We start from the raw sequence: 72,089 nt of genomic DNA, 5'->3' as shown, positions 1-72,089 counted from the left end.
TATCCAGAATTATGAAAATTGTAAAAAACTTAACTTTAATAATTTGACTGCTCTGGTAGAAGACTATATTATAGATCCTAACACGCGACGCGAGATCCCTGCCCGTTACAATAGAATTAAACGTGATATCAAAGCTTTTTCGCTCGCTAATAAACATCAAGTTATCAACTTTTCTGTTGTTTTTGATAAGAGACGCCTTCTCCCCTCGGGTAGAACATTGCCGTTTGGTTACTGAGTTGTTATTACCGGTTATCATCTGTTATTACCTGGGTTCACAATAGCCTGTGTTCACAATGTATCCTAATGATGTTTTATAGTATTTGAAAAAATGTATTCTACAGTGTATTCTACAAAGTGTCCTAATGGTGTTTTATTGTGTTTGAAAAATGTATTCTGCATTGTATTCTACAAAGTGTCCTAATGAGGGTTTTATTGTGTTTGAAAAATGTATTCTGCAATGTATTCTGCAATGTATTCTACGAAGTATCCTAATGTTGTTTTATCGTGTTTGAAAAATGTATTCTACAATGTATTCTACAATGTGTTCTACGAAGTATCCTAATGCTGTTTTATTGTATTTGAAAAATGTATATCTCATTAAATTCTTATTCATACGTCACCCCACCTCGTCGTTTTTTACATATTCTGGGCTGGATATAATCAGGGTTCATCGTTAACCATGCGGTTAGTCTGTTTTAGTACAGTTGTAAGAATGGATGTGACTGTTGATCTGGCATTCCAAATGCCATGTAGCATGCTAATAGTGGGGCCTAGTGGCTCAGGTAAAACTTTTTTTGTAAAACAATTACTTGAAAACATGGAGAGTACATTTTCAAAAGTGCCGGCTCGTATAATCTGGGCATACTCTTCATATCAGCCAATGTATGACGAGCTCAGTCAAAATGTCAATATCGAATTTGTAGAAGGTATTCCCGCAAACTTTAATGATGAAAATCTATTCCCACGGAACCAACACAATCTTTTAGTGGTAGATGACTCCATGGATGTGGGGGGCAATCATGAAGAATTAATGAAAGCGTTCACAGAATATCGCCATCATAAAAAATTGAGCGTATTTTATCTGCTTCAGAATTTGTTTAATCAAGGGAAACATTCGCGCACGATTAGTTTAAACACTAATTACATGGTGCTGTTTAAATCACCACGTGATAAAATGCAGATCCGGGTTTTAGCTCAACAAATGTATCCCGGCCTGAAAAAATTCTTTTTAGAAAGTTATGAAGATGCTACAAGGGAACCGTATACATATTTAATCGTTGACCTGCGTCCTAATTGTCCAGAACCCCTAAGACTGAGGAGTGGAATACTCCCTGGAGAGTGGCCGGTGGTCTATCAAACTAAAAAGTGACAAGAGACTTTTTAAATAAATAAACCATGTCTCAACGGATGAAAAGAAACCTTCCCATTTTAAAAGCTTTGCTCGCTCTAAAACCCTCGGAGAGAAGAATTTTTCTATGTAGGGGGTCGGAAGATCTCATACTAGCCCTGTGTGAGATTGCTTTAAACATATTGAAGGGAAACATACCTCTCACCCCTGGACAGTTCACTAAATTAAAAAAACAGAAAAAATTTATCAAGCTTTTTGCCCAGCGTAAAACCGGATTTAAACACAAGCGGAAAGTGCTGACGCAATCGGGGGGCTTCCTATTGCCCTTATTAGCGACAGCCCTACCCTTTATAACTAGTCTGTTCTCTCGGCAGAGATAGTCAGAGACATTCTGGGCATGTCTGCGTTTAATAAAATGTACATGATTTCTCCACAACAGCTGGATAATTTAACCCAAAAGAGTTCACAGAGCATTGGCGAGCGAGCCCACATTTGCAATGTCTTGCAAAACAATATGGAACGAGTTCTGAAACAGACAAGTGTTGACTCGCATACTAAAGCCAAGCAGTTCAATGATTTACTCGATAAATATCTAACCTTGCACCGCAAGGGGGCGACTCAATATCGCGAAATCGTTTTTAAACTACCTGACAAACCCTCTGAGAAATCAGGTGAAGCCGATGAGGGCTACATAAGAGTGGGGGAGGAGGAAGAAGCTTCAGACACCCTGGAGGAGGAGATTTTGGAGAATATAGGTTCTCGCAATCGAAAAAACGCCGCCTACATTCTGCAGAAGCTTCGTCAATCAAACCTTCTAAGTTGGAATCGTTCAGGCGAGATAATTGTCCAGGATAGCCCTATTAAAGGATCTCATATTTTCGATTTGATGAAGACGTTGTCAAACCGTCGGTTCCATTCCGGAACTCTATCACGAGGCTGGGATGTTTTTTTAAATACAATTTCCGAATTAAATATTCCAATCACAACGGTTACGAACACACACGCTCGCCAGCAATTACGCCTTAAACCCCCCAAAACCGCGAGTGAATCAATTCCTCAGATACGTCATAGCAAGAGAAACCGTGGAGAAAAAAATAAATAATCTCCATTGTCAACATCATTATTATTAGACATGTCTTACGCCATGACCCCTTCTAAAAAAAACCCAATGGACATGTTACAGATGGCTACACCTGCAGACTCTGAATGGTCAACGCCCACCGAATGGCAACTCTCTACACCCATCCATTCTAGATGGTTAGATTTCAATCGAAAAAAATGAATTCAAACAGACTGTATGATGTTTTAATCAATAAAATGATTTATTGAAATTAATATATGTTCGAAAAGAGTATTCATTCATGACAATTATAACACTCATTAAACAGTTTTAAAGAGCAGGCATTCTGATTATACATTTTAACAGTCTTCACCCGTGAAATACATTTAGCATATTTCTTGACAAACTTGCTGACCATAACATCATTCTTTTTTAAATGATCTGAATACAATCGCATTGTTTCTGGAAAGGAGAGTCCTTTAAATCGATGACATAGGTAGAATACTACATGGGCTCCACAAGTCGTTGAATAATCATCTTGAACCTTCTGTTTGTTATAGAGTATTTCTTGAGCATTCCTTGATAGAAAACGCATAAACGCTTCAGGGTAGAATCTGTGATCTGGAGGATTTGCATATGAATCAAAAAATGTTGCCTTGTCTGGTTCAGCTTCGATAATCATACCCACCCAATGTTCGCCTTCTCGGTTCTGATCGTGCGTGTTAACGACTAGATAGCTGGGGCGTCTAGCTATCTTGGAGGGTAGTAAATCACTAGGCCAAACACCGGCAAAAGCATCACCTAAAATTGGCTTTAATATAGACTCCAGCTGATGGTTATCCATCCTTTTATCAGGTTTAAAGGTTTCCACTTTTTTTTTAATTTTTTTTTTATAGTCAATCAGGACTTGACGCTTTGAGTTTATCTCTATAACACTGTCGTAGCAGGCGTACACTATCAGGGTCATTGTCTGAGGGAGGGCTATTCTGAATCTTAAATCCAGACGACATGTGCCATGCACCGAGGGTGAGAGAGCCTCGCTGTCTAATTCATCATCCCTTGACAAATTGAACAGGAACAGCGAGTATCCATTTTCAAAGTTGTCACGGTTGATGCAGAGCGGAGAGTCTCTGATATGTCGGTTTGTACCCACATATAAGTTGTAAAATTCTCGAACACTCTGATGGGTGTCAAAGTGGGGTTGGTAGGGTTTTGCGGGGATAAAGCGTGAATTTACACTGAGACTGAGATATTCAAGATCCAAGTGATGGAATCTGAAAGGGTTCTTATCTCTTGCGCCTACGAAAGCTCGATGATCAACTAATCCCGCTACTATATATTTAGGGAGCCTCCCTAAATATAAATTGTCTTGCGCGCACACCCGGGAGCCTCTAGGGATTGTATAATTCTTAACGACTACCCGGCTTATAGGGTATAACGCATTGGATTTCATCAGAGCAGCCGAATGTCCTAACATGACATCGGGTGAAACCTGTACTTTTTTCGCAAAAATACTTGCAGATAGGATTTTTAATGCATACTCCTGGTCAGCAGCTGACACCAGTGTAAAAGCACTTTTGGCTTTCACCAGTTTCAAACGAACATCGACATTGTTTAACAAGAGTCTTTCGGAGAAAAATATGTCACTGTGTAGAGGTCCCATTACTTCGAATGCGCGTGAACCTCGACAGAAGCTCGCGCGCTTAACAAGTCCTGTGTTAGGACCATCAGCGGCAATAGATACAGAGTCCAAATCTACACCTTCATCTTTGTACCATAGACCCGCGGAAAACTGACTCTCCAAGGTTTCTTTTGAAAAGTTGAGCAGAGTTTCAATAATAGATCTGTAAGGATGTGTAGCGGACGATGAGCTAATGAGAACATCATTTAGACTAACATCTACCTGGGAGAATATAGTATTTAAGGGGTATTGTATTATTCCACAATTATCACCGCCCCCCAGATCAGTTCCATCAGCCTTGGTAATCTTGAGTCGTAGATATAGCAATGTTGAGTTTAGATCTAGATATGCACTTCCACTTCCTGATATCTGAAAATCCAGAACCTCTTGATCCACAATAGAGTTTAGAGGATGGATCTCCACGTAACCGCTTTGTTCTATAGACAATTGGGTCATGGGCGGTGCAAAAAGGTCAAGTTCCGATTTGGTGCACTCTGCTGAGAGATGATGTACAAGAGACATTCTTCTTATTCTTATTCTTATTATTTTTAGAATATATTTCCGTCAGTTTGTTTTTTAGACTTTCTGGGTTTTTTTGATATGCGTTTCTTAGAGGTGCGATGCTCTAACAATGCCACAGATCTTTTTCTTCTTCTTCCTCTGGCAAGGCGTCCTATTCCAGATCCTTCCTGAGACCTGCTGGCGCGATCGGCGATATGACGGGTTACGGCCCCCACAACGTCAGATGCTATCCCCTTCGCTGCTGTTTTCAAATGCGGTTTAACTATATATGCACCGCGCTTAAGAAACGGTAGGACAAATCTGAACGCCCTACTTAAGATAGACCCTAACCCTCGACCATATTGCACAGGAGTACCTACAAACCCACTTAGACTGCCGCGCCCTGTTTGGTTTACGTAATAATTCACAAATCTTTGTGAATCCATTTTATTTTTTTTATTTTTGCTGCTGTTTTTGCTTTGTTCTATAGATTCAGATGAGAGACTTGGGTTTAAAGTGCAGCTTGCAAATTGTCTTCCCGTATGTGAATCGAATCGGCTTGTTTAAATCCGTTTTTAGCTCAATCTGTATATCCTGAATGCGCTGTTTATTAACAGTAACGTAGTGTAGCCTGCTGTAGGAGAGAGTGATTACATCCCCGTAAGATCCTTCTTTTTTAACGATTCTTAGAAGAGGAACCGCATAGTCACCAATATGCTGTGCTTCCACGATATTCGTATAGACGAAAAAATTATACTGCCCCGCATTAATATCGCTGGGATATTTACTCAACGGTTTTCCACCCGACCGTGTCCAAGCGTCGGGTTCAAACCCTAGCATGTAGGCTAGTGGAGCCTTGAACCTGAGAGAATATTTGTCAGGTCCTAATATAGAAATTCTTTTATGTATAGAACTGTAATATAAAAGTAGATCTGTTTTTTGTTTCTTAAATACGGCATTTATCTCCTTCACTATCGCATCGACACTGTCATAATAGCCTGTAGGGATTTTCTGGTAGAATGGAGGGTCCCGCGGTCTCGAATGGTCTTTCAGGTCATAGGTATCTTCTAAACTTAAAATATTATTCCAGGTATGACAGTACATTATCTCTGCTAACGCCACCTCATAAGGTCCATGTAACTCTATAGGCTGAGACAGCGTTATCGTATAATTTGAACTGTTATTGCTAGGGTAAACGCTGTGACATGCATTTGAAGGGAGAGTCACATAGAAAGATTCTCGCTCCTCCATCCTTGCTTCTTCTAGTTTGGCTTCTTGTTTTTCTTCCTCCCGAGCTCCATGACCTCTTTAGCCGGGAGCCATGAGTCAAACTGACTAGGCCAACCTTGCCAGTGGACTAAAACCATCTTCCGGCCCTTTTGAATTTTCTTGTCTAAAATCCTTTCTACCCTAAAGACTGTGTCAGAGGTGATTCTCACCTTCTGCAGTTCTGCTTCATAGAACGTGCCAGTAAGAATTTCACCTTTTATATCCCTTAATTTATAAACGGGCGGGAGTCTAGGGATACATTCGTTAACGATAAAGTATTCATCAGTGAATGATTGTTCGTACATTTTATCGAATATCCCCCTGTATTTGGAAACCCGCACAATGTCACCCTCTTTGAATTTAAACACAGGGGTCATACTGTTCAGAGGTAAAGTCCCGTATAAATTCTCAAAGACTTGCATGCTATTGGAGGATGTTACCTCAACAGGTTTCATTTTGATACTGCTATGATAACTATTATTATAGCTATCAAGCAAATCCCGAATCACATCAATATATCTGCGGGTGTTCTTAGCTGTGAAAAACCTCCACATCTTTGTCTTCAGCGTACGGTTAAAACGTTCCACGACTGACGCCTTCAAATCACTACCCGTTGCAAAGTGTTGAATATTATGTTTCTTCATTAGTTTTTCAAAGATACGGTTAAAAAATTCTTTTCCAGCATCCGTTTGGATTTTAACTGGTATACCGCTCTCTTCTAAGACTGCTGCAAAGGCCTCCGCAACTACGACGGCCGTCTTGTTTTTTAAAGAGCGTGCATAAGCTTTTTTTGAAAATACATCTATTACTGTAAGCAGAAATTTAAAATTATCATTGTCTTCAGACAGTGCACCCATATCGCAAAGATCCGCTTGAAATTGATACATAGGACGTGGCGCAAAAACACGATTTCTAGCATAGGTTTTTCTAGCCGTTTTGTGTAAGGTATACGCCTCTTGACCAGACAGCCACTCTCGTACTTGATCACCGCTAACTTTTTCAGCCGTCTGCTCTTCGACGGCTTTTTGAAGTTTTTCTACCCCTCCAAAAGATCCCGGGTGTGCCGGGTCATAATATATTCTCTTCATTACACGCTCGGCCTTTTTTGAGGTCATGACGACTAGCAATCATGCGAGATCTGAGTACAATGTCAATTTTGCATAATTATTTATTGATTACAAGTCATTACATCTGAATGATTACATGTCATTACATTTGAATGATTAATACAAGTTTTTAATACATCCCCACAGAAGTGTGTAAGACATTTAGGGCCCTATCAACATCAAATGCTAGACCATTCTTAAAGCGATATGTTGCTACATCAATTATATAGGTATACAACACCATGAAATGACTAAATTTGAAGCTATGCATAGACACTTTTTTTCTCCGCATCGGAGGCATTTGAACCAATATACACCAATTCCTTCCAACGGTTAAAAGACACACAATCTCTCACAATTTCCAATGACCTCTCAAAACGGACAACTTGTTCAATGTCAACATCGCTACATGTTTGAAATAAAGATTCATCATTAACCCGATTAGCAATAGCCCGTTTTACAAGAGAGCTGACCCCAGGATGACCTGAAGCGGAATTTAAAAAGTTAAAGAATAGTCTGAAAGCATTCCCCATTTTTGAACAGTTTAGAACTTGTTCAAAAGAGAGTGTGAACTATTTCAACACGCTTCCAATAGGATACGAGTTCATCTATCATATGATCCCGGTCCTTGTCAACCCCCACATACGCATCAACGATCTCTTTAAGTTCCCCCTGGATGTTTTCTTCATACTTCAGACCGTATAGAAAGACCTCGGCTACTCCTTGAATACGGCCTGTTGCTATCGCCCCTACTCCAATCGTCTCCAGAGCAAACATAAGAGTCGGGAGAAATTTCCATGTCCACAGGGAGGTCATCAACGTCTCAAAGTTGCTGAAAAAGTAATCACTCTCTGGAGGGTACAGACAAGCATGCCGACGTTGGCTTGGATGACCGGTTTTACACCCATAACATTCGTTTTTTAAATGTTCATCTATCACCAGTGTTAACAACATGGCAACGCCGGCCTTCACCGTGTCCAGAAAAACATCAACATCCTGACGCTGAGATTGAAGCCGGTTCTCTAGAATTTCTTTAACCTCTACAACCATCGGATCAACCAAGGGAGGGTTCTGAGGTGTCCCCTGGGCAGTGATGCTAGCTTCCGCAGAGGGTTCGTTCTGAGACCCAGCGGACCCTGGTACTTGCAGGCTAGGCGAAGTCGGAGGTGTCTGATGGCCGTTGAGGACAGCATGATCTTCAGCCACAGGGGCTGCAAAATCTGAAGCCTGACCTCCGGGGGTGTATAGACCGGGTGCTTTGTTGAATGTTGGCCTGCCGGTATACGGCCTATATCTTCTGACGGGGAATTCAAGAGTCTCGAACAGAGTATTTGACGCGTCGCTGTTGGGCGAGACGGGTGAGTAGGTGACAGGGGTAATAGGCTCCTCGGAATCGCTCTGAGGCTCTAGGGCTTTCCACCTTGTGAGGTCGTCCGTCTGGGCATTCCGGTAGTCTTCAAGAACCGGTTTATACAAATCAGCGTAGCCGCTAGATTCCTGAGAAAGGCTCGGAAGATAGCTGAGAAGCTTAGACTCTTCATCTTGAGATTCTAAGGGTTTACATTCCCCACCTGTAGAGTAGCCTTCGTCTTCACTTGAGGATGGCAAATCGTTGACTGTGAAAAAATCAGCCATGTTGAAGTAATAAGTATTGTCGCACAAACTCGTTTTTCCAAACTTCTTATATAGATTGTAGGTGAGGGGGCGGGGTAAGGGGCATGTGTCTAGTAGGCGTGTCTAGTAGGAGGGGATAGTAGAGGTGTCTAGCACGATTTACTATGATTCAACACCATCTGTTTCAAGCGTGTCTTCAGGAAAAAGATTACGACTGCATGACTCTAAGTCAGACAGAGATCTAGGGGTTAAACGCCTGGAAGGGCCTGAGATCCGTTTACCTGAGCACGTGTTCAGACTTTTTGCCAGCTGGAGGAGTCTCTGTCTCTGACTTTCCAGCTTGAAAAACCCAGTGATAGATTTCAGGAGATTTCTCAAGGTTGAGAAGTCTACCACTTTGAACGCCAGTTTAATAGGCCAGTAGCGCTCTTTCTCCATCACCGTCTTTGGTCTTTCAGAAGACTCTGCCTCTGTCTGGAATCGCACCAACAGCCATATGTGAGATCTTGAACAGTCAACCAGAAAAGCTTCCTGCGGGTTACGGCTCGGTACTCTAAGATCCACGCCCATCTCTATAGAAGCTTTCATACCCTCCAGGGGCACACTTTGTGTGTCGTGCACAGATTGCATGTAGCGGATGAATTCCAAGATGTAAGCCTTCAATGTATCGAATTCTGATGAATAGATTCTCAGACGATTCTCTGATTCTTTTTCGAAAGCGTATATGTCCGCATAGGGGTGTGCACCTCCAGATGCAAACTCTACATACACTACACTACCATCCATCAATTCCCACATCATACTTGTAGACGCCATTTTAGACCCTGTCATATAGCCTCAACTACTACTACAGATATCACCCATGCTCATATATATATACATACACCTTATGCCCGGGAAACACGCGTCTCATTGGGCCACCCTCAACAGCCCACCACATCCGCCCCCAAAGGGGCGTACGCCTCCAAAGGGGCGTCCGCCCCCGAAGGGGCGGAGACATAATTTTCAAGTATTATTTTCGATGATTAAATTTATGTGACGTCATCACTTTTTGTCACAAAGTGTATACTATATTCTCTCACAGGAATGCAATGCGGCCAACATTGAAGAAATGTGCTTCTCAAATCTGTCATTAACACTGTTTTCCACACGCTTTTTTCATTGCATTGCCATATAATCAATTGGTCATTGATGCGTCACGAATAACGACAATGCGTCGAAAATTAAAGAAATGTAAACATGAATTATGTTATTACTGTCTAAGCATCGCAAAGCTGTATGCGTAAAGGCGTCTGACGTCACAGTGGCTTGCCTGAAACAAAGGAATTAGAGAAACATGTGCTTACAGGGGCGTCGAACCGCCTTCTCCCGCTGATGGAGCAAAGTTGCTACAGTGACAAAGACAAGCTCCGCGCTCATGGGCAATTTATATGGGGCAACTGTTCTGCGAGTATCTAAGCAGTCGTCGTGCATGGATAAAATGCAATGTTTCAAACAGATCTGATGAATTCACCTACTTTGAAAAAGTGTGCGTTAGGAAGTTCTTTTGACACAAAGCGAAAATCTACAGTCAAGCGTCAATCAGCAGACAGCCGTGTGTTCTTTCGTCATGAGCCTGTTGTCAAAACGGCAGAAAAAAATGTTCACAAACGAAATATTGTTTCTACACTTAAAATGAACAAAGAAAAAATTTGCTAGCCTGATATAAGTCATGTTCATGACGATGCAAATGTAACGAGATTTCGAACTGTTCTGTTGCACACGTTGGGACTCATTTTATTTTTCTACAAAAAACATTCGCCATGACGGGAATCGAACCCGGGCCCCCCTGCGTTACAAGATAGATGCCTATCCGCTAGACCATTTGGGAAGACTTGATATGTACACCCTAAGATATCTAAGTGTCATTTCGATGAGGTCTGTAGCAGAGGCCATAGAGCACAGCAAACAAATAATCATGTGTTTAAATATCCTTGTCGTTTTGAAAAATTACCATTGTCACCTGCACAGGAATGCCATGCGGCCAACATTGAAGAAATGTGCTTCTCAAATCTGTCATTAACACTGTTTTCCACACGCTTTTTTCATTGCATTGCCATATAATCAATTGGTCATTGATGCGTCACGAATAACGACAATGCGTCGAAAATTAAAGAAATGTAAACATGAATTATGTTATTACTGTCTAAGCATCGCAAAGCTGTATGCGTAAAGGCGTCTGACGTCACAGTGGCTTGCCTGAAACAAAGGAATTAGAGAAACATGTGCTTACAGGGGCGTCGAACCGCCTTCTCCCGCTGATGGAGCAAAGTTGCTACAGTGACAAAGACAAGCTCCGCGCTCATGGGCAATTTATATGGGGCAACTGTGCTGCGAGTATCTAAGCAGTCGTCGTGCATGGATAAAATGCAATGTTTCAAACAGATCTGATGAATTCACCTACTTTGAAAAAGTGTGCGTTAGGAAGTTCTTTTGACACAAAGCGAAAATCTACAGTCAAGCGTCAATCAGCAGACAGCCGTGTGTTCTTTCGTCATGAGCCTGTTGTCAAAACGGCAGAAAAAAATGTTCACAAACGAAATATTGTTTCTACACTTAAAATGAACAAAGAAAAAATTAGCTAGCCTGATATAAGTCATGTTCATGACGATGCAAATGTAACGAGATTTCGAACTGTTCTGTTGCACACGTTGGGACTCATTTTATTTTTCTACAAAAAACATTTGCCATGACGGGAATCGAACCCGGGCCGCCCTGCGTTACAAGATAGATGCCTATCCGCTAGACCATTTGGGAAGACTTGATATGTACACCCTAAGATATCTAAGTGTCATTTCGATGAGGTCTGTAGCAGAGGCCATAGAGCACAGCAAACAAATAATCATGTGTTTAAATATCCTTGTCGTTTTGAAAAATTACCATTGTCACCTGCACAGGAATGCCATGCGGCCAACATTGAAGAAATGTGCTTCTCAAATCTGTCATTAACACTGTTTTCCACACGCTTTTTTCATTGCATTGCCATATAATCAATTGGTCATTGATGCGTCACGAATAACGACAATGCGTCGAAAATTAAAGAAATGTAAACATGAATTATGTTATTACTGTCTAAGCATCGCAAAGCTGTATGCGTAAAGGCGTCTGACGTCACAGTGGCTTGCCTGAAACAAAGGAATTAGAGAAACATGTGCTTACAGGGGCGTCGAACCGCCTTCTCCCGCTGATGGAGCAAAGTTGCTACAGTGACAAAGACAAGCTCCGCGCTCATGGGCAATTTATATGGGGCAACTGTGCTGCGAGTATCTAAGCAGTCGTCGTGCATGGATAAAATGCAATGTTTCAAACAGATCTGATGAATTCACCTACTTTAAAAAAGTGTGCGTTAGGAAGTTCTTTTGACACAAAGCGAAAATCTACAGTCAAGCGTTAATCAGCAGACAGCCTTGTGTTCTTTAGTCATGAGCCTGTTGTCAAAACGGCAGAAAAAAATGGTCACAAACGAAATATTGTTTCTACACTTAAAATGAACAAAGAAAAAATTAGCTAGCCTGATATAAGTCATGTTCATGACGATGCAAATGTAACGAGATTTCGAACTGTTCTGTTGCACACGTTGGGACTCATTTTATTTTTCTACAAAAAACATTTGCCATGAAGGGAATCGAACCCGGGCCGCCCTGCGTTACAAGGTAGATGCCTATCCGCTAGACCATTTGGGAAAACTTGATATGTACACCCTAAGATATCTAAGTGTCATTTCGATGAGATCTGTAGCAGAGGCCATAGAGCACAGCAAACAAATAATCATGTGTTTAAATATCCTTGTCGTTTTGAAAAATTACCATTGTCACCTGCGCAGGAATGCAATGCGGCCAACATTGAAGAAATGTGCTTCTCAAATCTGTCATTAACACTGTTTTCCACACGCTTTTTTCATTGCATTGCCATATAATCAATTGGTCATTGATGCGTCACGAATAACGACAATGCGTCGAAAATTAAAGAAATGTAAACATGAATTATGTTATTACTGTCTAAGCATCGCAAAGCTGTATGCGTAAAGGCGTCTGACGTCACAGTGGCTTGCCTGAAACAAAGGAATTAGAGAAACATGTGCTTACAGGGGCGTCGAACCGCCTTCTCCCGCTGATGGAGCAAAGTTGCTACAGTGACAAAGACAAGCTCCGCGCTCATGGGCAATTTATATGGGGCAACTGTTCTGCGAGTATATAAGCAGTCGTCGTGCATGGATAAAATGCAATGTTTCAAACAGATCTGATGAATTCACCTACTTTGAAAAAGTGTGCGTTAGGAAGATCTTTTGACACAAAGCGAAAATCTACAGTCAAGCGTCAATCAGCAGACAGCCGTGTGTTCTTTCGTCATGAGCCTGTTGTCAAAACGGCAGAAAAAAATGTTCACAAACGAAATATTGTTTCTACACTTAAAATGAACAAAGAAAAAATTAGCTAGCCTGATATAAGTCATGTTCATGACGATGCAAATGTAACGAGATTTCGAACTGTTCTGTTGCACACGTTGGGACTCATTTTATTTTTCTACAAAAAACATTTGCCATGACGGGAATCGAACCCGGGCCCCCCTGCGTTACAAGATAGATGCCTATCCGCTAGACCATTTGGGAAGACTTGATATGTACACCCTAAGATATCTAAGTGTCATTTCGATGAGGTCTGTAGCAGAGGCCATAGAGCACAGCAAACAAATAATCATGTGTTTAAATATCCTTGTCGTTTTGAAAAATTACCATTGTCACCTGCACAGGAATGCCATGCGGCCAACATTGAAGAAATGTGCTTCTCAAATCTGTCATTAACACTGTTTTCCACACGCTTTTTTCATTGCATTGCCATATAATCAATTGGTCATTGATGCGTCACGAATAACGACAATGCGTCGAAAATTAAAGAAATGTAAACATGAATTATGTTATTACTGTCTAAGCATCGCAAAGCTGTATGCGTAAAGGCGTCTGACGTCACAGTGGCTTGCCTGAAACAAAGGAATTAGAGAAACATGTGCTTACAGGGGCGTCGAACCGCCTTCTCCAGCTGATGGAGCAAAGTTGCTACAGTGACAAAGACAAGCTCCGCGCTCATGGGCAATTTATATGGGGCAACTGTGCTGCGAGTATCTAAGCAGTCGTCGTGCATGGATAAAATGCAATGTTTCAAACAGATCTGATGAATTCACCTACTTTGAAAAAGTGTGCGTTAGGAAGTTCTTTTGACACAAAGCGAAAATCTACAGTCAAGCGTTAATCAGCAGACAGCCGTGTGTTCTTTAGTCATGAGCCTGTTGTCAAAACGGCAGAAAAAAATGGTCACAAACGAAATATTGTTTCTACACTTAAAATGAACAAAGAAAAAATGAGCTAGCCTGATATAAGTCATGTTCATGACGATGCAAATGTAACGAGATTTCGAACTGTTCTGTTGCACACGTTGGGACTCATTTTATTTTTCTACAAAAAACATTTGCCATGAAGGGAATCGAACCCGGGCCGCCCTGCGTTACAAGGTAGATGCCTATCCGCTAGACCATTTGGGAAAACTTGATATGGACACCCTAAGATATCTAAGTGTCATTTCGATGAGATCTGTAGCAGAGGCCATAGAGCACAGCAAACAAATAATCATGTGTTTAAATATCCTTGTCGTTTTGAAAAATTACCATTGTCACCTGCACAGGAATGCAATGCGGCCAACATTGAAGAAATGTGCTTCTCAAATCTGTCATTAACACTGTTTTCCACACGCTTTTTTCATTGCATTGCCATATAATCAATTGGTCATTGATGCGTCACGAATAACGACAATGCGTCGAAAATTAAAGAAATGTAAACATGAATTATGTTATTACTGTCTAAGCATCGCAAAGCTGTATGCGTAAAGGCGTCTGACGTCACAGTGGCTTGCCTGAAACAAAGGAATTAGAGAAACATGTGCTTACAGGGGCGTCGAACCGCCTTCTCCCGCTGATGGAGCAAAGTTGCTACAGTGACAAAGACAAGCTCCGCGCTCATGGGCAATTTATATGGGGCAACTGTGCTGCGAGTATCTAAGCAGTCGTCGTGCATGGATAAAATGCAATGTTTCAAACAGATCTGATGAATTCACCTACTTTGAAAAAGTGTGCGTTAGGAAGTTCTTTTGACACAAAGCGAAAATCTACAGTCAAGCGTCAATCAGCAGACAGCCGTGTGTTCTTTCGTCATGAGCCTGTTGTCAAAACGGCAGAAAAAAATGTTCACAAACGAAATATTGTTTCTACACTTAAAATGAACAAAGAAAAAATTAGCTAGCCTGATATAAGTCATGTTCATGACGATGCAAATGTAGCGAGATTTCGAACTGTTCTGTTGCACACGTTGGGACTCATTTTATTTTTCTACAAAAAACATTTGCCATGACGGGAATCGAACCCGGGCCGCCCTGCGTTACAAGATAGATGCCTATCCGCTAGACCATTTGGGAAGACTTGATATGTACACCCTAAGATATCTAAGTGTCATTTCGATGAGATCTGTAGCAGAGGCCATAGAGCACAGCAAACAAATAATCATGTGTTTAAATATCCTTGTCGTTTTGAAAAATTACCATTGTCACCTGCACAGGAATGCAATGCGGCCAACATTGAAGAAATGTGCTTCTCAAATCTGTCATTAACACTGTTTTCCACACGCTTTTTTCATTGCATTGCCATATAATCAATTGGTCATTGATGCGTCACGAATAACGACAATGCGTCGAAAATTAAAGAAATGTAAACATGAATTATGTTATTACTGTCTAAGCATCGCAAAGCTGTATGCGTAAAGGCGTCTGACGTCACAGTGGCTTGCCTGAAACAAAGGAATTAGAGAAACATGTGCTTACAGGGGCGTCGAACCGCCTTCTCCCGCTGATGGAGCAAAGTTGCTACAGTGACAAAGACAAGCTCCGCGCTCATGGGCAATTTATATGGGGCAACTGTGCTGCGAGTATCTAAGCAGTCGTCGTGCATGGATAAAATGCAATGTTTCAAACAGATCTGATGAATTCACCTACTTTGAAAAAGTGTGCGTTAGGAAGTTCTTTTGACACAAAGCGAAAATCTACAGTCAAGCGTCAATCAGCAGACAGCCGTGTGTTCTTTCGTCATGAGCCTGTTGTCAAAACGGCAGAAAAAAATGTTCACAAACGAAATATTGTTTCTACACTTAAAATGAACAAAGAAAAAATTAGCTAGCCTGATATAAGTCATGTTCATGACGATGCAAATGTAACGAGATTTCGAACTGTTCTGTTGCACACGTTGGGACTCATTTTATTTTTCTACAAAAAACATTTGCCATGACGGGAATCGAACCCGGGCCGCCCTGCGTTACAAGGTAGATGCCTATCCGCTAGACCATTTGGGAAGACTTGATATGTACACCCTAAGATATCTAAGTGTCATTTCGATGAGGTCTGTAGCAGAGGCCATAGAACACAGCAAACAAATAATCATGTGTTTAAATATCCTTGTCGTTTTGAAAAATTACCATTGTCACCTGCACAGGAATGCCATGCGGCCAACATTGAAGAAATGTGCTTCTCAAATCTGTCATTAACACTGTTTTCCACACGCTTTTTTCATTGCATTGCCATATAATCAATTGGTCATTGATGCGTCACGAATAACGACAATGCGTCGAAAATTAAAGAAATGTAAACATGAATTATGTTATTACTGTCTAAGCATCGCAAAGCTGTATGCGTAAAGGCGTCTGACGTCACAGTGGCTTGCCTGAAACAAAGGAATTAGAGAAACATGTGCTTACAGGGGCGTCGAACCGCCTTCTCCCGCTGATGGAGCAAAGTTGCTACAGTGACAAAGACAAGCTCCGCGCTCATGGGCAATTTATATGGGGCAACTGTGCTGCGAGTATCTAAGCAGTCGTCGTGCATGGATAAAATGCAATGTTTCAAACAGATCTGATGAATTCACCTACTTTGAAAAAGTGTGCGTTAGGAAGTTCTTTTGACACAAAGCGAAAATCTACAGTCAAGCGTCAATCAGCAGACAGCCGTGTGTTCTTTCGTCATGAGCCTGTTGTCAAAACGGCAGAAAAAAATGTTCACAAACGAAATATTGTTTCTACACTTAAAATGAACAAAGAAAAAATTAGCTAGCCTGATATAAGTCATGTTCATGACGATGCAAATGTAACGAGATTTCGAACTGTTCTGTTGCACACGTTGGGACTCATTTTATTTTTCTACAAAAAACATTTGCCATGACGGGAATCGAACCCGGGCCGCCCTGCGTTACAAGGTAGATGCCTATCCGCTAGACCATTTGGGAAGACTTGATATGTACACCCTAAGATATCTAAGTGTCATTTCGATGAGGTCTGTAGCAGAGGCCATAGAACACAGCAAACAAATAATCATGTGTTTAAATATCCTTGTCGTTTTGAAAAATTACCATTGTCACCTGCACAGGAATGCCATGCGGCCAACATTGAAGAAATGTGCTTCTCAAATCTGTCATTAACACTGTTTTCCACACGCTTTTTTCATTGCATTGCCATATAATCAATTGGTCATTGATGCGTCACGAATAACGACAATGCGTCGAAAATTAAAGAAATGTAAACATGAATTATGTTATTACTGTCTAAGCATCGCAAAGCTGTATGCGTAAAGGCGTCTGACGTCACAGTGGCTTGCCTGAAACAAAGGAATTAGAGAAACATGTGCTTACAGGGGCGTCGAACCGCCTTCTCCCGGTGATGGAGCAAAGTTGCTACAGTGACAAAGACAAGCTCCGCGCTCATGGGCAATGTATATGGGGCAACTGTGCTGCGAGTATCTAAGCAGTCGTCGTGCATGGATAAAATGCAATGTTTCAAACAGATCTGATGAATTCACCTACTTTGAAAAAGTGTGCGTTAGGAAGTTCTTTTGACACAAAGCGAAAATCTACAGTCAAGCGTCAATCAGCAGACAGCCGTGTGTTCTTTCGTCATGAGCCTGTTGTCAAAACGGCAGAAAAAAATGTTCACAAACGAAATATTGTTTCTACACTTAAAATGAACAAAGAAAAAATGAGCTAGCCTGATATAAGTCATGTTCATGACGATGCAAATGTAACGAGATTTCGAACTGTTCTGTTGCACACGTTGGGACTCATTTTATTTTTCTACAAAAATCATTTACCATGACGGGAATCGAACCCGGGCCGCCCTGCATGACAAGGCAGATTCCTATCCGCTAGACCATTTGGGAAGACTTGATATGTACACCCTAAGATATCTAAGTGTCATTTCGATGAGGTCTGTAGCAGAGGCCATAGAGCACAGCAAACAAATAATCATGTGTTGAAATATCCTTGTCGTTTTGAAAAATTACCATTGTCACCTGCACAGGAATGCCATGCGGCCAACATTGAAGAAATGTGCTTCTCAAATCTGTCATTAACACTGTTTTCCACACGCTTTTTTCATTGCATTGCCATATAATCAATTGGTCATTGATGCGTCACGAATAACGACAATGCGTCGAAAATTAAAGAAATGTAAACATGAATTATGTTATTACTGTCTAAGCATCGCAAAGCTGTATGCGTAAAGGCGTCTGACGTCACAGTGGCTTGCCTGAAACAAAGGAATCAGAGAAACATGTGCTTACAGGGGCGTCGAAGCGCCTTCTCCCGCTGATGGAGCAAAGTTGCTACAGTGACAAAGACAAGCTCCGCGCTCATGGGCAATGTATATGGGTCAACTGTGCTGCGAGTATCTAAGCAGTCGTCGTGCATGGATAAAATGCAATGTTTCAAACAGATCTGATGAATTCACCTACTTTGAAAAAGTGTGCGTTAGGAAGTTCTTTTGACACAAAGCGAAAATCTACAGTCAAGCGTCAATCAGCAGACAGCCGTGTGTTCTTTAGTCATGAGCCTGTTGTCAAAACGGCAGAAAAAAATGTTCACAAACGAAATATTGTTTCTACACTTAAAATGAACAAAGAAAAAATGAGCTAGCCTGATATAAGTCATGTTCATGACGATGCAAATGTAACGAGATTTCGAACTGTTCTGTTGCACATGTTGGGACTCATTTTATTTTTCTACAAAAAACATTTGCCATGACGGGAATCGAACCCGGGCCGCCCTGCGTTACAAGGTAGATGCCTATCCGCTAGACCATTTGGGAAAACTTGATATGTACACCCTAAGATATCTAAGTGTCATTTCGATGAGGTCTGTAGCAGAGGCCATAGAACACAGCAAACAAATAATCATGTGTTTAAATATCCTTGTCGTTTTGAAAAATTACCATTGTCACCTGCACAGGAATGCCATGCGGCCAACATTGAAGAAATGTGCTTCTCAAATCTGTCATTAACACTGTTTTCCACACGCTTTTTTCATTGCATTGCCATATAATCAATTGGTCATTGATGCGTCACGAATAACGACAATGCGTCGAAAATTAAAGAAATGTAAACATGAATTATGTTATTACTGTCTAAGCATCGCAAAGCTGTATGCGTAAAGGCGTCTGACGTCACAGTGGCTTGCCTGAAACAAAGGAATTAGAGAAACATGTGCTTACAGGGGCGTCGAACCGCCTTCTCCCGGTGATGGAGCAAAGTTGCTACAGTGACAAAGACAAGCTCCGCGCTCATGGGCAATGTATATGGGGCAACTGTGCTGCGAGTATCTAAGCAGTCGTCGTGCATGGATAAAATGCAATGTTTCAAACAGATCTGATGAATTCACCTACTTTGAAAAAGTGTGCGTTAGGAAGTTCTTTTGACACAAAGCGAAAATCTACAGTCAAGCGTCAATCAGCAGACAGCCGTGTGTTCTTTCGTCATGAGCCTGTTGTCAAAACGGCAGAAAAAAATGTTCACAAACGAAATATTGTTTCTACACTTAAAATGAACAAAGAAAAAATGAGCTAGCCTGATATAAGTCATGTTCATGACGATGCAAATGTAACGAGATTTCGAACTGTTCTGTTGCACACGTTGGGACTCATTTTATTTTTCTACAAAAATCATTTACCATGACGGGAATCGAACCCGGGCCGCCCTGCATGACAAGGCAGATTCCTATCCGCTAGACCATTTGGGAAGACTTGATATGTACACCCTAAGATATCTAAGTGTCATTTCGATGAGGTCTGTAGCAGAGGCCATAGAGCACAGCAAACAAATAATCATGTGTTGAAATATCCTTGTCGTTTTGAAAAATTACCATTGTCACCTGCACAGGAATGCCATGCGGCCAACATTGAAGAAATGTGCTTCTCAAATCTGTCATTAACACTGTTTTCCACACGCTTTTTTCATTGCATTGCCATATAATCAATTGGTCATTGATGCGTCACGAATAACGACAATGCGTCGAAAATTAAAGAAATGTAAACATGAATTATGTTATTACTGTCTAAGCATCGCAAAGCTGTATGCGTAAAGGCGTCTGACGTCACAGTGGCTTGCCTGAAACAAAGGAATCAGAGAAACATGTGCTTACAGGGGCGTCGAAGCGCCTTCTCCCGCTGATGGAGCAAAGTTGCTACAGTGACAAAGACAAGCTCCGCGCTCATGGGCAATGTATATGGGTCAACTGTGCTGCGAGTATCTAAGCAGTCGTCGTGCATGGATAAAATGCAATGTTTCAAACAGATCTGATGAATTCACCTACTTTGAAAAAGTGTGCGTTAGGAAGTTCTTTTGACACAAAGCGAAAATCTACAGTCAAGCGTCAATCAGCAGACAGCCGTGTGTTCTTTAGTCATGAGCCTGTTGTCAAAACGGCAGAAAAAAATGTTCACAAACGAAATATTGTTTCTACACTTAAAATGAACAAAGAAAAAATGAGCTAGCCTGATATAAGTCATGTTCATGACGATGCAAATGTAACGAGATTTCGAACTGTTCTGTTGCACATGTTGGGACTCATTTTATTTTTCTACAAAAAACATTTGCCATGACGGGAATCGAACCCGGGCCGCCCTGCGTTACAAGGTAGATGCCTATCCGCTAGACCATTTGGGAAAACTTGATATGTACACCCTAAGATATCTAAGTGTCATTTCGATGAGATCTGTAGCAGAGGCCATAGAGCACAGCAAACAAATAATCATGTGTTTAAATATCCTTGTCGTTTTGAAAAATTACCATTGTCACCTGCACAGGAATGCCATGCGGCCAACATTGAAGAAATGTGCTTCTCAAATCTGTCATTAACACTGTTTTCCACACGCTTTTTTCATTGCATTGCCATATAATCAATTGGTCATTGATGCGTCACGAATAACGACAATGCGTCGAAAATTAAAGAAATGTAAACATGAATTATGTTATTACTGTCTAAGCATCGCTAAGCTGTATGCGTAAAGGCGTCTGACGTCACAGTGGCTTGCCTGAAACAAAGGAATCAGAGAAACATGTGCTTACAGGGGCGTCGAAGCGCCTTCTCCCGCTGATGGAGCAAAGTTGCTACAGTGACAAAGACAAGCTCCGCGCTCATGGGCAATGTATATGGGTCAACTGTGCTGCGAGTATCTAAGCAGTCGTCGTGCATGGATAAAATGCAATGTTTCAAACAGATCTGATGAATTCACCTACTTTGAAAAAGTGTGCGTTAGGAAGTTCTTTTGACACAAAGCGAAAATCTACAGTCAAGCGTCAATCAGCAGACAGCCGTGTGTTCTTTCGTCATGAGCCTGTTGTCAAAACGGCAGAAAAAAATGTTCACAAACGAAATATTGTTTCTACACTTAAAATGAACAAAGAAAAAATTAGCTAGCCTGATATAAGTCATGTTCATGACGATGCAAATGTAACGAGATTTCGAACTGTTCTGTTGCACACGTTGGGACTCATTTTATTTTTCTACAAAAAACATTTGCCATGACGGGAATCGAACCCGGGCCGCCCTGCGTTACAAGATAGATGCCTATCCGCTAGACCATTTGGGAAGACTTGATATGTACACCCTAAGATATCTAAGTGTCATTTCGATGAGGTCTGTAGCAGAGGCCATAGAGCACAGCAAACAAATAATCATGTGTTTAAATATCCTTGTCGTTTTGAAAAATTACCATTGTCACCTGCACAGGAATGCCATGCGGCCAACATTGAAGAAATGTGCTTCTCAAATCTGTCATTAACACTGTTTTCCACACGCTTTTTTCATTGCATTGCCATATAATCAATTGGTCATTGATGCGTCACGAATAACGACAATGCGTCGAAAATTAAAGAAATGTAAACATGAATTATGTTATTACTGTCTAAGCATCGCAAAGCTGTATGCGTAAAGGCGTCTGACGTCACAGTGGCTTGCCTGAAACAAAGGAATTAGAGAAACATGTGCTTACAGGGGCGTCGAACCGCCTTCTCCCGCTGATGGAGCAAAGTTGCTACAGTGACAAAGACAAGCTCCGCGCTCATGGGCAATGTATATGGGTCAACTGTGCTGCGAGTATCTAAGCAGTCGTCGTGCATGGATAAAATGCAATGTTTCAAACAGATCTGATGAATTCACCTACTTTGAAAAAGTGTGCGTTAGGAAGTTCTTTTGACACAAAGCGAAAATCTACAGTCAAGCGTCAATCAGCAGACAGCCGTGTGTTCTTTAGTCATGAGCCTGTTGTCAAAACGGCAGAAAAAAATGGTCACAAACGAAATATTGTTTCTACACTTAAAATGAACAAAGAAAAAATGAGCTAGCCTGATATAAGTCATGTTCATGACGATGCAAATGTAACGAGATTTCGAACTGTTCTGTTGCACACGTTGGGACTCATTTTATTTTTCTACAAAAATCATTTGCCATGACGGGAATCGAACCCGGGCCGCCCTGCATGACAAGGCAGATTCCTATCCGCTAGACCATTTGGGAAGACTTGATATGTACACCCTAAGATATCTAAGTGTCATTTCGATGAGGTCTGTAGCAGAGGCCATAGAGCACAGCAAACAAATAATCATGTGTTTAAATATCCTTGTCGTTTTGAAAAATTACCATTGTCACCTGCACAGGAATGCCATGCGGCCAACATTGAAGAAATGTGCTTCTCAAATCTGTCATTAACACTGTTTTCCACACGCTTTTTTCATTGCATTGCCATATAATCAATTGGTCATTGATGCGTCACGAATAACGACAATGCGTCGAAAATTAAAGAAATGTAAACATGAATTATGTTATTACTGTCTAAGCATCGCAAAGCTGTATGCGTAAAGGCGTCTGACGTCACAGTGGCTTGCCTGAAACAAAGGAATTAGAGAAACATGTGCTTACAGGGGCGTCGAACCGCCTTCTCCCGCTGATGGAGCAAAGTTGCTACAGTGACAAAGACAAGCTCCGCGCTCATGGGCGATGTATATGGGTCAACTGTGCTGCGAGTATCTAAGCAGTCGTCGTGCATGGATAAAATGCAATGTTTCAAACAGATCTGATGAATTCACCTACTTTGAAAAAGTGTGCGTTAGGAAGTTCTTTTGACACAAAGCGAAAATCTACAGTCAAGCGTCAATCAGCAGACAGCCGTGTGTTCTTTAGTCATGAGCCTGTTGTCAAAACGGCAGAAAAAAATGGTCACAAACGAAATATTGTTTCTACACTTAAAATGAACAAAGAAAAAATGAGCTAGCCTGATATAAGTCATGTTCATGACGATGCAAATGTAACGAGATTTCGAACTGTTCTGTTGCACACGTTGGGACTCATTTTATTTTTCTACAAAAAACATTTGCCATGACGGGAATCGAACCCGGGCCGCCCTGCGTTACAAGGTAGATGCCTATCCGCTAGACCATTTGGGAAAACTTGATATGTACACCCTCAGATATCTAAGTGTCATTTCGATGAGGTCTGTAGCAGAGGCCATAGAGCACAGCAAACAAATAATCATGTGTTTAAATATCCTTGTCGTTTTGAAAAATTACCATTGTCACCTGCACAGGAATGCCATGCGGCCAACATTGAAGAAATGTGCTTCTCAAATCTGTCATTAACACTGTTTTCCACACGCTTTTTTCATTGCATTGCCATATAATCAATTGGTCATTGATGCGTCACGAATAACGACAATGCGTCGAAAATTAAAGAAATGTAAACATGAATTATGTTATTACTGTCTAAGCATCGCAAAGCTGTATGCGTAAAGGCGTCTGACGTCACAGTGGCTTGCCTGAAACAAAGGAATCAGAGAAACATGTGCTTACAGGGGCGTCGAAGCGCCTTCTCCCGCTGATGGAGCAAAGTTGCTACAGTGACAAAGACAAGCTCCGCGCTCATGGGCAATGTATATGGGTCAACTGTGCTGCGAGTATCTAAGCAGTCGTCGTGCATGGATAAAATGCAATGTTTCAAACAGATCTGATGAATTCACCTACTTTGAAAAAGTGTGCGTTAGGAAGTTCTTTTGACACAAAGCGAAAATCTACAGTCAAGCGTCAATCAGCAGACAGCCGTGTGTTCTTTAGTCATGAGCCTGTTGTCAAAACGGCAGAAAAAAATGTTCACAAACGAAATATTGTTTCTACACTTAAAATGAACAAAGAAAAAATTAGCTAGCCTGATATAAGTCATGTTCATGACGATGCAAATGTAACGAGATTTCGAACTGTTCTGTTGCACACGTTGGGACTCATTTTATTTTTCTACAAAAATCATTTGCCATGACGGGAATCGAACCCGGGCCGCCCTGCATGACAAGGCAGATTCCTATCCGCTAGACCATTTGGGAAGACTTGATATGTACACCCTAAGATATCTAAGTGTCATTTCGATGAGGTCTGTAGCAGAGGCCATAGAGCACAGCAAACAAATAATCATGTGTTTAAATATCCTTGTCGTTTTGAAAAATTACCATTGTCACCTGCACAGGAATGCCATGCGGCCAACATTGAAGAAATGTGCTTCTCAAATCTGTCATTAACACTGTTTTCCACACGCTTTTTTCATTGCATTGCCATATAATCAATTGGTCATTGATGCGTCACGAATAACGACAATGCGTCGAAAATTAAAGAAATGTAAACATGAATTATGTTATTACTGTCTAAGCATCGCAAAGCTGTATGCGTAAAGGCGTCTGACGTCACAGTGGCTTGCCTGAAACAAAGGAATTAGAGAAACATGTGCTTACAGGGGCGTCGAACCGCCTTCTCCCGCTGATGGAGCAAAGTTGCTACAGTGACAAAGACAAGCTCCGCGCTCATGGGCAATGTATATGGGTCAACTGTGCTGCGAGTATCTAAGCAGTCGTCGTGCATGGATAAAATGCAATGTTTCAAACAGATCTGATGAATTCACCTACTTTGAAAAAGTGTGCGTTAGGAAGTTCTTTTGACACAAAGCGAAAATCTACAGTCAAGCGTCAATCAGCAGACAGCCGTGTGTTCTTTAGTCATGAGCCTGTTGTCAAAACGGCAGAAAAAAATGGTCACAAACGAAATATTGTTTCTACACTTAAAATGAACAAAGAAAAAATGAGCTAGCCTGATATAAGTCATGTTCATGACGATGCAAATGTAACGAGATTTCGAACTGTTCTGTTGCACACGTTGGGACTCATTTTATTTTTCTACAAAAATCATTTGCCATGACGGGAATCGAACCCGGGCCGCCCTGCATGACAAGGCAGATTCCTATCCGCTAGACCATTTGGGAAGACTTGATATGTACACCCTAAGATATCTAAGTGTCATTTCGATGAGGTCTGTAGCAGAGGCCATAGAGCACAGCAAACAAATAATCATGTGTTTAAATATCCTTGTCGTTTTGAAAAATTACCATTGTCACCTGCACAGGAATGCCATGCGGCCAACATTGAAGAAATGTGCTTCTCAAATCTGTCATTAACACTGTTTTCCACACGCTTTTTTCATTGCATTGCCATATAATCAATTGGTCATTGATGCGTCACGAATAACGACAATGCGTCGAAAATTAAAGAAATGTAAACATGAATTATGTTATTACTGTCTAAGCATCGCAAAGCTGTATGCGTAAAGGCGTCTGACGTCACAGTGGCTTGCCTGAAACAAAGGAATTAGAGAAACATGTGCTTACAGGGGCGTCGAACCGCCTTCTCCCGCTGATGGAGCAAAGTTGCTACAGTGACAAAGACAAGCTCCGCGCTCATGGGCAATGTATATGGGTCAACTGTGCTGCGAGTATCTAAGCAGTCGTCGTGCATGGATAAAATGCAATGTTTCAAACAGATCTGATGAATTCACCTACTTTGAAAAAGTGTGCGTTAGGAAGTTCTTTTGACACAAAGCGAAAATCTACAGTCAAGCGTCAATCAGCAGACAGCCGTGTGTTCTTTAGTCATGAGCCTGTTGTCAAAACGGCAGAAAAAAATGGTCACAAACGAAATATTGTTTCTACACTTAAAATGAACAAAGAAAAAATGAGCTAGCCTGATATAAGTCATGTTCATGACGATGCAAATGTAACGAGATTTCGAACTGTTCTGTTGCACACGTTGGGACTCATTTTATTTTTCTACAAAAAACATTTGCCATGACGGGAATCGAACCCGGGCCGCCCTGCGTTACAAGGTAGATGCCTATCCGCTAGACCATTTGGGAAAACTTGATATGTACACCCTCAGATATCTAAGTGTCATTTCGATGAGGTCTGTAGCAGAGGCCATAGAGCACAGCAAACAAATAATCATGTGTTTAAATATCCTTGTCGTTTTGAAAAATTACCATTGTCACCTGCACAGGAATGCCATGCGGCCAACATTGAAGAAATGTGCTTCTCAAATCTGTCATTAACACTGTTTTCCACACGCTTTTTTCATTGCATTGCCATATAATCAATTGGTCATTGATGCGTCACGAATAACGACAATGCGTCGAAAATTAAAGAAATGTAAACATGAATTATGTTATTACTGTCTAAGCATCGCAAAGCTGTATGCGTAAAGGCGTCTGACGTCACAGTGGCTTGCCTGAAACAAAGGAATCAGAGAAACATGTGCTTACAGGGGCGTCGAAGCGCCTTCTCCCGCTGATGGAGCAAAGTTGCTACAGTGACAAAGACAAGCTCCGCGCTCATGGGCAATGTATATGGGTCAACTGTGCTGCGAGTATCTAAGCAGTCGTCGTGCATGGATAAAATGCAATGTTTCAAACAGATCTGATGAATTCACCTACTTTGAAAAAGTGTGCGTTAGGAAGTTCTTTTGACACAAAGCGAAAATCTACAGTCAAGCGTCAATCAGCAGACAGCCGTGTGTTCTTTAGTCATGAGCCTGTTGTCAAAACGGCAGAAAAAAATGTTCACAAACGAAATATTGTTTCTACACTTAAAATGAACAAAGAAAAAATTAGCTAGCCTGATATAAGTCATGTTCATGACGATGCAAATGTAACGAGATTTCGAACTGTTCTGTTGCACACGTTGGGACTCATTTTATTTTTCTACAAAAATCATTTGCCATGACGGGAATCGAACCCGGGCCGCCCTGCATGACAAGGCAGATTCCTATCCGCTAGACCATTTGGGAAGACTTGATATGTACACCCTAAGATATCTAAGTGTCATTTCGATGAGGTCTGTAGCAGAGGCCATAGAGCACAGCAAACAAATAATCATGTGTTTAAATATCCTTGTCGTTTTGAAAAATTACCATTGTCACCTGCACAGGAATGCCATGCGGCCAACATTGAAGAAATGTGCTTCTCAAATCTGTCATTAACACTGTTTTCCACACGCTTTTTTCATTGCATTGCCATATAATCAATTGGTCATTGATGCGTCACGAATAACGACAATGCGTCGAAAATTAAAGAAATGTAAACATGAATTATGTTATTACTGTCTAAGCATCGCAAAGCTGTATGCGTAAAGGCGTCTGACGTCACAGTGGCTTGCCTGAAACAAAGGAATTAGAGAAACATGTGCTTACAGGGGCGTCGAACCGCCTTCTCCCGCTGATGGAGCAAAGTTGCTACAGTGACAAAGACAAGCTCCGCGCTCATGGGCAATGTATATGGGTCAACTGTGCTGCGAGTATCTAAGCAGTCGTCGTGCATGGATAAAATGCAATGTTTCAAACAGATCTGATGAATTCACCTACTTTGAAAAAGTGTGCGTTAGGAAGTTCTTTTGACACAAAGCGAAAATCTACAGTCAAGCGTCAATCAGCAGACAGCCGTGTGTTCTTTAGTCATGAGCCTGTTGTCAAAACGGCAGAAAAAAATGGTCACAAACGAAATATTGTTTCTACACTTAAAATGAACAAAGAAAAAATGAGCTAGCCTGATATAAGTCATGTTCATGACGATGCAAATGTAACGAGATTTCGAACTGTTCTGTTGCACACGTTGGGACTCATTTTATTTTTCTACAAAAATCATTTGCCATGACGGGAATCGAACCCGGGCCGCCCTGCATGACAAGGCAGATTCCTATCCGCTAGACCATTTGGGAAGACTTGATATGTACACCCTAAGATATCTAAGTGTCATTTCGATGAGGTCTGTAGCAGAGGCCATAGAGCACAGCAAACAAATAATCATGTGTTTAAATATCCTTGTCGTTTTGAAAAATTACCATTGTCACCTGCACAGGAATGCCATGCGGCCAACATTGAAGAAATGTGCTTCTCAAATCTGTCATTAACACTGTTTTCCACACGCTTTTTTCATTGCATTGCCATATAATCAATTGGTCATTGATGCGTCACGAATAACGACAATGCGTCGAAAATTAAAGAAATGTAAACATGAATTATGTTATTACTGTCTAAGCATCGCAAAGCTGTATGCGTAAAGGCGTCTGACGTCACAGTGGCTTGCCTGAAACAAAGGAATCAGAGAAACATGTGCTTACAGGGGCGTCGAAGCGCCTTCTCCCGCTGATGGAGCAAAGTTGCTACAGTGACAAAGACAAGCTCCGCGCTCATGGGCAATGTATATGGGTCAACTGTGCTGCGAGTATCTAAGCAGTCGTCGTGCATGGATAAAATGCAATGTTTCAAACAGATCTGATGAATTCACCTACTTTGAAAAAGTGTGCGTTAGGAAGTTCTTTTGACACAAAGCGAAAATCTACAGTCAAGCGTCAATCAGCAGACAGCCGTGTGTTCTTTAGTCATGAGCCTGTTGTCAAAACGGCAGAAAAAAATGTTCACAAACGAAATATTGTTTCTACACTTAAAATGAACAAAGAAAAAATGAGCTAGCCTGATATAAGTCATGTTCATGACGATGCAAATGTAACGAGATTTCGAACTGTTCTGTTGCACACGTTGGGACTCATTTTATTTTTCTACAAAAATCATTTGCCATGACGGGAATCGAACCCGGGCCGCCCTGCATGACAAGGCAGATTCCTATCCGCTAGACCATTTGGGAAGACTTGATATGTACACCCTAAGATATCTAAGTGTCATTTCGATGAGGTCTGTAGCAGAGGCCATAGAGCACAGCAAACAAATAATCATGTGTTTAAATATCCTTGTCGTTTTGAAAAATTACCATTGTCACCTGCACAGGAATGCCATGCGGCCAACATTGAAGAAATGTGCTTCTCAAATCTGTCATTAACACTGTTTTCCACACGCTTTTTTCATTGCATTGCCATATAATCAATTGGTCATTGATGCGTCACGAATAACGACAATGCGTCGAAAATTAAAGAAATGTAAACATGAATTATGTTATTACTGTCTAAGCATCGCAAAGCTGTATGCGTAAAGGCGTCTGACGTCACAGTGGCTTGCCTGAAACAAAGGAATTAGAGAAACATGTGCTTACAGGGGCGTCGAACCGCCTTCTCCCGCTGATGGAGCAAAGTTGCTACAGTGACAAAGACAAGCTCCGCGCTCATGGGCAATGTATATGGGTCAACTGTGCTGCGAGTATCTAAGCAGTCGTCGTGCATGGATAAAATGCAATGTTTCAAACAGATCTGATGAATTCACCTACTTTGAAAAAGTGTGCGTTAGGAAGTTCTTTTGACACAAAGCGAAAATCTACAGTCAAGCGTCAATCAGCAGACAGCCGTGTGTTCTTTAGTCATGAGCCTGTTGTCAAAACGGCAGAAAAAAATGGTCACAAACGAAATATTGTTTCTACACTTAAAATGAACAAAGAAAAAATGAGCTAGCCTGATATAAGTCATGTTCATGACGATGCAAATGTAACGAGATTTCGAACTGTTCTGTTGCACACGTTGGGACTCATTTTATTTTTCTACAAAAATCATTTGCCATGACGGGAATCGAACCCGGGCCGCCCTGCATGACAAGGCAGATTCCTATCCGCTAGACCATTTGGGAAGACTTGATATGTACACCCTAAGATATCTAAGTGTCATTTCGATGAGGTCTGTAGCAGAGGCCATAGAGCACAGCAAACAAATAATCATGTGTTTAAATATCCTTGTCGTTTTGAAAAATTACCATTGTCACCTGCACAGGAATGCCATGCGGCCAACATTGAAGAAATGTGCTTCTCAAATCTGTCATTAACACTGTTTTCCACACGCTTTTTTCATTGCATTGCCATATAATCAATTGGTCATTGATGCGTCACGAATAACGACAATGCGTCGAAAATTAAAGAAATGTAAACATGAATTATGTTATTACTGTCTAAGCATCGCAAAGCTGTATGCGTAAAGGCGTCTGACGTCACAGTGGCTTGCCTGAAACAAAGGAATTAGAGAAACATGTGCTTACAGGGGCGTCGAACCGCCTTCTCCCGCTGATGGAGCAAAGTTGCTACAGTGACAAAGACAAGCTCCGCGCTCATGGGCAATGTATATGGGTCAACTGTGCTGCGAGTATCTAAGCAGTCGTCGTGCATGGATAAAATGCAATGTTTCAAACAGATCTGATGAATTCACCTACTTTGAAAAAGTGTGCGTTAGGAAGTTCTTTTGACACAAAGCGAAAATCTACAGTCAAGCGTCAATCAGCAGACAGCCGTGTGTTCTTTAGTCATGAGCCTGTTGTCAAAACGGCAGAAAAAAATGTTCACAAACGAAATATTGTTTCTACACTTAAAATGAACAAAGAAAAAATGAGCTAGCCTGATATAAGTCATGTTCATGACGATGCAAATGTAACGAGATTTCGAACTGTTCTGTTGCACACGTTGGGACTCATTTTATTTTTCTACAAAAATCATTTGCCATGACGGGAATCGAACCCGGGCCGCCCTGCATGACAAGGCAGATTCCTATCCGCTAGACCATTTGGGAAGACTTGATATGTACACCCTAAGATATCTAAGTGTCATTTCGATGAGGTCTGTAGCAGAGGCCATAGAGCACAGCAAACAAATAATCATGTGTTTAAATATCCTTGTCGTTTTGAAAAATTACCATTGTCACCTGCACAGGAATGCCATGCGGCCAACATTGAAGAAATGTGCTTCTCAAATCTGTCATTAACACTGTTTTCCACACGCTTTTTTCATTGCATTGCCATATAATCAATTGGTCATTGATGCGTCACGAATAACGACAATGCGTCGAAAATTAAAGAAATGTAAACATGAATTATGTTATTACTGTCTAAGCATCGCAAAGCTGTATGCGTAAAGGCGTCTGACGTCACAGTGGCTTGCCTGAAACAAAGGAATTAGAGAAACATGTGCTTACAGGGGCGTCGAACCGCCTTCTCCCGCTGATGGAGCAAAGTTGCTACAGTGACAAAGACAAGCTCCGCGCTCATGGGCAATGTATATGGGGCAACTGTGCTGCGAGTATCTAAGCAGTCGTCGTGCATGGATAAAATGCAATGTTTCAAACAGATCTGATGAATTCACCTACTTTGAAAAAGTGTGCGTTAGGAAGTTCTTTTGACACAAAGCGAAAATCTACAGTCAAGCGTCAATCAGCAGACAGCCGTGTGTTCTTTAGTCATGAGCCTGTTGTCAAAACGGCAGAAAAAAATGGTCACAAACGAAATATTGTTTCTACACTTAAAATGAACAAAGAAAAAATGAGCTAGCCTGATATAAGTCATGTTCATGACGATGCAAATGTAACGAGATTTCGAACTGTTCTGTTGCACACGTTGGGACTCATTTTATTTTTCTACAAAAATCATTTGCCATGACGGGAATCGAACCCGGGCCGCCCTGCATGACAAGGCAGATTCCTATCCGCTAGACCATTTGGGAAGACTTGATATGTACACCCTAAGATATCTAAGTGTCATTTCGATGAGGTCTGTAGCAGAGGCCATAGAGCACAGCAAACAAATAATCATGTGTTTAAATATCCTTGTCGTTTTGAAAAATTACCATTGTCACCTGCACAGGAATGCCATGCGGCCAACATTGAAGAAATGTGCTTCTCAAATCTGTCATTAACACTGTTTTCCACACGCTTTTTTCATTGCATTGCCATATAATCAATTGGTCATTGATGCGTCACGAATAACGACAATGCGTCGAAAATTAAAGAAATGTAAACATGAATTATGTTATTACTGTCTAAGCATCGCAAAGCTGTATGCGTAAAGGCGTCTGACGTCACAGTGGCTTGCCTGAAACAAAGGAATCAGAGAAACATGTGCTTACAGGGGCGTCGAAGCGCCTTCTCCCGCTGATGGAGCAAAGTTGCTACAGTGACAAAGACAAGCTCCGCGCTCATGGGCAATGTATATGGGTCAACTGTGCTGCGAGTATCTAAGCAGTCGTCGTGCATGGATAAAATGCAATGTTTCAAACAGATCTGATGAATTCACCTACTTTGAAAAAGTGTGCGTTAGGAAGTTCTTTTGACACAAAGCGAAAATCTACAGTCAAGCGTCAATCAGCAGACAGCCGTGTGTTCTTTAGTCATGAGCCTGTTGTCAAAACGGCAGAAAAAAATGTTCACAAACGAAATATTGTTTCTACACTTAAAATGAACAAAGAAAAAATGAGCTAGCCTGATATAAGTCATATTCATGACGATGCAAATGTAACGAGATTTCGAACTGTTCTGTTGCACACGTTGGGACTCATTTTATTTTTCTACAAAAATCATTTGCCATGACGGGAATCGAACCCGGGCCGCCCTGCATGACAAGGCAGATTCCTATCCGCTAGACCATTTGGGAAGACTTGATATGTACACCATAAGATATCTAAGTGTCATTTCGATGAGGTCTGTAGCAGAGGCCATAGAGCACAGCAAACAAATAATCATGTGTTGAAATATCCTTGTCGTTTTGAAAAATTACCATTGTCACCTGCACAGGAATGCCATGCGGCCAACATTGAAGAAATGTGCTTCTCAAATCTGTCATTAACACTGTTTTCCACACGCTTTTTTCATTGCATTGCCATATAATCAATTGGTCATTGATGCGTCACGAATAACGACAATGCGTCGAAAATTAAAGAAATGTAAACATGAATTATGTTATTACTGTCTAAGCATCGCAAAGCTGTATGCGTAAAGGCGTCTGACGTCACAGTGGCTTGCCTGAAACAAAGGAATCAGAGAAACATGTGCTTACAGGGGCGTCGAAGCGCCTTCTCCCGCTGATGGAGCAAAGTTGCTACAGTGACAAAGACAAGCTCCGCGCTCATGGGCAATTTATATGGGGCAACTGTGCTGCGAGTATCTAAGCAGTCGTCGTGCATGGATAAAATGCAATGTTTCAAACAGATCTGATGAATTCACCTACTTTGAAAAAGTGTGCGTTAGGAAGTTCTTTTGACACAAAGCGAAAATCTACAGTCAAGCGTCAATCAGCAGACAGCCGTGTGTTCTTTAGTCATGAGCCTGTTGTCAAAACGGCAGAAAAAAATGGTCACAAACGAAATATTGTTTCTACACTTAAAATGAACAAAGAAAAAATGAGCTAGCCTGATATAAGTCATGTTCATGACGATGCAAATGTAACGAGATTTCGAACTGTTCTGTTGCACACGTTGGGACTCATTTTATTTTTCTACAAAAAACATTTGCCATGACGGGAATCGAACCCGGGCCGCCCTGCGTTACAAGGTAGATGCCTATCCGCTAGACCATTTGGGAAAACTTGATATGTACACCCTAAGATATCTAAGTGTCATTTCGATGAGGTCTGTAGCAGAGGCCATAGAGCACAGCAAACAAATAATCATGTGTTTAAATATCCTTGTCGTTTTGAAAAATTACCATTGTCACCTGCACAGGAATGCCATGCGGCCAACATTGAAGAAATGTGCTTCTCAAATCTGTCATTAACACTGTTTTCCACACGCTTTTTTCATTGCATTGCCATATAATCAATTGGTCATTGATGCGTCACGAATAACGACAATGCGTCGAAAATTAAAGAAATGTAAACATGAGTTATGTTATTACTGTCTAAGCATCGCAAAGCTGTATGCGTAAAGGCGTCTGACGTCACAGTGGCTTGCCTGAAACAAAGGAATTAGAGAAACATGTGCTTACAGGGGCGTCGAACCGCCTTCTCCCGCTGATGGAGCAAAGTTGCTACAGTGACAAAGACAAGCTCCGCGCTCATGGGCAATTTATATGGGGCAACTGTGCTGCGAGTATCTAAGCAGTCGTCGTGCATGGATAAAATGCAATGTTTCAAACAGATCTGATGAATTCACCTACTTTGAAAAAGTGTGCGTTAGGAAGTTCTTTTGACACAAAGCGAAAATCTACAGTCAAGCGTCAATCAGCAGACAGCCGTGTGTTCTTTAGTCATGAGCCTGTTGTCAAAACGGCAGAAAAAAATGGTCACAAACGAAATATTGTTTCTACACTTAAAATGAACAAAGAAAAAATGAGCTAGCCTGATATAAGTCATGTTCATGACGATGCAAATGTAACGAGATTTCGAACTGTTCTGTTGCACACGTTGGGACTCATTTTATTTTTCTACAAAAAACATTTGCCATGACGGGAATCGAACCCGGGCCGCCCTGCGTTACAAGGTAGATGCCTATCCGCTAGACCATTTGGGAAAACTTGATATGTACACCCTAAGATATCTAAGTGTCATTTCGATGAGGTCTGTAGCAGAGGCCATAGAGCACAGCAAACAAATAATCATGTGTTTAAATATCCTTGTCGTTTTGAAAAATTACCATTGTCACCTGCACAGGAATGCCATGCGGCCAACATTGAAGAAATGTGCTTCTCAAATCTGTCATTAACACTGTTTTCCACACGCTTTTTTCATTGCATTGCCATATAATAAATTGGTCATTGATGCGTCACGAATAACGACAATGCGTCGAAAATTAAAGAAATGTAAACATGAGTTATGTTATTACTGTCTAAGCATCGCAAAGCTGTATGCGTAAAGGCGTCTGACGTCACAGTGGCTTGCCTGAAACAAAGGAATTAGAGAAACATGTGCTTACAGGGGCGTCGAACCGCCTTCTCCCGCTGATGGAGCAAAGTTGCTACAGTGACAAAGACAAGCTCCGCGCTCATGGGCAACTTATATGAGGCAACTGTGCTGCGAGTATCTAAGTAGTCGTCGTGCATGGATAAAATGCAATGTTTCAAACAGATCTGATGAATTCACCTACTTTGAAAAAGTGTGCGTTAGGGAGTTCTTTTGACACAAAGCGAAAATCTACAGTCAAGCGTCAATCAGCAGACAGCCGTGTGTTCTTTAGTCATGAGCCTGTTGTCAAAACGGCAGAAAAAAATGTTCACAAACGAAATATTGTTTCTACACTTAAAATGAACAAAGAAAAAATGAGCTAGCCTGATATAAGTCATGTTCATGACGATGCAAATGTAACGAGATTTCGAACTGTTCTGTTGCACACGTTGGGACTCATTTTATTTTTCTACAAAAAACATTTGCCATGACGGGAATCGAACCCGGGCCGCCCTGCGTTACAAGGTAGATGCCTATCCGCTAGACCATTTGGGAAAACTTGATATGTACACCCTAAGATATCTAAGTGTCATTTCGATGAGATCTGTAGCAGAGGCCATAGAGCACAGCAAACAAATAATCATGTGTTTAAATATCCTTGTCGTTTTGAAAAATTACCATTGTCACCTGCACAGGAATGCAATGCGGCCAACATTGAAGAAATGTGCTTCTCAAATCTGTCATTAACACTGTTTTCCACACGCTTTTTTCATTGCATTGCCATATAATCAATTGGTCATTGATGCGTCACGAATAACGACAATGCGTCGAAAATTAAAGAAATGTAAACATGAATTATGTTATTACTGTCTAAGCATCGCAAAGCTGTATGCGTAAAGGCGTCTGACGTCACAGTGGCTTGCCTGAAACAAAGGAATTAGAGAAACATGTGCTTACAGGGGCGTCGAACCGCCTTCTCCCGCTGATGGAGCAAAGTTGCTACAGTGACAAAGACAAGCTCCGCGCTCATGGGCAATTTATATGGGGCAACTGTGCTGCGAGTATCTAAGCAGTCGTCGTGCATGGATAAAATGCAATGTTTCAAACAGATCTGATGAATTCACCTACTTTGAAAAAGTGTGCGTTAGGAAGTTCTTTTGACACAAAGCGAAAATCTACAGTCAAGCGTCAATCAGCAGACAGCCGTGTGTTCTTTAGTCATGAGCCTGTTGTCAAAACGGCAGAAAAAAATGTTCACAAACGAAATATTGTTTCTACACTTAAAATGAACAAAGAAAAAATGAGCTAGCCTGATATAAGTCATGTTCATGACGATGCAAATGTAACGAGATTTCGAACTGTTCTGTTGCACACGTTGGGACTCATTTTATTTTTCTACAAAAAACATTTGCCATGACGGGAATCGAACCCGGGCCGCCCTGCGTTACAAGGTAGATGCCTATCCGCTAGACCATTTGGGAAAACTTGATATGTACACCCTAAGATATCTAAGTGTCATTTCGATGAGATCTGTAGCAGAGGCCATAGAGCACAGCAAACAAATAATCATGTGTTTAAATATCCTTGTCGTTTTGAAAAATTACCATTGTCACCTGCACAGGAATGCAATGCGGCCAACATTGAAGAAATGTGCTTCTCAAATCTGTCATTAACACTGTTTTCCACACGCTTTTTTCATTGCATTGCCATATAATCAATTGGTCATTGATGCGTCACGAATAACGACAATGCGTCGAAAATTAAAGAAATGTAAACATGAATTATGTTATTACTGTCTAAGCATCGCAAAGCTGTATGCGTAAAGGCGTCTGACGTCACAGTGGCTTGCCTGAAACAAAGGAATTAGAGAAACATGTGCTTACAGGGGCGTCGAACCGCCTTCTCCCGCTGATGGAGCAAAGTTGCTACAGTGACAAAGACAAGCTCCGCGCTCATGGGCAATTTATATGGGGCAACTGTGCTGCGAGTATCTAAGCAGTCGTCGTGCATGGATAAAATGCAATGTTTCAAACAGATCTGATGAATTCACCTACTTTGAAAAAGTGTGCGTTAGGAAGATCTTTTGACACAAAGCGAAAATCTACAGTCAAGCGTCAATCAGCAGACAGCCGTGTGTTCTTTAGTCATGAGCCTGTTGTCAAAACGGCAGAAAAAAATGGTCACAAACGAAATATTGTTTCTACACTTAAAATGAACAAAGAAAAAATGAGCTAGCCTGATATAAGTCATGTTCATGACGATGCAAATGTAACGAGATTTCGAACTGTTCTGTTGCACACGTTGGGACTCATTTTATTTTTCTACAAAAAACATTTGCCATGACGGGAATCGAACCCGGGCCGCCCTGCGTTACAAGGTAGATGCCTATCCGCTAGACCATTTGGGAAAACTTGATATGTACACCCTAAGATATCTAAGTGTCATTTCGATGAGATCTGTAGCAGAGGCCATAGAGCACAGCAAACAAATAATCATGTGTTTAAATATCCTTGTCGTTTTGAAAAATTACCATTGTCACCTGCACAGGAATGCAATGCGGCCAACATTGAAGAAATGTGCTTCTCAAATCTGTCATTAACACTGTTTTCCACACGCTTTTTTCATTGCATTGCCATATAATCAATTGGTCATTGATGCGTCACGAATAACGACAATGCGTCGAAAATTAAAGAAATGTAAACATGAATTATGTTATTACTGTCTAAGCATCGCAAAGCTGTATGCGTAAAGGCGTCTGACGTCACAGTGGCTTGCCTGAAACAAAGGAATTAGAGAAACATGTGCTTACAGGGGCGTCGAACCGCCTTCTCCCGCTGATGGAGCAAAGTTGCTACAGTGACAAAGACAAGCTCCGCGCTCATGGGCAATTTATATGGGGCAACTGTGCTGCGAGTATCTAAGCAGTCGTCGTGCATGGATAAAATGCAATGTTTCAAACAGATCTGATGAATTCACCTACTTTGAAAAAGTGTGCGTTAGGAAGTTCTTTTGACACAAAGCGAAAATCTACAGTCAAGCGTCAATCAGCAGACAGCCGTGTGTTCTTTAGTCATGAGCCTGTTGTCAAAACGGCAGAAAAAAATGTTCACAAACGAAATATTGTTTCTACACTTAAAATGAACAAAGAAAAAATGAGCTAGCCTGATATAAGTCATGTTCATGACGATGCAAATGTAAAGAGATTTCGAACTGTTCTGTTGCACACGTTGGGACTCATTTTATTTTTCTACAAAAAACATTTGCCATGACGGGAATCGAACCCGGGCCGCCCTGCGTTACAAGGTAGATGCCTATCCGCTAGACCATTTGGGAAAACTTGATATGTACACCCTAAGATATCTAAGTGTCATTTCGATGAGGTCTGTAGCAGAGGCCATAGAGCACAGCAAACAAATAATCATGTGTTTAAATATCCTTGTCGTTTTGAAAAATTACCATTGTCACCTGCACAGGAATGCCATGCGGCCAACATTGAAGAAATGTGCTTCTCAAATCTGTCATTAACACTGTTTTCCACACGCTTTTTTCATTGCATTGCCATATAATCAATTGGTCATTGATGCGTCACGAATAACGACAATGCGTCGAAAATTAAAGAAATGTAAACATGAGTTATGTTATTACTGTCTAAGCATCGCAAAGCTGTATGCGTAAAGGCGTCTGACGTCACAGTGGCTTGCCTGAAACAAAGGAATTAGAGAAACATGTGCTTACAGGGGCGTCGAACCGCCTTCTCCCGCTGATGGAGCAAAGTTGCTACAGTGACAAAGACAAGCTCCGCGCTCATGGGCAATTTATATGAGGCAACTGTGCTGCGAGTATCTAAGTAGTCGTCGTGCATGGATAAAATGCAATGTTTCAAACAGATCTGATGAATTCACCTACTTTGAAAAAGTGTGCGTTAGGGAGTTCTTTTGACACAAAGCGAAAATCTACAGTCAAGCGTCAATCAGCAGACAGCCGTGTGTTCTTTAGTCATGAGCCTGTTGTCAAAACGGCAGAAAAAAATGGTCACAAACGAAATATTGTTTCTACACTTAAAATGAACAAAGAAAAAATGAGCTAGCCTGATATAAGTCATGTTCATGACGATGCAAATGTAACGAGATTTCGAACTGTTCTGTTGCACACGTTGGGACTCATTTTATTTTTCTACAAAAAACATTTGCCATGACGGGAATCGAACCCGGGCCGCCCTGCGTTACAAGGTAGATGCCTATCCGCTAGACCATTTGGGAAAACTTGATATGTACACCCTAAGATATCTAAGTGTCATTTCGATGAGGTCTGTAGCAGAGGCCATAGAGCACAGCAAACAAATAATCATGTGTTTAAATATCCTTGTCGTTTTGAAAAATTACCATTGTCACCTGCACAGGAATGCCATGCGGCCAACATTGAAGAAATGTGCTTCTCAAATCTGTCATTAACACTGTTTTCCACACGCTTTTTTCATTGCATTGCCATATAATCAATTGGTCATTGATGCGTCACGAATAACGACAATGCGTCGAAAATTAAAGAAATGTAAACATGAGTTATGTTATTACTGTCTAAGCATCGCAAAGCTGTATGCGTAAAGGCGTCTGACGTCACAGTGGCTTGCCTGAAACAAAGGAATTAGAGAAACATGTGCTTACAGGGGCGTCGAACCATCTTCTCCCGCTGATGGAGCAAAGTTGCTACAGTGACAAAGACAAGCTCCGCGCTCATGGGCAATTTATATGAGGCAACTGTGCTGCGAGTATCTAAGTAGTCGTCGTGCATGGATAAAATGCAATGTTTCAAACAGATCTGATGAATTCACCTACTTTGAAAAAGTGTGCGTTAGGGAGTTCTTTTGACACAAAGCGAAAATCTACAGTCAAGCGTCAATCAGCAGACAGCCGTGTGTTCTTTAGTCATGAGCCTGTTGTCAAAACGGCAGAAAAAAATGTTCACAAACGAAATATTGTTTCTACACTTAAAATGAACAAAGAAAAAATGAGCTAGCCTGATATAAGTCATGTTCATGACGATGCAAATGTAACGAGATTTCGAACTGTTCTGTTGCACACGTTGGGACTCATTTTATTTTTCTACAAAAAACATTTGCCATGACGGGAATCGAACCCGGGCCGCCCTGCGTTACAAGGTAGATGCCTATCCGCTAGACCATTTGGGAAAACTTGATATGTACACCCTAAGATATCTAAGTGTCATTTCGATGAGATCTGTAGCAGAGGCCATAGAGCACAGCAAACAAATAATCATGTGTTTAAATATCCTTGTCGTTTTGAAAAATTACCATTGTCACCTGCACAGGAATGCAATGCGGCCAACATTGAAGAAATGTGCTTCTCAAATCTGTCATTAACACTGTTTTCCACACGCTTTTTTCATTGCATTGCCATATAATCAATTGGTCATTGATGCGTCACGAATAACGACAATGCGTCGAAAATTAAAGAAATGTAAACATGAATTATGTTATTACTGTCTAAGCATCGCAAAGCTGTATGCGTAAAGGCGTCTGACGTCACAGTGGCTTGCCTGAAACAAAGGAATTAGAGAAACATGTGCTTACAGGGGCGTCGAACCGCCTTCTCCCGCTGATGGAGCAAAGTTGCTACAGTGACAAAGACAAGCTCCGCGCTCATGGGCAATTTATATGAGGCAACTGTGCTGCGAGTATCTAAGTAGTCGTCGTGCATGGATAAAATGCAATGTTTCAAACAGATCTGATGAATTCACCTACTTTGAAAAAGTGTGCGTTAGGGAGTTCTTTTGACACAAAGCGAAAATCTACAGTCAAGCGTCAATCAGCAGACAGCCGTGTGTTCTTTAGTCATGAGCCTGTTGTCAAAACGGCAGAAAAAAATGGTCACAAACGAAATATTGTTTCTACACTTAAAATGAACAAAGAAAAAATGAGCTAGCCTGATATAAGTCATGTTCATGACGATGCAAATGTAACGAGATTTCGAACTGTTCTGTTGCACACGTTGGGACTCATTTTATTTTTCTACAAAAAACATTTGCCATGACGGGAATCGAACCCGGGCCGCCCTGCGTTACAAGGTAGATGCCTATCCGCTAGACCATTTGGGAAAACTTGATATGTACACCCTAAGATATCTAAGTGTCATTTCGATGAGGTCTGTAGCAGAGGCCATAGAGCACAGCAAACAAATAATCATGTGTTTAAATATCCTTGTCGTTTTGAAAAATTACCATTGTCACCTGCACAGGAATGCCATGCGGCCAACATTGAAGAAATGTGCTTCTCAAATCTGTCATTAACACTGTTTTCCACACGCTTTTTTCATTGCATTGCCATATAATCAATTGGTCATTGATGCGTCACGAATAACGACAATGCGTCGAAAATTAAAGAAATGTAAACATGAGTTATGTTATTACTGTCTAAGCATCGCAAAGCTGTATGCGTAAAGGCGTCTGACGTCACAGTGGCTTGCCTGAAACAAAGGAATTAGAGAAACATGTGCTTACAGGGGCGTCGAACCATCTTCTCCCGCTGATGGAGCAAAGTTGCTACAGTGACAAAGACAAGCTCCGCGCTCATGGGCAATTTATATGAGGCAACTGTGCTGCGAGTATCTAAGTAGTCGTCGTGCATGGATAAAATGCAATGTTTCAAACAGATCTGATGAATTCACCTACTTTGAAAAAGTGTGCGTTAGGGAGTTCTTTTGACACAAAGCGAAAATCTACAGTCAAGCGTCAATCAGCAGACAGCCGTGTGTTCTTTAGTCATGAGCCTGTTGTCAAAACGGCAGAAAAAAATGTTCACAAACGAAATATTGTTTCTACACTTAAAATGAACAAAGAAAAAATGAGCTAGCCTGATATAAGTCATGTTCATGACGATGCAAATGTAACGAGATTTCGAACTGTTCTGTTGCACACGTTGGGACTCATTTTATTTTTCTACAAAAAACATTTGCCATGACGGGAATCGAACCCGGGCCGCCCTGCGTTACAAGGTAGATGCCTATCCGCTAGACCATTTGGGAAAACTTGATATGTACACCCTAAGATATCTAAGTGTCATTTCGATGAGATCTGTAGCAGAGGCCATAGAGCACAGCAAACAAATAATCATGTGTTTAAATATCCTTGTCGTTTTGAAAAATTACCATTGTCACCTGCACAGGAATGCAATGCGGCCAACATTGAAGAAATGTGCTTCTCAAATCTGTCATTAACACTGTTTTCCACACGCTTTTTTCATTGCATTGCCATATAATCAATTGGTCATTGATGCGTCACGAATAACGACAATGCGTCGAAAATTAAAGAAATGTAAACATGAATTATGTTATTACTGTCTAAGCATCGCAAAGCTGTATGCGTAAAGGCGTCTGACGTCACAGTGGCTTGCCTGAAACAAAGGAATTAGAGAAACATGTGCTTACAGGGGCGTCGAACCGCCTTCTCCCGCTGATGGAGCAAAGTTGCTACAGTGACAAAGACAAGCTCCGCGCTCATGGGCAATTTATATGGGGCAACTGTGCTGCGAGTATCTAAGCAGTCGTCGTGCATGGATAAAATGCAATGTTTCAAACAGATCTGATGAATTCACCTACTTTGAAAAAGTGTGCGTTAGGAAGTTCTTTTGACACAAAGCGAAAATCTACAGTCAAGCGTCAATCAGCAGACAGCCGTGTGTTCTTTAGTCATGAGCCTGTTGTCAAAACGGCAGAAAAAAATGTTCACAAACGAAATATTGTTTCTACACTTAAAATGAACAAAGAAAAAATGAGCTAGCCTGATATAAGTCATGTTCATGACGATGCAAATGTAACGAGATTTCGAACTGTTCTGTTGCACACGTTGGGACTCATTTTATTTTTCTACAAAAAACATTTGCCATGACGGGAATCGAACCCGGGCCGCCCTGCGTTACAAGGTAGATGCCTATCCGCTAGACCATTTGGGAAAACTTGATATGTACACCCTAAGATATCTAAGTGTCATTTCGATGAGGTCTGTAGCAGAGGCCATAGAGCACAGCAAACAAATAATCATGTGTTTAAATATCCTTGTCGTTTTGAAAAATTACCATTGTCACCTGCACAGGAATGCCATGCGGCCAACATTGAAGAAATGTGCTTCTCAAATCTGTCATTAACACTGTTTTCCACACGCTTTTTTCATTGCATTGCCATATAATCAATTGGTCATTGATGCGTCACGAATAACGACAATGCGTCGAAAATTAAAGAAATGTAAACATGAGTTATGTTATTACTGTCTAAGCATCGCAAAGCTGTATGCGTAAAGGCGTCTGACGTCACAGTGGCTTGCCTGAAACAAAGGAATTAGAGAAACATGTGCTTACAGGGGCGTCGAACCGCCTTCTCCCGCTGATGGAGCAAAGTTGCTACAGTGACAAAGACAAGCTCCGCGCTCATGGGCAATTTATATGAGGCAACTGTGCTGCGAGTATCTAAGTAGTCGTCGTGCATGGATAAAATGCAATGTTTCAAACAGATCTGATGAATTCACCTACTTTGAAAAAGTGTGCGTTAGGGAGTTCTTTTGACACAAAGCGAAAATCTACAGTCAAGCGTCAATCAGCAGACAGCCGTGTGTTCTTTAGTCATGAGCCTGTTGTCAAAACGGCAGAAAAAAATGGTCACAAACGAAATATTGTTTCTACACTTAAAATGAACAAAGAAAAAATGAGCTAGCCTGATATAAGTCATGTTCATGACGATGCAAATGTAACGAGATTTCGAACTGTTCTGTTGCACACGTTGGGACTCATTTTATTTTTCTACAAAAAACATTTGCCATGACGGGAATCGAACCCGGGCCGCCCTGCGTTACAAGGTAGATGCCTATCCGCTAGACCATTTGGGAAAACTTGATATGTACACCCTAAGATATCTAAGTGTCATTTCGATGAGGTCTGTAGCAGAGGCCATAGAGCACAGCAAACAAATAATCATGTGTTTAAATATCCTTGTCGTTTTGAAAAATTACCATTGTCACCTGCACAGGAATGCCATGCGGCCAACATTGAAGAAATGTGCTTCTCAAATCTGTCATTAACACTGTTTTCCACACGCTTTTTTCATTGCATTGCCATATAATCAATTGGTCATTGATGCGTCACGAATAACGACAATGCGTCGAAAATTAAAGAAATGTAAACATGAGTTATGTTATTACTGTCTAAGCATCGCAAAGCTGTATGCGTAAAGGCGTCTGACGTCACAGTGGCTTGCCTGAAACAAAGGAATTAGAGAAACATGTGCTTACAGGGGCGTCGAACCATCTTCTCCCGCTGATGGAGCAAAGTTGCTACAGTGACAAAGACAAGCTCCGCGCTCATGGGCAATTTATATGAGGCAACTGTGCTGCGAGTATCTAAGTAGTCGTCGTGCATGGATAAAATGCAATGTTTCAAACAGATCTGATGAATTCACCTACTTTGAAAAAGTGTGCGTTAGGGAGTTCTTTTGACACAAAGCGAAAATCTACAGTCAAGCGTCAATCAGCAGACAGCCGTGTGTTCTTTAGTCATGAGCCTGTTGTCAAAACGGCAGAAAAAAATGGTCACAAACGAAATATTGTTTCTACACTTAAAATGAACAAAGAAAAAATGAGCTAGCCTGATATAAGTCATGTTCATGACGATGCAAATGTAACGAGATTTCGAACTGTTCTGTTGCACACGTTGGGACTCATTTTATTTTTCTACAAAAAACATTTGCCATGACGGGAATCGAACCCGGGCCGCCCTGCGTTACAAGGTAGATGCCTATCCGCTAGACCATTTGGGAAAACTTGATATGTACACCCTAAGATATCTAAGTGTCATTTCGATGAGGTCTGTAGCAGAGGCCATAGAGCACAGCAAACAAATAATCATGTGTTTAAATATCCTTGTCGTTTTGAAAAATTACCATTGTCACCTGCACAGGAATGCCATGCGGCCAACATTGAAGAAATGTGCTTCTCAAATCTGTCATTAACACTGTTTTCCACACGCTTTTTTCATTGCATTGCCATATAATCAATTGGTCATTGATGCGTCACGAATAACGACAATGCGTCGAAAATTAAAGAAATGTAAACATGAGTTATGTTATTACTGTCTAAGCATCGCAAAGCTGTATGCGTAAAGGCGTCTGACGTCACAGTGGCTTGCCTGAAACAAAGGAATTAGAGAAACATGTGCTTACAGGGGCGTCGAACCATCTTCTCCCGCTGATGGAGCAAAGTTGCTACAGTGACAAAGACAAGCTCCGCGCTCATGGGCAATTTATATGAGGCAACTGTGCTGCGAGTATCTAAGTAGTCGTCGTGCATGGATAAAATGCAATGTTTCAAACAGATCTGATGAATTCACCTACTTTGAAAAAGTGTGCGTTAGGGAGTTCTTTTGACACAAAGCGAAAATCTACAGTCAAGCGTCAATCAGCAGACAGCCGTGTGTTCTTTAGTCATGAGCCTGTTGTCAAAACGGCAGAAAAAAATGTTCACAAACGAAATATTGTTTCTACACTTAAAATGAACAAAGAAAAAATTAGCTAGCCTGATATAAGTCATGTTCATGATGATGCAAATGTAACGAGATTTCGAACTGTTCTGTTGCACACGTTGGGACTCATTTTATTTTTCTACAAAAAACATTTGCCATGACGGGAATCGAACCCGGGCCGCCCTGCGTTACAAGGTAGATGCCTATCCGCTAGACCATTTGGGAAAACTTGATATGTACACCCTAAGATATCTAAGTGTCATTTCGATGAGATCTGTAGCAGAGGCCATAGAGCACAGCAAACAAATAATCATGTGTTTAAATATCCTTGTCGTTTTGAAAAATTACCATTGTCACCTGCACAGGAATGCAATGCGGGCAACATTGAAGAAATGTGCTTCTCAAATCTGTCATTAACACTGTTTTCCACACGCTTTTTTCATTGCATTGCCATATAATCAATTGGTCATTGATGCGTCACGAATAACGAAAATGCTTCGAAAATTAAAGAAATGTAAACATGAATTATGTTATTACTGTCTAAGCATCGCAAAGCTGTATGCGTAAAGGCGTCTGACGTCAAAGTGGCTTGCCTGAAACAAAGGAATTAGAGAAACATGTGCTTACAGGGGCGTCGAACCGCCTTCTCCCGCTGATGGAGCAAAGTTGCTACAGTGACAAAGACAAGCTCCGCGCTCATGGGCAATGTATATGGGGCAACTGTGCTGCGAGTATCTAAGCAGTCGTCGTGCATGGATAAAATGCAATGTTTCAAACAGATCTGATGAATTCACCTACTTTGAAAAAGTGTGCGTAAGGAAGTTCTTTTGACACAAAGCGAAAATCTACAGTCAAGCGTCAATCAGCAGACAGCCGTGTGTTCTTTAGTCATGAGCCTGTTGTCAAAACGGCAGAAAAAAATGTTCACAAACGAAATATTGTTTCTACACTTAAAATGAACAAAGAAAAAATGAGCTAGCCTGATATAAGTCATGTTCATGACGATGCAAATGTAACGAGATTTCGAACTGTTCTGTTGCACACGTTGGGACTCATTTTATTTTTCTACAAAAAACATTTGCCATGACGGGAATCGAACCCGGGCCGCCCTGCGTTACAAGGTAGATGCCTATCCGCTAGACCATTTGGGAAAACTTGATATGTACACCCTAAGATATCTAAGTGTCATTTCGATGAGATCTGTAGCAGAGGCCATAGAGCACAGCAAACAAATAATCATGTGTTTAAATATCCTTGTCGTTTTGAAAAATTACCATTGTCACCTGCACAGGAATGCAATGCGGCCAACATTGAAGAAATGTGCTTCTCAAATCTGTCATTAACACTGTTTTCCACACGCTTTTTTCATTGCATTGCCATATAATCAATTGGTCATTGATGCGTCACGAATAACGACAATGCGTCGAAAATTAAAGAAATGTAAACATGAATTATGTTATTACTGTCTAAGCATCGCAAAGCTGTATGCGTAAAGGCGTCTGACGTCACAGTGGCTTGCCTGAAACAAAGGAATTAGAGAAACATGTGCTTACAGGGGCGTCGAACCGCCTTCTCCCGCTGATGGAGCAAAGTTGCTACAGTGACAAAGACAAGCTCCGCGCTCATGGGCAATTTATATGGGGCAACTGTGCTGCGAGTATCTAAGCAGTCGTCGTGCATGGATAAAATGCAATGTTTCAAACAGATCTGATGAATTCACCTACTTTGAAAAAGTGTGCGTTAGGAAGTTCTTTTGACACAAAGCGAAAATCTACAGTCAAGCGTCAATCAGCAGACAGACGTGTGTTCTTTAGTCATGAGCCTGTTGTCAAAACGGCAGAAAAAAATGGTCACAAACGAAATATTGTTTCTACACTTAAAATGAACAAAGAAAAAATGAGCTAGCCTGATATAAGTCATGTTCATGACGATGCAAATGTAACGAGATTTCGAACTGTTCTGTTGCACACGTTGGGACTCATTTTATTTTTCTACAAAAAACATTTGCCATGACGGGAATCGAACCCGGGCCGCCCTGCGTTACAAGGTAGATGCCTATCCGCTAGACCATTTGGGAAAACTTGATATGTACACCCTAAGATATCTAAGTGTCATTTCGATGAGGTCTGTAGCAGAGGCCATAGAGCACAGCAAACAAATAATCATGTGTTTAAATATCCTTGTCGTTTTGAAAAATTACCATTGTCACCTGCACAGGAATGCCATGCGGCCAACATTGAAGAAATGTGCTTCTCAAATCTGTCATTAACACTGTTTTCCACACGCTTTTTTCATTGCATTGCCATATAATCAATTGGTCATTGATGCGTCACGAATAACGACAATGCGTCGAAAATTAAAGAAATGTAAACATGAGTTATGTTATTACTGTCTAAGCATCGCAAAGCTGTATGCGTAAAGGCGTCTGACGTCACAGTGGCTTGCCTGAAACAAAGGAATTAGAGAAACATGTGCTTACAGGGGCGTCGAACCATCTTCTCCCGCTGATGGAGCAAAGTTGCTACAGTGACAAAGACAAGCTCCGCGCTCATGGGCAATTTATATGAGGCAACTGTGCTGCGAGTATCTAAGTAGTCGTCGTGCATGGATAAAATGCAATGTTTCAAACAGATCTGATGAATTCACCTACTTTGAAAAAGTGTGCGTTAGGGAGTTCTTTTGACACAAAGCGAAAATCTACAGTCAAGCGTCAATCAGCAGACAGCCGTGTGTTCTTTAGTCATGAGCCTGTTGTCAAAACGGCAGAAAAAAATGTTCACAAACGAAATATTGTTTCTACACTTAAAATGAACAAAGAAAAAATGAGCTAGCCTGATATAAGTCATGTTCATGACGATGCAAATGTAACGAGATTTCGAACTGTTCTGTTGCACACGTTGGGACTCATTTTATTTTTCTACAAAAAACATTTGCCATGACGGGAATCGAACCCGGGCCGCCCTGCGTTACAAGGTAGATGCCTATCCGCTAGACCATTTGGGAAAACTTGATATGTACACCCTAAGATATCTAAGTGTCATTTCGATGAGATCTGTAGCAGAGGCCATAGAGCACAGCAAACAAATAATCATGTGTTTAAATATCCTTGTCGTTTTGAAAAATTACCATTGTCACCTGCACAGGAATGCAATGCGGCCAACATTGAAGAAATGTGCTTCTCAAATCTGTCATTAACACTGTTTTCCACACGCTTTTTTCATTGCATTGCCATATAATCAATTGGTCATTGATGCGTCACGAATAACGACAATGCGTCGAAAATTAAAGAAATGTAAACATGAATTATGTTATTACTGTCTAAGCATCGCAAAGCTGTATGCGTAAAGGCGTCTGACGTCACAGTGGCTTGCCTGAAACAAAGGAATTAGAGAAACATGTGCTTACAGGGGCGTCGAACCGCCTTCTCCCGCTGATGGAGCAAAGTTGCTACAGTGACAAAGACAAGCTCCGCGCTCATGGGCAATTTATATGGGGCAACTGTGCTGCGAGTATCTAAGCAGTCGTCGTGCATGGATAAAATGCAATGTTTCAAACAGATCTGATGAATTCACCTACTTTGAAAAAGTGTGCGTTAGGAAGTTCTTTTGACACAAAGCGAAAATCTACAGTCAAGCGTCAATCAGCAGACAGCCGTGTGTTCTTTCGTCATGAGCCTGTTGTCAAAACGGCAGAAAAAAATGTTCACAAACGAAATATTGTTTCTACACTTAAAATGAACAAAGAAAAAATTAGCTAGCCTGATATAAGTCATGTTCATGACGATGCAAATGTAACGAGATTTCGAACTGTTCTGTTGCACACGTTGGGACTCATTTTATTTTTCTACAAAAAACATTTGCCATGACGGGAATCGAACCCGGGCCGCCCTGCGTTACAAGATAGATGCCTATCCGCTAGACCATTTGGGAAGACTTGATATGTACACCCTAAGATATCTAAGTGTCATTTCGATGAGGTCTGTAGCAGAGGCCATAGAGCACAGCAAACAAATAATCATGTGTTTAAATATCCTTGTCGTTTTGAAAAATTACCATTGTCACCTGCACAGGAATGCCATGCGGCCAACATTGAAGAAATGTGCTTCTCAAATCTGTCATTAACACTGTTTTCCACACGCTTTTTTCATTGCATTGCCATATAATCAATTGGTCATTGATGCGTCACGAATAACGACAATGCGTCGAAAATTAAAGAAATGTAAACATGAATTATGTTATTACTGTCTAAGCATCGCAAAGCTGTATGCGTAAAGGCGTCTGACGTCACAGTGGCTTGCCTGAAACAAAGGAATTAGAGAAACATGTGCTTACAGGGGCGTCGAACCATCTTCTCCCGCTGATGGAGCAAAGTTGCTACAGTGACAAAGACAAGCTCCGCGCTCATGGGCAATTTATATGAGGCAACTGTGCTGCGAGTATCTAAGTAGTCGTCGTGCATGGATAAAATGCAATGTTTCAAACAGATCTGATGAATTCACCTACTTTGAAAAAGTGTGCGTTAGGGAGTTCTTTTGACACAAAGCGAAAATCTACAGTCCAGCGTCAATCAGCAGACAGCCGTGTGTTCTTTAGTCATGAGCCTGTTGTCAAAACGGCAGAAAAAAATGTTCACAAACGAAATATTGTTTCTACACTTAAAATGAACAAAGAAAAAATGAGCTAGCCTGATATAAGTCATGTTCATGACGATGCAAATGTAACGAGATTTCGAACTGTTCTGTTGCACACGTTGGGACTCATTTTATTTTTCTACAAAAAACATTTGCCATGACGGGAATCGAACCCGGGCCGCCCTGCGTTACAAGGTAGATGCCTATCCGCTAGACCATTTGGGAAAACTTGATATGTACACCCTAAGATATCTAAGTGTCATTTCGATGAGGTCTGTAGCAGAGGCCATAGAGCACAGCAAACAAATAATCATGTGTTTAAATATCCTTGTCGTTTTGAAAAATTACCATTGTCACCTGCACAGGAATGCCATGCGGCCAACATTGAAGAAATGTGCTTCTCAAATCTGTCATTAACACTGTTTTCCACACGCTTTTTTCATTGCATTGCCATATAATCAATTGGTCATTGATGCGTCACGAATAACGACAATGCGTCGAAAATTAAAGAAATGTAAACATGAGTTATGTTATTACTGTCTAAGCATCGCAAAGCTGTATGCGTAAAGGCGTCTGACGTCACAGTGGCTTGCCTGAAACAAAGGAATTAGAGAAACATGTGCTTACAGGGGCGTCGAACCATCTTCTCCCGCTGATGGAGCAAAGTTGCTACAGTGACAAAGACAAGCTCCGCGCTCATGGGCAATTTATATGAGGCAACTGTGCTGCGAGTATCTAAGTAGTCGTCGTGCATGGATAAAATGCAATGTTTCAAACAGATCTGATGAATTCACCTACTTTGAAAAAGTGTGCGTTAGGGAGTTCTTTTGACACAAAGCGAAAATCTACAGTCAAGCGTCAATCAGCAGACAGCCGTGTGTTCTTTAGTCATGAGCCTGTTGTCAAAACGGCAGAAAAAAATGTTCACAAACGAAATATTGTTTCTACACTTAAAATGAACAAAGAAAAAATGAGCTAGCCTGATATAAGTCATGTTCATGACGATGCAAATGTAACGAGATTTCGAACTGTTCTGTTGCACACGTTGGGACTCATTTTATTTTTCTACAAAAAACATTTGCCATGACGGGAATCGAACCCGGGCCGCCCTGCGTTACAAGGTAGATGCCTATCCGCTAGACCATTTGGGAAAACTTGATATGTACACCCTAAGATATCTAAGTGTCATTTCGATGAGATCTGTAGCAGAGGCCATAGAGCACAGCAAACAAATAATCATGTGTTTAAATATCCTTGTCGTTTTGAAAAATTACCATTGTCACCTGCACAGGAATGCAATGCGGCCAACATTGAAGAAATGTGCTTCTCAAATCTGTCATTAACACTGTTTTCCACACGCTTTTTTCATTGCATTGCCATATAATCAATTGGTCATTGATGCGTCACGAATAACGACAATGCGTCGAAAATTAAAGAAATGTAAACATGAATTATGTTATTACTGTCTAAGCATCGCAAAGCTGTATGCGTAAAGGCGTCTGACGTCACAGTGGCTTGCCTGAAACAAAGGAATTAGAGAAACATGTGCTTACAGGGGCGTCGAACCGCCTTCTCCCGCTGATGGAGCAAAGTTGCTACAGTGACAAAGACAAGCTCCGCGCTCATGGGCAATTTATATGGGGCAACTGTGCTGCGAGTATCTAAGCAGTCGTCGTGCATGGATAAAATGCAATGTTTCAAACAGATCTGATGAATTCACCTACTTTGAAAAAGTGTGCGTTAGGAAGTTCTTTTGACACAAAGCGAAAATCTACAGTCAAGCGTCAATCAGCAGACAGCCGTGTGTTCTTTCGTCATGAGCCTGTTGTCAAAACGGCAGAAAAAAATGTTCACAAACGAAATATTGTTTCTACACTTAAAATGAACAAAGAAAAAATTAGCTAGCCTGATATAAGTCATGTTCATGACGATGCAAATGTAACGAGATTTCGAACTGTTCTGTTGCACACGTTGGGACTCATTTTATTTTTCTACAAAAAACATTTGCCATGACGGGAATCGAACCCGGGCCGCCCTGCGTTACAAGATAGATGCCTATCCGCTAGACCATTTGGGAAGACTTGATATGTACACCCTAAGATATCTAAGTGTCATTTCGATGAGGTCTGTAGCAGAGGCCATAGAGCACAGCAAACAAATAATCATGTGTTTAAATATCCTTGTCGTTTTGAAAAATTACCATTGTCACCTGCACAGGAATGCCATGCGGCCAACATTGAAGAAATGTGCTTCTCAAATCTGTCATTAACACTGTTTTCCACACGCTTTTTTCATTGCATTGCCATATAATCAATTGGTCATTGATGCGTCACGAATAACGACAATGCGTCGAAAATTAAAGAAATGTAAACATGAATTATGTTATTACTGTCTAAGCATCGCAAAGCTGTATGCGTAAAGGCGTCTGACGTCACAGTGGCTTGCCTGAAACAAAGGAATTAGAGAAACATGTGCTTACAGGGGCGTCGAACCATCTTCTCCCGCTGATGGAGCAAAGTTGCTACAGTGACAAAGACAAGCTCCGCGCTCATGGGCAATTTATATGAGGCAACTGTGCTGCGAGTATCTAAGTAGTCGTCGTGCATGGATAAAATGCAATGTTTCAAACAGATCTGATGAATTCACCTACTTTGAAAAAGTGTGCGTTAGGGAGTTCTTTTGACACAAAGCGAAAATCTACAGTCCAGCGTCAATCAGCAGACAGCCGTGTGTTCTTTAGTCATGAGCCTGTTGTCAAAACGGCAGAAAAAAATGTTCACAAACGAAATATTGTTTCTACACTTAAAATGAACAAAGAAAAAATGAGCTAGCCTGATATAAGTCATGTTCATGACGATGCAAATGTAACGAGATTTCGAACTGTTCTGTTGCACACGTTGGGACTCATTTTATTTTTCTACAAAAAACATTTGCCATGACGGGAATCGAACCCGGGCCGCCCTGCGTTACAAGGTAGATGCCTATCCGCTAGACCATTTGGGAAAACTTGATATGTACACCCTAAGATATCTAAGTGTCATTTCGATGAGGTCTGTAGCAGAGGCCATAGAGCACAGCAAACAAATAATCATGTGTTTAAATATCCTTGTCGTTTTGAAAAATTACCATTGTCACCTGCACAGGAATGCCATGCGGCCAACATTGAAGAAATGTGCTTCTCAAATCTGTCATTAACACTGTTTTCCACACGCTTTTTTCATTGCATTGCCATATAATCAATTGGTCATTGATGCGTCACGAATAACGACAATGCGTCGAAAATTAAAGAAATGTAAACATGAGTTATGTTATTACTGTCTAAGCATCGCAAAGCTGTATGCGTAAAGGCGTCTGACGTCACAGTGGCTTGCCTGAAACAAAGGAATTAGAGAAACATGTGCTTACAGGGGCGTCGAACCATCTTCTCCCGCTGATGGAGCAAAGTTGCTACAGTGACAAAGACAAGCTCCGCGCTCATGGGCAATTTATATGAGGCAACTGTGCTGCGAGTATCTAAGTAGTCGTCGTGCATGGATAAAATGCAATGTTTCAAACAGATCTGATGAATTCACCTACTTTGAAAAAGTGTGCGTTAGGGAGTTCTTTTGACACAAAGCGAAAATCTACAGTCAAGCGTCAATCAGCAGACAGCCGTGTGTTCTTTAGTCATGAGCCTGTTGTCAAAACGGCAGAAAAAAATGTTCACAAACGAAATATTGTTTCTACACTTAAAATGAACAAAGAAAAAATGAGCTAGCCTGATATAAGTCATGTTCATGACGATGCAAATGTAACGAGATTTCGAACTGTTCTGTTGCACACGTTGGGACTCATTTTATTTTTCTACAAAAAACATTTGCCATGACGGGAATCGAACCCGGGCCGCCCTGCGTTACAAGGTAGATGCCTATCCGCTAGACCATTTGGGAAAACTTGATATGTACACCCTAAGATATCTAAGTGTCATTTCGATGAGATCTGTAGCAGAGGCCATAGAGCACAGCAAACAAATAATCATGTGTTTAAATATCCTTGTCGTTTTGAAAAATTACCATTGTCACCTGCACAGGAATGCAATGCGGCCAACATTGAAGAAATGTGCTTCTCAAATCTGTCATTAACACTGTTTTCCACACGCTTTTTTCATTGCATTGCCATATAATCAATTGGTCATTGATGCGTCACGAATAACGACAATGCGTCGAAAATTAAAGAAATGTAAACATGAATTATGTTATTACTGTCTAAGCATCGCAAAGCTGTATGCGTAAAGGCGTCTGACGTCACAGTGGCTTGCCTGAAACAAAGGAATTAGAGAAACATGTGCTTACAGGGGCGTCGAACCGCCTTCTCCCGCTGATGGAGCAAAGTTGCTACAGTGACAAAGACAAGCTCCGCGCTCATGGGCAATTTATATGGGGCAACTGTGCTGCGAGTATCTAAGCAGTCGTCGTGCATGGATAAAATGCAATGTTTCAAACAGATCTGATGAATTCACCTACTTTGAAAAAGTGTGCGTTAGGAAGTTCTTTTGACACAAAGCGAAAATCTACAGTCAAGCGTCAATCAGCAGACAGCCGTGTGTTCTTTCGTCATGAGCCTGTTGTCAAAACGGCAGAAAAAAATGTTCACAAACGAAATATTGTTTCTACACTTAAAATGAACAAAGAAAAAATTAGCTAGCCTGATATAAGTCATGTTCATGACGATGCAAATGTAACGAGATTTCGAACTGTTCTGTTGCACACGTTGGGACTCATTTTATTTTTCTACAAAAAACATTTGCCATGACGGGAATCGAACCCGGGCCGCCCTGCGTTACAAGATAGATGCCTATCCGCTAGACCATTTGGGAAGACTTGATATGTACACCCTAAGATATCTAAGTGTCATTTCGATGAGGTCTGTAGCAGAGGCCATAGAGCACAGCAAACAAATAATCATGTGTTTAAATATCCTTGTCGTTTTGAAAAATTACCATTGTCACCTGCACAGGAATGCCATGCGGCCAACATTGAAGAAATGTGCTTCTCAAATCTGTCATTAACACTGTTTTCCACACGCTTTTTTCATTGCATTGCCATATAATCAATTGGTCATTGATGCGTCACGAATAACGACAATGCGTCGAAAATTAAAGAAATGTAAACATGAATTATGTTATTACTGTCTAAGCATCGCAAAGCTGTATGCGTAAAGGCGTCTGACGTCACAGTGGCTTGCCTGAAACAAAGGAATTAGAGAAACATGTGCTTACAGGGGCGTCGAACCATCTTCTCCCGCTGATGGAGCAAAGTTGCTACAGTGACAAAGACAAGCTCCGCGCTCATGGGCAATTTATATGAGGCAACTGTGCTGCGAGTATCTAAGTAGTCGTCGTGCATGGATAAAATGCAATGTTTCAAACAGATCTGATGAATTCACCTACTTTGAAAAAGTGTGCGTTAGGGAGTTCTTTTGACACAAAGCGAAAATCTACAGTCAAGCGTCAATCAGCAGACAGCCGTGTGTTCTTTAGTCATGAGCCTGTTGTCAAAACGGCAGAAAAAAATGTTCACAAACGAAATATTGTTTCTACACTTAAAATGAACAAAGAAAAAATGAGCTAGCCTGATATAAGTCATGTTCATGACGATGCAAATGTAACGAGATTTCGAACTGTTCTGTTGCACACGTTGGGACTCATTTTATTTTTCTACAAAAAACATTTGCCATGACGGGAATCGAACCCGGGCCGCCCTGCGTTACAAGGTAGATGCCTATCCGCTAGACCATTTGGGAAAACTTGATATGTACACCCTAAGATATCTAAGTGTCATTTCGATGAGATCTGTAGCAGAGGCCATAGAGCACAGCAAACAAATAATCATGTGTTTAAATATCCTTGTCGTTTTGAAAAATTACCATTGTCACCTGCACAGGAATGCAATGCGGCCAACATTGAAGAAATGTGCTTCTCAAATCTGTCATTAACACTGTTTTCCACACGCTTTTTTCATTGCATTGCCATATAATCAATTGGTCATTGATGCGTCACGAATAACGACAATGCGTCGAAAATTAAAGAAATGTAAACATGAATTATGTTATTACTGTCTAAGCATCGCAAAGCTGTATGCGTAAAGGCGTCTGACGTCACAGTGGCTTGCCTGAAACAAAGGAATTAGAGAAACATGTGCTTACAGGGGCGTCGAACCGCCTTCTCCCGCTGATGGAGCAAAGTTGCTACAGTGACAAAGACAAGCTCCGCGCTCATGGGCAATTTATATGGGGCAACTGTGCTGCGAGTATCTAAGCAGTCGTCGTGCATGGATAAAATGCAATGTTTCAAACAGATCTGATGAATTCACCTACTTTGAAAAAGTGTGCGTTAGGAAGTTCTTTTGACACAAAGCGAAAATCTACAGTCAAGCGTCAATCAGCAGACAGCCGTGTGTTCTTTAGTCATGAGCCTGTTGTCAAAACGGCAGAAAAAAATGGTCACAAACGAAATATTGTTTCTACACTTAAAATGAACAAAGAAAAAATGAGCTAGCCTGATATAAGTCATGTTCATGACGATGCAAATGTAACGAGATTTCGAACTGTTCTGTTGCACACGTTGGGACTCATTTTATTTTTCTACAAAAAACATTTGCCATGACGGGAATCGAACCCGGGCCGCCCTGCGTTACAAGGTAGATGCCTATCCGCTAGACCATTTGGGAAAACTTGATATGTACACCCTAAGATATCTAAGTGTCATTTCGATGAGGTCTGTAGCAGAGGCCATAGAGCACAGCAAACAAATAATCATGTGTTTAAATATCCTTGTCGTTTTGAAAAATTACCATTGTCACCTGCACAGGAATGCCATGCGGCCAACATTGAAGAAATGTGCTTCTCAAATCTGTCATTAACACTGTTTTCCACACGCTTTTTTCATTGCATTGCCATATAATCAATTGGTCATTGATGCGTCACGAATAACGACAATGCGTCGAAAATTAAAGAAATGTAAACATGAATTATGTTATTACTGTCTAAGCATCGCAAAGCTGTATGCGTAAAGGCGTCTGACGTCACAGTGGCTTGCCTGAAACAAAGGAATTAGAGAAACATGTGCTTACAGGGGCGTCGAACCGCCTTCTCCCGCTGATGGAGCAAAGTTGCTACAGTGACAAAGACAAGCTCCGCGCTCATGGGCAATTTATATGGGGCAACTGTGCTGCGAGTATCTAAGCAGTCGTCGTGCATGGATAAAATGCAATGTTTCAAACAGATCTGATGAATTCACCTACTTTGAAAAAGTGTGCGTTAGGAAGTTCTTTTGACACAAAGCGAAAATCTACAGTCAAGCGTCAATCAGCAGACAGCCGTGTGTTCTTTCGTCATGAGCCTGTTGTCAAAACGGCAGAAAAAAATGTTCACAAACGAAATATTGTTTCTACACTTAAAATGAACAAAGAAAAAATTAGCTAGCCTGATATAAGTCATGTTCATGACGATGCAAATGTAACGAGATTTCGAACTGTTCTGTTGCACACGTTGGGACTCATTTTATTTTTCTACAAAAAACATTTGCCATGACGGGAATCGAACCCGGGCCGCCCTGCGTTACAAGATAGATGCCTATCCGCTAGACCATTTGGGAAGACTTGATATGTACACCCTAAGATATCTAAGTGTCATTTCGATGAGGTCTGTAGCAGAGGCCATAGAGCACAGCAAACAAATAATCATGTGTTTAAATATCCTTGTCGTTTTGAAAAATTACCATTGTCACCTGCACAGGAATGCCATGCGGCCAACATTGAAGAAATGTGCTTCTCAAATCTGTCATTAACACTGTTTTCCACACGCTTTTTTCATTGCATTGCCATATAATCAATTGGTCATTGATGCGTCACGAATAACGACAATGCGTCGAAAATTAAAGAAATGTAAACATGAATTATGTTATTACTGTCTAAGCATCGCAAAGCTGTATGCGTAAAGGCGTCTGACGTCACAGTGGCTTGCCTGAAACAAAGGAATTAGAGAAACATGTGCTTACAGGGGCGTCGAACCGCCTTCTCCCGCTGATGGAGCAAAGTTGCTACAGTGACAAAGACAAGCTCCGCGCTCATGGGCAATTTATATGGGGCAACTGTGCTGCGAGTATCTAAGCAGTCGTCGTGCATGGATAAAATGCAATGTTTCAAACAGATCTGATGAATTCACCTACTTTGAAAAAGTGTGCGTTAGGAAGTTCTTTTGACACAAAGCGAAAATCTACAGTCAAGCGTCAATCAGCAGACAGCCGTGTGTTCTTTAGTCATGAGCCTGTTGTCAAAACGGCAGAAAAAAATGGTCACAAACGAAATATTGTTTCTACACTTAAAATGAACAAAGAAAAAATGAGCTAGCCTGATATAAGTCATGTTCATGACGATGCAAATGTAACGAGATTTCGAACTGTTCTGTTGCACACGTTGGGACTCATTTTATTTTTCTACAAAAAACATTTGCCATGACGGGAATCGAACCCGGGCCGCCCTGCGTTACAAGGTAGATGCCTATCCGCTAGACCATTTGGGAAAACTTGATATGTACACCCTAAGATATCTAAGTGTCATTTCGATGAGGTCTGTAGCAGAGGCCATAGAGCACAGCAAACAAATAATCATGTGTTTAAATATCCTTGTCGTTTTGAAAAATTACCATTGTCACCTGCACAGGAATGCCATGCGGCCAACATTGAAGAAATGTGCTTCTCAAATCTGTCATTAACACTGTTTTCCACACGCTTTTTTCATTGCATTGCCATATAATCAATTGGTCATTGATGCGTCACGAATAACGACAATGCGTCGAAAATTAAAGAAATGTAAACATGAATTATGTTATTACTGTCTAAGCATCGCAAAGCTGTATGCGTAAAGGCGTCTGACGTCACAGTGGCTTGCCTGAAACAAAGGAATTAGAGAAACATGTGCTTACAGGGGCGTCGAACCGCCTTCTCCCGCTGATGGAGCAAAGTTGCTACAGTGACAAAGACAAGCTCCGCGCTCATGGGCAATTTATATGGGGCAACTGTGCTGCGAGTATCTAAGCAGTCGTCGTGCATGGATAAAATGCAATGTTTCAAACAGATCTGATGAATTCACCTACTTTGAAAAAGTGTGCGTTAGGAAGTTCTTTTGACACAAAGCGAAAATCTACAGTCAAGCGTCAATCAGCAGACAGCCGTGTGTTCTTTCGTCATGAGCCTGTTGTCAAAACGGCAGAAAAAAATGTTCACAAACGAAATATTGTTTCTACACTTAAAATGAACAAAGAAAAAATTAGCTAGCCTGATATAAGTCATGTTCATGACGATGCAAATGTAACGAGATTTCGAACTGTTCTGTTGCACACGTTGGGACTCATTTTATTTTTCTACAAAAAACATTTGCCATGACGGGAATCGAACCAGGGCCGCCCTGCGTTACAAGATAGATGCCTATCCGCTAGACCATTTGGGAAGACTTGATATGTACACCCTAAGATATCTAAGTGTCATTTCGATGAGGTCTGTAGCAGAGGCCATAGAGCACAGCAAACAAATAATCATGTGTTTAAATATCCTTGTCGTTTTGAAAAATTACCATTGTCACCTGCACAGGAATGCCATGCGGCCAACATTGAAGAAATGTGCTTCTCAAATCTGTCATTAACACTGTTTTCCACACGCTTTTTTCATTGCATTGCCATATAATCAATTGGTCATTGATGCGTCACGAATAACGACAATGCGTCGAAAATTAAAGAAATGTAAACATGAATTATGTTATTACTGTCTAAGCATCGCAAAGCTGTATGCGTAAAGGCGTCTGACGTCACAGTAGCTTGCCTGAAACAAAGGAATTAGAGAAACATGTGCTTACAGGGGCGTCGAACCGCCTTCTCCCGCTGATGGAGCAAAGTTGCTACAGTGACAAAGACAAGCTCCGCGCTCATGGGCAATTTATATGGGGCAACTGTGCTGCGAGTATCTAAGCAGTCGTCGTGCATGGATAAAATGCAATGTTTCAAACAGATCTGATGAATTCACCTACTTTGAAAAAGTGTGCGTTAGGAAGTTCTTTTGACACAAAGCGAAAATCTACAGTCAAGCGTCAATCAGCAGACAGCCGTGTGTTCTTTCGTCATGAGCCTGTTGTCAAAACGGCAGAAAAAAATGTTCACAAACGAAATATTGTTTCTACACTTAAAATGAACAAAGAAAAAATTAGCTAGCCTGATATAAGTCATGTTCATGACGATGCAAATGTAACGAGATTTCGAACTGTTCTGTTGCACACGTTGGGACTCATTTTATTTTTCTACAAAAAACATTTGCCATGACGGGAATCGAACCCGGGCCGCCCTGCGTTACAAGATAGATGCCTATCCGCTAGACCATTTGGGAAGACTTGATATGTACACCCTAAGATATCTAAGTGTCATTTCGATGAGGTCTGTAGCAGAGGCCATAGAGCACAGCAAACAAATAATCATGTGTTTAAATATCCTTGTCGTTTTGAAAAATTACCATTGTCACCTGCACAGGAATGCCATGCGGCCAACATTGAAGAAATGTGCTTCTCAAATCTGTCATTAACACTGTTTTCCACACGCTTTTTTCATTGCATTGCCATATAATCAATTGGTCATTGATGCGTCACGAATAACGACAATGCGTCGAAAATTAAAGAAATGTAAACATGAATTATGTTATTACTGTCTAAGCATCGCAAAGCTGTATGCGTAAAGGCGTCTGACGTCACAGTGGCTTGCCTGAAACAAAGGAATTAGAGAAACATGTGCTTACAGGGGCGTCGAACCGCCTTCTCCCGCTGATGGAGCAAAGTTGCTACAGTGACAAAGACAAGCTCCGCGCTCATGGGCAATTTATATGGGGCAACTGTGCTGCGAGTATCTAAGCAGTCGTCGTGCATGGATAAAATGCAATGTTTCAAACAGATCTGATGAATTCACCTACTTTGAAAAAGTGTGCGTTAGGAAGTTCTTTTGACACAAAGCGAAAATCTACAGTCAAGCGTCAATCAGCAGACAGCCGTGTGTTCTTTCGTCATGAGCCTGTTGTCAAAACGGCAGAAAAAAATGTTCACAAACGAAATATTGTTTCTACACTTAAAATGAACAAAGAAAAAATTAGCTAGCCTGATATAAGTCATGTTCATGACGATGCAAATGTAACGAGATTTCGAACTGTTCTGTTGCACACGTTGGGACTCATTTTATTTTTCTACAAAAAACATTTGCCATGACGGGAATCGAACCCGGGCAGCCCTGCGTTACAAGGTAGATGCCTATCCGCTAGACCATTTGGGAAGACTTGATATGTACACCCTAAGATATCTAAGTGTCATTTCGATGAGGTCTGTAGCAGAGGCCATAGAACACAGCAAACAAATAATCATGTGTTTAAATATCCTTGTCGTTTTGAAAAATTACCATTGTCACCTGCACAGGAATGCCATGCGGCCAACATTGAAGAAATGTGCTTCTCAAATCTGTCATTAACACTGTTTTCCACACGCTTTTTTCATTGCATTGCCATATAATCAATTGGTCATTGATGCGTCACGAATAACGAAAATGCTTCGAAAATTAAAGAAATGTAAACATGAATTATGTTATTACTGTCTAAGCATCGCAAAGCTGTATGCGTAAAGGCGTCTGACGTCAAAGTGGCTTGCCTGAAACAAAGGAATTAGAGAAACATGTGCTTACAGGGGCGTCGAACCGCCTTCTCCCGCTGATGGAGCAAAGTTGCTACAGTGACAAAGACAAGCTCCGCGCTCATGGGCAATGTATATGGGGCAACTGTGCTGCGAGTATCTAAGCAGTCGTCGTGCATGGATAAAATGCAATGTTTCAAACAGATCTGATGAATTCACCTACTTTGAAAAAGTGTGCGTAAGGAAGTTCTTTTGACACAAAGCGAAAATCTACAGTCAAGCGTCAATCAGCAGACAGCCGTGTGTTCTTTAGTCATGAGCCTGTTGTCAAAACGGCAGAAAAAAATGGTCACAAACGAAATATTGTTTCTACACTTAAAATGAACAAAGAAAAAATGAGCTAGCCTGATATAAGTCATGTTCATGACGATGCAAATGTAACGAGATTTCGAACTGTTCTGTTGCACACGTTGGGACTCATTTTATTTTTCTACAAAAAACATTTGCCATGACGGGAATCGAACCCGGGCCGCCCTGCGTTACAAGGTAGATGCCTATCCGCTAGACCATTTGGGAAGACTTGATATGTACACCCTAAGATATCTAAGTGTCATTTCGATGAGGTCTGTAGCAGAGGCCATAGAGCACAGCAAACAAATAATCATGTGTTTAAATATCCTTGTCGTTTTGAAAAATTACCATTGTCACCTGCACAGGAATGCCATGCGGCCAACATTGAAGAAATGTGCTTCTCAAATCTGTCATTAACACTGTTTTCCACACGCTTTTTTCATTGCATTGCCATATAATCAATTGGTCATTGATGCGTCACGAATAACGACAATGCGTCGAAAATTAAAGAAATGTAAACATGAATTATGTTATTACTGTCTAAGCATCGCAAAGCTGTATGCGTAAAGGCGTCTGACGTCACAGTGGCTTGCCTGAAACAAAGGAATTAGAGAAACATGTGCTTACAGGGGCGTCGAACCGCCTTCTCCCGCTGATGGAGCAAAGTTGCTACAGTGACAAAGACAAGCTCCGCGCTCATGGGCAATTTATATGGGGCAACTGTGCTGCGAGTATCTAAGCAGTCGTCGTGCATGGATAAAATGCAATGTTTCAAACAGATCTGATGAATTCACCTACTTTGAAAAAGTGTGCGTTAGGAAGTTCTTTTGACACAAAGCGAAAATCTACAGTCAAGCGTCAATCAGCAGACAGCCGTGTGTTCTTTCGTCATGAGCCTGTTGTCAAAACGGCAGAAAAAAATGTTCACAAACGAAATATTGTTTCTACACTTAAAATGAACAAAGAAAAAATTAGCTAGCCTGATATAAGTCATGTTCATGACGATGCAAATGTAACGAGATTTCGAACTGTTCTGTTGCACACGTTGGGACTCATTTTATTTTTCTACAAAAAACATTTGCCATGACGGGAATCGAACCAGGGCCGCCCTGCGTTACAAGATAGATGCCTATCCGCTAGACCATTTGGGAAGACTTGATATGTACACCCTAAGATATCTAAGTGTCATTTCGATGAGGTCTGTAGCAGAGGCCATAGAGCACAGCAAACAAATAATCATGTGTTTAAATATCCTTGTCGTTTTGAAAAATTACCATTGTCACCTGCACAGGAATGCCATGCGGCCAACATTGAAGAAATGTGCTTCTCAAATCTGTCATTAACACTGTTTTCCACACGCTTTTTTCATTGCATTGCCATATAATCAATTGGTCATTGATGCGTCACGAATAACGACAATGCGTCGAAAATTAAAGAAATGTAAACATGAATTATGTTATTACTGTCTAAGCATCGCAAAGCTGTATGCGTAAAGGCGTCTGACGTCACAGTAGCTTGCCTGAAACAAAGGAATTAGAGAAACATGTGCTTACAGGGGCGTCGAACCGCCTTCTCCCGCTGATGGAGCAAAGTTGCTACAGTGACAAAGACAAGCTCCGCGCTCATGGGCAATTTATATGGGGCAACTGTGCTGCGAGTATCTAAGCAGTCGTCGTGCATGGATAAAATGCAATGTTTCAAACAGATCTGATGAATTCACCTACTTTGAAAAAGTGTGCGTTAGGAAGTTCTTTTGACACAAAGCGAAAATCTACAGTCAAGCGTCAATCAGCAGACAGCCGTGTGTTCTTTCGTCATGAGCCTGTTGTCAAAACGGCAGAAAAAAATGTTCACAAACGAAATATTGTTTCTACACTTAAAATGAACAAAGAAAAAATTAGCTAGCCTGATATAAGTCATGTTCATGACGATGCAAATGTAACGAGATTTCGAACTGTTCTGTTGCACACGTTGGGACTCATTTTATTTTTCTACAAAAAACATTTGCCATGACGGGAATCGAACCCGGGCCGCCCTGCGTTACAAGATAGATGCCTATCCGCTAGACCATTTGGGAAGACTTGATATGTACACCCTAAGATATCTAAGTGTCATTTCGATGAGGTCTGTAGCAGAGGCCATAGAGCACAGCAAACAAATAATCATGTGTTTAAATATCCTTGTCGTTTTGAAAAATTACCATTGTCACCTGCACAGGAATGCCATGCGGCCAACATTGAAGAAATGTGCTTCTCAAATCTGTCATTAACACTGTTTTCCACACGCTTTTTTCATTGCATTGCCATATAATCAATTGGTCATTGATGCGTCACGAATAACGACAATGCGTCGAAAATTAAAGAAATGTAAACATGAATTATGTTATTACTGTCTAAGCATCGCAAAGCTGTATGCGTAAAGGCGTCTGACGTCACAGTGGCTTGCCTGAAACAAAGGAATTAGAGAAACATGTGCTTACAGGGGCGTCGAACCGCCTTCTCCCGCTGATGGAGCAAAGTTGCTACAGTGACAAAGACAAGCTCCGCGCTCATGGGCAATTTATATGGGGCAACTGTGCTGCGAGTATCTAAGCAGTCGTCGTGCATGGATAAAATGCAATGTTTCAAACAGATCTGATGAATTCACCTACTTTGAAAAAGTGTGCGTTAGGAAGTTCTTTTGACACAAAGCGAAAATCTACAGTCAAGCGTCAATCAGCAGACAGCCGTGTGTTCTTTCGTCATGAGCCTGTTGTCAAAACGGCAGAAAAAAATGTTCACAAACGAAATATTGTTTCTACACTTAAAATGAACAAAGAAAAAATTAGCTAGCCTGATATAAGTCATGTTCATGACGATGCAAATGTAACGAGATTTCGAACTGTTCTGTTGCACACGTTGGGACTCATTTTATTTTTCTACAAAAAACATTTGCCATGACGGGAATCGAACCCGGGCAGCCCTGCGTTACAAGGTAGATGCCTATCCGCTAGACCATTTGGGAAGACTTGATATGTACACCCTAAGATATCTAAGTGTCATTTCGATGAGGTCTGTAGCAGAGGCCATAGAACACAGCAAACAAATAATCATGTGTTTAAATATCCTTGTCGTTTTGAAAAATTACCATTGTCACCTGCACAGGAATGCCATGCGGCCAACATTGAAGAAATGTGCTTCTCAAATCTGTCATTAACACTGTTTTCCACACGCTTTTTTCATTGCATTGCCATATAATCAATTGGTCATTGATGCGTCACGAATAACGAAAATGCTTCGAAAATTAAAGAAATGTAAACATGAATTATGTTATTACTGTCTAAGCATCGCAAAGCTGTATGCGTAAAGGCGTCTGACGTCAAAGTGGCTTGCCTGAAACAAAGGAATTAGAGAAACATGTGCTTACAGGGGCGTCGAACCGCCTTCTCCCGCTGATGGAGCAAAGTTGCTACAGTGACAAAGACAAGCTCCGCGCTCATGGGCAATGTATATGGGGCAACTGTGCTGCGAGTATCTAAGCAGTCGTCGTGCATGGATAAAATGCAATGTTTCAAACAGATCTGATGAATTCACCTACTTTGAAAAAGTGTGCGTAAGGAAGTTCTTTTGACACAAAGCGAAAATCTACAGTCAAGCGTCAATCAGCAGACAGCCGTGTGTTCTTTAGTCATGAGCCTGTTGTCAAAACGGCAGAAAAAAATGGTCACAAACGAAATATTGTTTCTACACTTAAAATGAACAAAGAAAAAATGAGCTAGCCTGATATAAGTCATGTTCATGACGATGCAAATGTAACGAGATTTCGAACTGTTCTGTTGCACACGTTGGGACTCATTTTATTTTTCTACAAAAAACATTTGCCATGACGGGAATCGAACCCGGGCCGCCCTGCGTTACAAGGTAGATGCCTATCCGCTAGACCATTTGGGAAGACTTGATATGTACACCCTAAGATATCTAAGTGTCATTTCGATGAGGTCTGTAGCAGAGGCCATAGAGCACAGCAAACAAATAATCATGTGTTTAAATATCCTTGTCGTTTTGAAAAATTACCATTGTCACCTGCACAGGAATGCCATGCGGCCAACATTGAAGAAATGTGCTTCTCAAATCTGTCATTAACACTGTTTTCCACACGCTTTTTTCATTGCATTGCCATATAATCAATTGGTCATTGATGCGTCACGAATAACGACAATGCGTCGAAAATTAAAGAAATGTAAACATGAATTATGTTATTACTGTCTAAGCATCGCAAAGCTGTATGCGTAAAGGCGTCTGACGTCACAGTGGCTTGCCTGAAACAAAGGAATTAGAGAAACATGTGCTTACAGGGGCGTCGAACCGCCTTCTCCCGCTGATGGAGCAAAGTTGCTACAGTGACAAAGACAAGCTCCGCGCTCATGGGCAATTTATATGGGGCAACTGTGCTGCGAGTATCTAAGCAGTCGTCGTGCGTGGATAAAATGCAATGTTTCAAACAGATCTGATGAATTCACCTACTTTGAAAAAGTGTGCGTTAGGAAGTTCTTTTGACACAAAGCGAAAATCTACAGTCAAGCGTCAATCAGCAGACAGCCGTGTGTTCTTTAGTCATGAGCCTGTTGTCAAAACGGCAGAAAAAAATGTTCACAAACAAAATATTGTTTCTACACTTAAAATGAATAAAGAAAAAATGAGCTAGCCTGATATAAGTCATGTTCATGACGATGCAAATGTAACGAGATTTCGAACTGTTCTGTTGCACACGTTGGGACTCATTTTATTTTTCTACAAAAAACATTTGCCATGACGGGAATCGAACCCGGGCCGCCCTGCGTTACAAGGTAGATGCCTATCCGCTAGACCATTTGGGAAGACTTGATATGTACACCCTAAGATATCTAAGTGTCATTTCGATGAGGTCTGTAGCAGAGGCCATAGAGCACAGCAAACAAATAATCATGTGTTTAAATATCCTTGTCGTTTTGAAAAATTACCATTGTCACCTGCACAGGAATGCCATGCGGCCAACATTGAAGAAATGTGCTTCTCAAATCTGTCATTAACACTGTTTTCCACACGCTTTTTTCATTGCATTGCCATATAATCAATTGGTCATTGATGCGTCACGAATAACGACAATGCGTCGAAAATTAAAGAAATGTAAACATGAATTATGTTATTACTGTCTAAGCATCGCAAAGCTGTATGCGTAAAGGCGTCTGACGTCACAGTGGCTTGCCTGAAACAAAGGAATTAGAGAAACATGTGCTTACAGGGGCGTCGAACCGCCTTCTCCCGCTGATGGAGCAAAGTTGCTACAGTGACAAAGACAAGCTCCGCGCTCATGGGCAATTTATATGGGGCAACTGTGCTGCGAGTATCTAAGCAGTCGTCGTGCGTGGATAAAATGCAATGTTTCAAACAGATCTGATGAATTCACCTACTTTGAAAAAGTGTGCGTTAGGAAGTTCTTTTGACACAAAGCGAAAATCTACAGTCAAGCGTCAATCAGCAGACAGCCGTGTGTTCTTTAGTCATGAGCCTGTTGTCAAAACGGCAGAAAAAAATGTTCACAAACGTAATATTGTTTCTACACTTAAAATGAACAAAGAAAAAATGAGCTAGCCTGATATAAGTCATGTTCATGACGATGCAAATGTAACGAGATTTCGAACTGTTCTGTTGCACATGTTGGGACTCATTTTATTTTTCTACAAAAAACATTTGCCATGACGGGAATCGAACCCGGGCCGCCCTGCATGACAAGGCAGATTCCTATCCGCTAGACCATTTGGGAAGACTTGATATGTACACCCTAAGATATCTAAGTGTCATTTCGATGAGATCTGTAGCAGAGGCCATAGAGCACAGCAAACAAATAATCATGTGTTTAAATATCCTTGTCGTTTTGAAAAATTACCATTGTCACCTGCACAGGAATGCCATGCGGCCAACATTGAAGAAATGTGCTTCTCAAATCTGTCATTAACACTGTTTTCCACACGCTTTTTTCATTGCATTGCCATATAATCAATTGGTCATTGATGCGTCACGAATAACGACAATGCGTCGAAAATTAAAGAAATGTAAACATGAATTATGTTATTACTGTCTAAGCATCGCAAAGCTGTATGCGTAAAGGCGTCTGACGTCACAGTGGCTTGCCTGAAACAAAGGAATTAGAGAAACATGTGCTTACAGGGGCGTCGAACCGCCTTCTCCCGCTGATGGAGCAAAGTTGCTACAGTGACAAAGACAAGCTCCGCGCTCATGGGCAATTTATATGGGGCAACTGTGCTGCGAGTATCTAAGCAGTCGTCGTGCATGGATAAAATGCAATGTTTCAAACAGATCTGATGAATTCACCTACTTTGAAAAAGTGTGCGTTAGGAAGTTCTTTTGACACAAAGCGAAAATCTACAGTCAAGCGTCAATCAGCACACAGCCGTGTGTTCTTTCGTCATGAGCCTGTTGTCAAAACGGCAGAAAAAAATGTTCACAAACGAAATATTGTTTCTACACTTAAAATGAACAAAGAAAAAATTAGCTAGCCTGATATAAGTCATGTTCATGACGATGCAAATGTAACGAGATTTCGAACTGTTCTGTTGCACACGTTCGGACTCATTTTACTTTTCTACAAAAAACATTTGCCATGACGGGAATCGAACCCGGGCCGCCCTGCGTTACAAGATAGATGCCTATCCGCTAGACCATTTGGGAAGACTTGATATGTACACCCTAAGATATCTAAGTGTCATTTCGATGAGGTCTGTAGCAGAGGCCATAGAGCACAGCAAACAAATAATCATGTGTTTAAATATCCTTGTCGTTTTGAAAAATTACCATTGTCACCTGCACAGGAATGCCATGCGGCCAACATTGAAGAAATGTGCTTCTCAAATCTGTCATTAACACTGTTTTCCACACGCTTTTTTCATTGCATTGCCATATAATCAATTGGTCATTGATGCGTCACGAATAACGACAATGCGTCGAAAATTAAAGAAATGTAAACATGAATTATGTTATTACTGTCTAAGCATCGCAAAGCTGTATGCGTAAAGGCGTCTGACGTCACAGTGGCTTGCCTGAAACAAAGGAATTAGAGAAACATGTGCTTACAGGGGCGTCGAACCGCCTTCTCCCGCTGATGGAGCAAAGTTGCTACAGTGACAAAGACAAGCTCCGCGCTCATGGGCAATTTATATGAGGCAACTGTGCTGCGAGTATCTAAGTAGTCGTCGTGCATGGATAAAATGCAATGTTTCAAACAGATCTGATGAATTCACCTACTTTGAATAAGTGTGCGTTAGGGAATTCTTTTGACACAAAGCGAAAAACTACAGTCAAGCGTCAATCAGCAGACAGCCGTGTGTTCTTTAGTCATGAGCCTGTTGTCAAAACGGCAGAAAAAAATGTTCACAAACGAAATATTGTTTCTACACTTAAAATGAACAAAGAAAAAATGAGCTAGCCTGATATAAGTCATGTTCATGACGATGCAAATGTAACGAGATTTCGAACTGTTCTGTTGCACACGTTGGGACTCATTTTATTTTTCTACAAAAAACATTTGCCATGACGGGAATCGAACCCGGGCCGCCCTGCGTTACAAGGTAGATGCCTATCCGATAGACCATTTGGGAAAACTTGATATGTACACCCTAAGATATCTAAGTGTCATTTCGATGAGATCTGTAGCAGAGGCCATAGAGCACAGCAAACAAATAATCATGTGTTTAAATATCCTTGTCGTTTTGAAAAATTACCATTGTCACCTGCACAGGAAGGCAATGCGGCCAACATTGAAGAAATGTGCTTCTCAAATCTGTCATTAACACTGTTTTCCACACGCTTTTTTCATTGCATTGCCATATAATCAATTGGTCATTGATGCGTCACGAATAACGACAATGCGTCGAAAATTAAAGAAATGTAAACATGAATTATGTTATTACTGTCTAAGCATCGCAAAGCTGTATGCGTAAAGGCGTCTGACGTCACAGTGGCTTGCCTGAAACAAAGGAATCAGAGAAACATGTGCTTACAGGGGCGTCGAAGCGCCTTCTCCCGCTGATGGAGCAAAGTTGCTACAGTGACAAAGACAAGCTCCGCGCTCATGGGCAATGTATATGGGTCAACTGTGCTGCGAGTATCTAAGCAGTCGTCGTGCATGGATAAAATGCAATGTTTCAAACAGATCTGATGAATTCACCTACTTTGAAAAAGTGTGCGTTAGGAAGTTCTTTTGACACAAAGCGAAAATCTACAGTCAAGCGTCAATCAGCAGACAGCCGTGTGTTCTTTAGTCATGAGCCTGTTGTCAAAACGGCAGAAAAAAATGTTCACAAACGAAATATTGTTTCTACACTTAAAATGAACAAAGAAAAAATGAGCTAGCCTGATATAAGTCATGTTCATGACGATGCAAATGTAACGAGATTTCGAACTGTTCTGTTGCACACGTTGGGACTCATTTTATTTTTCTACAAAAATCATTTGCCATGACGGGAATCGAACCCGGGCCGCCCTGCATGACAAGGCAGATTCCTATCCGCTAGACCATTTGGGAAGACTTGATATGTACACCCTAAGATATCTAAGTGTCATTTCGATGAGGTCTGTAGCAGAGGCCATAGAGCACAGCAAACAAATAATCATGTGTTTAAATATCCTTGTCGTTTTGAAAAATTACCATTGTCACCTGCACAGGAATGCCATGCGGCCAACATTGAAGAAATGTGCTTCTCAAATCTGTCATTAACACTGTTTTCCACACGCTTTTTTCATTGCATTGCCATATAATCAATTGGTCATTGATGCGTCACGAATAACGACAATGCGTCGAAAATTAAAGAAATGTAAACATGAATTATGTTATTACTGTCTAAGCATCGCAAAGCTGTATGCGTAAAGGCGTCTGACGTCACAGTGGCTTGCCTGAAACAAAGGAATCAGAGAAACATGTGCTTACAGGGGCGTCGAAGCGCCTTCTCCCGCTGATGGAGCAAAGTTGCTACAGTGACAAAGACAAGCTCCGCGCTCATGGGCAATGTATATGGGTCAACTGTGCTGCGAGTATCTAAGCAGTCGTCGTGCATGGATAAAATGCAATGTTTCAAACAGATCTGATGAATTCACCTACTTTGAAAAAGTGTGCGTTAGGAAGTTCTTTTGACACAAAGCGAAAATCTACAGTCAAGCGTCAATCAGCAGACAGCCGTGTGTTCTTTAGTCATGAGCCTGTTGTCAAAACGGCAGAAAAAAATGTTCACAAACGTAATATTGTTTCTACACTTAAAATGAACAAAGAAAAAATGAGCTAGCCTGATATAAGTCATGTTCATGACGATGCAAATGTAACGAGATTTCGAACTGTTCTGTTGCACATGTTGGGACTCATTTTATTTTTCTACAAAAAACATTTGCCATGACGGGAATCGAACCCGGGCCGCCCTGCATGACAAGGCAGATTCCTATCCGCTAGACCATTTGGGAAGACTTGATATGTACACCCTAAGATATCTAAGTGTCATTTCGATGAGATCTGTAGCAGAGGCCATAGAGCACAGCAAACAAATAATCATGTGTTTAAATATCCTTGTCGTTTTGAAAAATTACCATTGTCACCTGCACAGGAATGCCATGCGGCCAACATTGAAGAAATGTGCTTCTCAAATCTGTCATTAACACTGTTTTCCACACGCTTTTTTCATTGCATTGCCATATAATCAATTGGTCATTGATGCGTCACGAATAACGACAATGCGTCGAAAATTAAAGAAATGTAAACATGAATTATGTTATTACTGTCTAAGCATCGCAAAGCTGTATGCGTAAAGGCGTCTGACGTCACAGTGGCTTGCCTGAAACAAAGGAATTAGAGAAACATGTGCTTACAGGGGCGTCGAACCGCCTTCTCCCGCTGATGGAGCAAAGTTGCTACAGTGACAAAGACAAGCTCCGCGCTCATGGGCAATTTATATGAGGCAACTGTGCTGCGAGTATCTAAGTAGTCGTCG

The sequence above is a fragment of the Argentina silus genome, assembly GCF_951799395.1.
Source record: "Argentina silus genome assembly, chromosome: 13".
Taxonomy (NCBI): domain Eukaryota; kingdom Metazoa; phylum Chordata; class Actinopteri; order Argentiniformes; family Argentinidae; genus Argentina; species Argentina silus.
Note: the sequence above shows the minus strand (reverse complement) of the source record.